The sequence below is a fragment of the Carya illinoinensis genome, chromosome 8 (assembly GCF_018687715.1).
Source record: "Carya illinoinensis cultivar Pawnee chromosome 8, C.illinoinensisPawnee_v1, whole genome shotgun sequence".
Taxonomy (NCBI): domain Eukaryota; kingdom Viridiplantae; phylum Streptophyta; class Magnoliopsida; order Fagales; family Juglandaceae; genus Carya; species Carya illinoinensis.
In genome coordinates, this window is record NC_056759.1 from 3,237,635 (window position 1) to 3,299,502 (window position 61,868).

Sequence of the window (61,868 nt, forward strand, 5' to 3'; positions counted from 1 at the left end):
TGGTTGGTTAAAATCTCTCAAGAGATCCAGTACTGGAGAGAGCCGGAGAGAGCAAATAAACGCCTTTGGACATGATAATCATCTCCCCAAACCTGGTTTTGTTTGTCTCTCAGACCCAAAACCAGGGCCATATTTATCTGCAATTCATAGAAATATGGCAGATTAAAGCATCGGAGAGCACTCAAACCTTCAACAAGAGCAAGAAATTAGGTTTAGTGAAGTTTAAACACAAATCCTATACACAAAAACCCCCCATTTTCTTGGGCAACAGATGTTATATAGCATTGACAAAATCATTATCATCATGATCAACAACAACAGCAAAGCCTTTTATCGGTGTTATATGTTCCTCAAGTACTTAATTAGTAATACAATTCCAAGCGCCTAGCACACAAAGTACAGAAGTACTTCCTCTTGATCTTGAAACAGATGGGAAGAAAACAGAACTTCCACTGCCTCTCAATGTCTATGGCTTGCACTTTACCTCCACAGCAAGGGCATGTCCCAGGAGCTTGCTGCGTTCCCAACTCCCTGTCTTCTTCATCACACACGAACAGAAACCACATTTTCCTAGGCCGCCTTCTCTTCGTTTCAGTACTGTGACTCTCAGCCTTCTTTGGTGCGTTGGCCAGATGGGGGGGCACCTCCTAATTGCTTGCCTTGGATATGAGATATAAGAAGCGAAGTTGGATAGCGAGGTTTGAAAAAATGATGCCTTGTAATGGTGGCAGGGTCTATATATAGAGAGAGGGTACTGTGATTAGTTCGGAATAATTTAATTTTAATCCCGGACAAGTTCTCCAATTTACTTTCTTACCCAGTCAAGTTTCTTTTATGTTAAAAGCGCTCTAAATTACATAGAAAAATGAACCACATCGTAATTTTTTTTTTAATTGTAGAGTACTTTTTTTTCAGGAGAATTGTACGAAATTTATACGATCTATAGATCTGTATCTAATTCTATTATTTTAAGATAAAAGTATCACATTTTATGTAATAAAATAAAATTGAGATCAGAGTTTAATGTATAGGACTTTTGTTCAACGTGGCGAATCCAAACATTTTTTCTAATGTAGCTGTGCTTTTTTTTTGTTTTTTAATCTTTTTTGAGAAGTAAAAAAGGTGTTGCAAACGTGATGGAGTAGGTTTGTTGCCAACAACTGAATAAATAAAGAAAAGAAGCTGAACGACGAAGAGGAATGCATTTACGGCACGTTTAATAGGATATTGACATACAACAGCTGGAACGACCCAAAACTAAAATCCTGTCTATATATTAACGCCTCAGGCAGAAATAAAACATCAAAAGCAAAACTTCGACGGCCACGTCGTCATCTTGGCCCACCGAATGTACATTGTAGCTGCCGCTCTGTCGTTGGCTTTTCCCGCCCTGCTAATGCATGGGGTATCGGGGTGTACTGAGTACTCAGTACAGTTCGGCGTGGCTTTAAATATATTTTAAAACTAAATAAGTATATATCGATTTTTAAATTTGAAGGAATGACGCCGCACTAATTATATTTTTAAATCGGTAGTTTTAATTTTATTTCAGTTCGATTTGGATTGGTATTTCTAGTATAATATATAATAAGAGTTTTACGAATTATAATCACTTTTGAATATTTTTTATATATTATATTGATATAATTAACTAAATTAATTATTTTATATTAAAAAAAAATGATACAATCAATCATATTAATAGAATATATAAATAATATATAAAAATAACTGAATATAAAATTTTTTATATAATAATATTATAATTATATCATAAACTATAAAAAAATATTATAATTATATCACCCATAGACTACCAACGTAGCATTCCCGGGGATGACATCAGGTCTCAAGGGGTTGAAAGAAGTTTATTACGCAACCGACGGAGCCTTTTGTGGTCGTTATGTCATGTCATAGGCATGCATGCGCTTTCTATTCTCGGTCATACGCCCGCCGCGCGCCGCCTGTGTGTTGCCATCTCTAGAAGAAGAATATTGAAAATCAGCATTTCCGGGGATGGTTCAAAGAATGAAAAATCACCAAACCATGTATGCATATGTCTGCCTGAATGGAAACGACTCTGTCGACTCCGCCATCCCCAGGCCGAAATAATTGACATTATACCAACTTTAATTCTTGGTTTGTATTGGAAAACATTTCATCTCGTCTCATTATTATAATTTTTTAAATTTTTTACATAAAATATAATAAATAATTTAATTTTTTTAAATTTTAAAATAATAACAATAATTTATTTAACTTTTATCTTTCGTATAAAATTATCTCCCAAATCAAGAAGTGACCGTTGCATTAATATTTTTTTAATCCTGTGATGGAAATTAACCCAAATCTTGCCAACAACTAAAATATAAATTATAATAGATAGTTTTGGTTTAGGAGCATAATTACATTACAAGCAAATATTTTTCTTCTAGATTATTTTTTTAAAAATATTTTATATGCAATCACTTTTGTATATTTTTTTTATACATTTCAGTTATGTGATTGGCTGCATATTAAAAAAAATTGATACAGGTAATCATATCAATAAAGTGCACAGAGAATACATAAAAGTAACTGTATATAATATTACTCTTTTTTTTTTAATAAAAAAATGAGTTACATTAATTATATTTTAATGTATCTTGATCTCTATATATCTTTTCTTCGCACTTCAACCATATATATATATATATATATATATTTTAATAACTAGCATACATTAATTAACCACGGTTACACAAATGAAAACTACCTGCATTTGTAATCTTTTTAGTATCTTATAAAAATATAGTTTATGTAGTTTTGTTTCTAGGCAAAATGCTCAACGGAGATATTAATAAGAGCGCTGCTACTCCCACGGAACATTCGGTACCAAATGGGTACTGAACGAGTGTAAATCATTTTTTTTTAATTTTTTTATATATTTTTTAATCATTTTAAATATTTAAAAAAAAAAGAAAATTTATAAAACTAATATAAAATGCTTTCCTAATCATTAAGTAAAAAAATTAATAATAAAAAGATAAAAACCAATTCGGTAAAAAAATTCTGTGGGAATAGTATTTCTCTATTAATAATTCGGACATGTTAATCCATAAACTTACCTTTAATCCAAGTCACTAACTATCATTTGACATGAGTTAATTTGTTTGGCCACGTGTAAAAAAAAAAACAACTCAAATTTTGTTAAAAAATATAACTACATCTTAAAACTTTGAATTTATTTTTTATTTTTTATTTTTTTTAAAAAGTCAAAACTAAAATTTCTTTTATGAAGAAGAACGGAAATTAAGGTTCCTTTTAGAACTTGGACTGAATTATTAATTTAGTTTAATTTAATTTTAAATTAAGGTTAACATCTAAATACTCAATTTTAAACTCATTAAATTTATCTTAACTCGAAAACTCTTTACACGTAAATCTATAATAATTTTAAACTCAACACTTTCTACACGTAGAATCCACAATATTTTTTAACTTTTCATAAATATATTTAAAGTTATTTTAACATTTAAATATATTTAAACTTATTTTAGATAAATCATACAAAACTTTCTTCAACTTCTCACCTCATGATTATTAAAAAAAAGAAAAATATAGTTGCAAGCATAATAGTGCACTAATCTATGCATCAATTTGATATGATTGGTCAAAAAATAAATTTTATTAAAAACAGTGTTAATTTAAATTTTAATTATAAATAAATCAGTGTTAGTACGCAGATTAGTACGCGACTTTACTTGTATATAACAAAACTCTTAACAAAAAACTAAACTTATCTTAACTTAGACGAAGTAGAAAAGAATCCTTCCACGACCAAGCAACTACCAGAATGAGAGGGAGAAGGGGCGCCATCCTGCATGCCGCCAAGAGGATGCAAATTAGAGACTGCCTCGTCTTGTCGAGATTGGCGACCTTGTTGTAAAAAACCATCTTTGCATCTCTGGAATATGGTAATTTGATAAAAATGAAAATTTATATATGGAATTCATTATTATTTTTTATTTAATTTAAAACCATATTGTATAATGTTCTATTGAAAAGGAAAATCATAGACTAAGTTAATGAAGGATCTTTAGAAATCACCGACATACACAAACTAATACACTCTACTTTTAACCTACACGACCCATCAGATTCATAATTGATTAACTTGTGTTTTGCATCCTTATCATTTGACAAGATCATCGCATTCATCACGTATCTTAAACCACGACGTTGTCGGAATCATCAGAACATGATGCATGCATGTTCCTTTCTAATTTCCGATGCTTTTATTCAAGACCGGACGGATCATAACCACGTGTAATTTATTTTGTTTCATGTTTCTAAAGAAGAAAATGGATATGGATTGGGTCGAACGACGGCCGGGGGAGTATGTACTATGTACTATGGATTCTGTAATTGAGAAGTCAACGATGTCAGGTTTCTAGCCAGTTTCAAACGTGGAAAGCATGCTGAAATTAAAAAAAAAAAAAAGAGAAAAAAAAATGCAGCCTTTTGAGTTTTGATCCTTGAGAACATAATTTTGTTGTTGAACCCATAATACCCATTTGTGCCTGATTTCTTTTCCTAACATTTATTAGCTTAATGGAATCAATAGTACTTCATCCAACTTTAATATAAGATCATAATTACCTGTCCATGTTTTTCTGTTAATGGTAGTTTTTGTCGGAATATATTCGAGAAGAAATTAAGGTCCTTTGCGCGGCTGCGCCTCCCTCCTTTTATGAAGAAGAATTCATGTGTATTATCAATTATGTGTTATCTTTTTCTTTAGTAGGTGGCGTACCTAACAATTAATTATGATCCGTCAAAGTCTGTCTTTTTTTCTCAAGTTATCATCATGAATTACTTTTGCTGCCATATTTGATTTGTACTCCACGAGCATATTGGTGTTGTTTGGTTATATAGATAAGATAAGATGAGGTGGTTTAAATAATAATAAATAAAATATTATTATAATATAATTTTTTAATATTAATTTTATATTAAGATTTAAAAAAGTTAGATTGTTTATTATATTTTGTATTGAAATTTAAAAAAATTATAATGATGAGTTGAGATGAAATTTTTAGTTTTGATTAACTAAATAAGGCTGAGGTTATAGGTTATATAAGTGTGATATCATTTAAAAAATAAAAAATAAATATGAGATTTATATAAAAAAATTATTTTTTAATAATAAGTTTTATTTTTTTCAAAACGATTATCTTGTCCTTGTACAATTTTATATAATATTATTTTTATTCTAAAAAATATATATATACAAAACTCTTTTTACAATTCTTTATATAATGAGTTTTGTTATATACAAGCACAGTCGCGTACTAATCTGTGTATTAATACTGATTCATTTATACTTAAAATTTAAATTAATACTGTTTTTAATAAAATCTACTTTTTGACCAATCACATCACATTGATACACAGATTAACGTACAATTGTATTTACAACTATATTTTTCTTTATATAATTACATTTTAAATAAGAGGTAATTTAATAAAATAATTTATACAAAAACGTCACTTTATATATCCTCATTTTAGACTATGATTGAATAAAAAGATTGTGTGTATTTTATTTTTTTATTATACTGTTTATGTGAGTCTATTATATAAATTGATAATTATATAAAATTATATCAATTTATATAATTATTTTTATGTGAATTTTCTTTTATAGAGACAGCCGTACTCAAAAACTCTAGATCTGGGCCAGATGTGCCATTATCAGTAATCAGCCCAGACTTGGCCAAGCCCACATCGCCAGCTCCAACTCCAAACTTACTCCTAATAAAAAATGAGAAATAAGACACAAAAATAGAAAATCATGGTGGTGTTGTACCGTGGGAAGAGAGGGCCCCCATCTACCGCTGTATACAATTATATCTTCTGCTTATATCACATCTAAAAGGTCAAAGTAATCATACATAACAAAAATAAATAAAAAATAAAAATAAATAAAAATATATAATATTTAATAAAAACTACTACATACATAAAGAGATTATAAAAAAAATAAACCTATAAATTAGTTTTATGGAATCTATTAAATTTACTTTATAATAAAAATAACTTTACAATTTGATTTATCATATCAAATCACATTAATTTATATTACTTTTATGTAATTACTTTATATATAATTATATATAATGCTATTTTTTTTCTTGGTTATAGACACCCATATATTTATGAAATTTGATTGGAGTCAAAAGTGACCAATTAGAGGATAAACAATGAAGGGAAATAACGTTTCTTAGAAGCCTTTTGTGGGGAATGAGTAACTTCCACCTCTTCCCTATGCAATATATTTCCCTTTGATTTGCCTTAGCATGCCAATATCTTCCTAAACATAAGTTTTCTTCTTCTTCCATTTTTTTTAAAGCATACATAGAACCTAATTGCTGATAATTTGATGACTTAAAATATGATTGGATGCCATGATAGTAAGTTGATCATAAGGAAATTACATAGAAATTGAGTATTTAGACTCTTTATGTAGGGAGATATTCATATACTAGTTATGAAAGTGATGTCTTATCTTAATCATCATCTTATGTATTATCTATCATTATCATTATCATAGATCGATTGTTATCAACAATCAGCCGATCGAGTAATGAATTGAAGAAATTCATATGCCTGACTCATCTTATAAAATCGGTTCAAAGAGAAATATTTGCTCAAATCTTATAAATATGTCCAAAATTTTATCCAAAGACAATGTAAATTTTCTTCCTCAACTTGAATGCTAAAGTTGTCATGTTTTAGACCCAAGCGGTCATGTTGTCTACCAATTTTAGAAAAAGCATCTTATTTTTGTTTCTAAGGTTTGAAATCCTTGAATATAGAAAGTTTAATTTGGATTCAAATGATGGCATGCATGGCACTAGAAAAGAAAGAGGAAAAAAACACACGATCCTATTAGGAAAATGAGCAGTAATATTAAGGAATAAGGATACTCTGGCCATTTTCCATTTTCACATAGTAAAAAAGAAAAAACCCACCCCAAATTTAATTAATTAGTAAGAAACTTGGATTGTCTTAGGTAGACGTGAACCTAAGAAGCCATCTTCCAAAATCCCCTCCCCTTTGCCATCCAAACACAGCCTAACGCCCATACCATTCTTCCCGCCAAATTTGACCGTTTGTAAGCTCGTTTGGAAAATGTCTTTCAGCCATTTCTCAAACAAACTGTTGGGAAAAGAAGCAGAGCCGACTAACACCTCCTCTAACACCCTCTCTTCTACGCTGAAACTTTCCACGTTTTGCTTCCCACAAACCTCCTCGAACGACCCTTTGATCTTGGATAAGAAAAGTTCAATCATCTCTCTATCCCTAGCGGGGCTTCGGTCGAAAACAAAACGGTTCTCGATCAACTTAAGAAATCCAAGCGGCTTGCTTCGGGGATCGGTTAGGGATTCGCGAGTTAAATCGCTCGAAACGGGGCTATGCTCCCCTTGTTTGTCCTCGCTTTCATCGTTCTCCTCAGCTCTTATGTTCAGATCAAGCGTATTGAAGCTCGATTGCCTGAATTGCCTCGATATGTTGCCTGTCTCCCCTGCCACCAAAGATCCATCTTCCCTTTCCTTCTTTCCAAAGTTTGACAGGTCCCATTCGGCCTTGCGCTTTCTATCTACATTAGGTGTCGCCAAAATAGGTTTTCTTTCATTAATTTCCAGGTTCAGCTTGATAACAAATTCTTGGTTTTTCCTATCTTCGTAGCTCGTGGAACCACCATTAGTCAGGATGAATATTGTCTGGCCCACACTTACCTCCCTTCTGCTTGATTCTCCGAATTTTCCAGTTTCATACCTATCAGCTAGGAATCTCATGAACTGGGTATCAGCTAGATCAACATTTTCCACAAAGACGACAAGCTTTCCGTGGTTTTTCAAAGTTTTCGCAAGGACTTCAGTACCTGGGTTCAGTTCGTTATCTCTTTTTGTCATGTTCATGTGGAGAAGCAAATCAGCAGACCCGAAAATGAATTCTGCAATTGCTCGTGCCAACCTTCTTTTTCCTATGGAGTCATCCCCTTGAACCAGGAACCACGTCTCCTGCTTTGCCAGCTTGGAGTCAATCAAGGCCTCTGCTATCGAAGGAATGGTTTCGGATTGCCATGGCACAACCTCCTGTAGCAGCTTACACGTGTCAGCTCGTTGCATTGTTCGTTCACTTTTCTGCTCCACCAATTTTGTGGAATCAGAGAACAGAGAATTGCCTAGAGCGAGGGTAATCTTCAATTCCTTCCCATCGTTGTCTTTAAGAGAGTGCAAGCTCGGTTCCGCTGATTGCTGTTTCTCGGTACCGCCATTGAAATTGAATTCAATGGTACTGCAAGACTGTTGTCGTCTGAATCGAGGCACGTGATTGGTGCTGTTGGCGGACTTCAAAGTTGAATTAGCAAAGGAAATCGAATTCGAGTCGGGGAAGAGGCTGTTCTGACTTGGCCACCAGGGGTAGGATGAAGTATAGGAGCAGCTCTTCCCTATTACGCTTTGATTCTGCCTGACCTGGTGCTGACCGCTCTGGCACATTCTGTTCCACTTTCTCTTCAACTTCACCAATTCATCCTGTGCATGTAATCGTACAGATTAGTATAAATTTCCCAATCGTAAGAGATGCCCAAATGTAAATCTCGTGCATAAAATTGAATATTCCAAGCAGATGAGACCAGACATCCATGAAACTGCCCTCAAACTAGCTAGTTTCAGTTTATCTGATCGAAACCCAACACGGATGGAAGGCCAGACTGAACTTTTGTTACCTTTTGGCAGGCTTCAGCTCCACGAGGTTGCAGCCAAGGAGGCAAGAGCTTTTGCTGGCTAGATTTGAACAAGTTGGCTTCTTTTTCGTAATTGGATTCACATTCTGCACAGCATGCGAGCCTATCTAGTTCCTCCTTGCAACTAAATGGCTTTAATTCCAGCAACTGATCATACGGGTTCTGGGACAATGTCATCTTTGAATCAAGCACACTGCAACCATACATGAAAAATTTTAAGTCAGTAAACACACTAAACTTAATCAAAATATATATATATATATATATATAACGTAGTTAAAATTACTGAACATACTGAAGTAATACTAAATGACATAATTTTGGAGAAAATATAACATATTTTACAATCTAATTTCGAGTTAAGTTCTCATGGTTTCAGCTTCAGGAATAATGTTCAAATTGATTCATCATTCAAGTATTCAAGAAGAATATATAAAAGGGTACCACCAGTGTGACACAAGAAAAGGAACCTGTACGTGTGTTCCCCCCCACCCCAGCCCCATCTAAAAGGTTGCTCTCGATCGACCAATCCCGTAATTAAGAACTCAACATATAATTGTAACATCTATAGTAGCTCGAGTCCCTTTCAATGTTTCATGTTTAAAGTGTGCATTTTGCCACGATATAAATCCTAATAACTCAATAATGTTGATATATATTGTTAATATATGTGTGTGTGTGTATATATATTGTAACTAATTTGTTCGTTCCTAATCCTGGCATATACACTTGTGAAAGCGATAACCAATAATTAAAAATTGGTGAAGACAAATTAATCAGAGGAACTGATCATTACAAACCTTAATGTTAAATAATATATATTATATATAGATGTATATTAATAATTTTTTTAGCGTGATATTAAATGATTGACAAATAAAAAAATAATAATGAATAAACTTTTAATAAAAAAAAGGCATGATTAAAGAGTTATGAATACTATTTATTTTTCTTAAATAGAAAAGCCCTCAGAACAAAAGATTCAAAAAAAAAAAAAAAACCTACCTTAGAGACCCCTTTTTTTGGTTTAATGTTTTTAATAGCTTAATCGGGATTCTGTTGAAATCCCGTGGCTACATGCTGACAAAACAAAGAAAACAGAACAGTAGTTCATGTCTGTCTCGCCAAGTGCCAACCATACTTTTTCTCTGTGGTTCTGGCTAAAGGCTAACACTGACTGAACCCGACCAAAACTACTCAAAACACAAAGCTTCAAGAAGGGATCATCAATGGAGGATTGTGTGTATATACTGTTAATGGATAAAGGCATTAAGATTCAATACAAAGCAAGATATATATAACCTGTAACCGTGGAGACTTAAACCAAGTCCACCTGATGGAACATTAACGGCTTGGAGAGCCCATTGTATCTCAAGAGGGGGTTTCCGTATTTGGCACCTCATGTATGTTTGGTAACTCGCAGTTGCCAATAGCCATACCTTTGTTTGTGAGCTACCATTGTCAGAGACTAACCTCCCTATTTCGGCAACGAGATGATCAACTGGGTTATAACCTGACATTTCTCCACCAGAGAATCCTCCTTCTCTTTCATTAAAACTTGTCTCAACTGTCCATTTCAGGTCACCCGTGTAAACAATCGCTCCGCCTCCTCCTGATGCAAGAGAAATCAGCTTCCTTTTCAGTTCTGAAAGGTTCATCTCCACATCTTCCTTCTTCATGAATCTTAGTGTAACTGGTGCAAACTGAAATTTGATGACATGGGTTGATTTCAGCTCTCCAGGAACCTCCCCTCTTTCAAGCCTTGACATTAACTCCGCCACTAGGCCTTCAGTTATAGGCGCTGAATCACCAACTATCACAGTGTTCTTTCTCTTATTCTTCCCCAGAAGGACCTCAAAGACCAACTTGATATCTTGTTTGGAAGAGGCTGAACCTGTGATGGGGTTGGTTGGAACTTTCTTTTGAGGGGAGAAGAGACCTGGGTTTTGTTCGGAAGAGCAATTCAAGAAATGGGTTTGCCAGAAAGCGCTAGGGTTGATGATATCTCTCTGGTTTTCAGTTCGAGAAGGTGAACAAGGTGAAGAAAAAACCCCACCAGAACCATTGTAACACTGAAACACAGAAGTGGCTGACGAGTCCTCTATGTTGTTTTTGACAGCAGTGCTAGAGAACCCAGCCTCTCTCATAACCCTGCTGACGCTAGGGTCATCTAAGATGGACAAAATAAGGTGTTCTAACTCAACCTTTATGGCTAAAAGTGGTTGTTGTTGCTGTTGTTCAATGCAACCCCTTCGTTGGTGTGCCTGTGCTCTTTTGAGTGCGGCAATGAGAGCATTGGATAGAGAGGGCTGGCCATGTAGCAGAGGACCAGGCGTGGTTGGCAGTCTATTCAGAGCCACGTTGAAGCAGAGCTCAAGAGCTCTGCACTGGAGAGGATGTGATGTATGGCGTGGCTGAGATTTGAGACAAGCCCGTCTTAATAGACTGGCCCTTGAACTCAGCAAAGTGGCAGCCACATGGAGAGGAGTGACCTGCGCATGGCCCCTCCTCCTTGCCAAGCTGAGAGAGTGCTTCAAGACTGAAGCAGCCTCTGTTGTGAGGGTCTGCGGCGTTGCACAAGCTCCTGAGCGCATCACTTGACCAAAACCAACCCCCCCAACCACCCCCTTGTTGAGAGCTCTTTCTGTTCTAAGGACTAGACTTCTTGTTCTTCCTTCTTTTCTGATCTTTTTTCCTCCCTCAACACCACCCCTTCCCAGCTCACTCTAACCCGAAACACTTTTCAAAAATAAAGAGCAAGGTTTCCTTCCTCTCTTGTGCTTAATCACCAAGGATTCAAGACTAGCTTGAATGATATCACACTACCTTAAAGACCAGGAAATGGATAGTCAGGTTTTTGAAAGAAGCGCCTCGAGAGTTTTAGGAGCTTAACCCGGCTTGAGAAAAACCAGACTGGAACAAACTACCTACTTTATACATCTCATTGTTGATTTTATTTATTTATTTAAATTTGCTTATTTTTCTCTTTTCGTTTATACACTTAAATCTATCAAACTTACAAATCTTCAAATAATCCCACTCATGCATATACAGGAGGGGAGGTGGCCGATCCTCAAATACTTGGTACGTACTTGTAAATTTTATGGTACTACTCGTGATCTCTAGCTATCTTGTTATAAATGAGACTAATGTTATTCTATTGAAAAGTACTTTAATGTTTCATTTGGTTTTTTGCTTGATGACAATTAAGATCTATAAAGGTAATTACTTTAAATAATCATTTCCATTTTTTTGGGACTTGCAAAAACCAGTATAATATAGTAGAACTTCGACGATGGCATGATGCAACTATCAGATAAATTTTTCACCATGATGATGAAAAACTGAAAAAAGAAGGTTTTGATCTATTCCTACACGACTTCTAATTTTAAGTCTTCAAGATGACCAAAACCGATATTTATTTTTATGCAAATGGATTTACATGGAAGATGTCGGCCACCAATGGGAACCTGAATTCAAAATATTTTCATTCAGCCGCAGAGCGCGTCCCTCCTTTTCCACATCAAACTTTGAATAGATTACAGACAAGGCCAGCAGAATTTCAAATAAAGTACTAATTAAATGGAAAAGGTAGAAATAAGCTGCCAGAGTGATAGTATATATGATGAGAGAAAAAATGTTTATTTTCTTCTAACAATTTCCTTCTTTATATATATATGTTTATCATTTGTTTTATAATATATATAATATTTATATATTCATGTACAATATTATTGGCTAGTTGTCAAGGGATTAAAAAAAAAAAAAAAAGCCTCTCTCTTCACGTCAATCCTCGTAGGGAGACAGAATTTTATTCGCAAAGTACCAAAAAGCAACCCTCTGTCTGCTATGCTGCATAGCATTATTGGCTCTCTCTCTCTCTCTCTCTCTCTCTCTCTGTATATATATATATATTATACAGAGATGTGGAAACTGCAATATTGACCTAGCTAGCTTTCCTCTTATAATCCCATCTCATTTCCATGCAATTAAACCACCTACTTCATTATAACTTATCTTTTGTTACTAATAAAGGAATTAAATTAAGATCAAGAAACGATATTCTAGCTAGCTATGAAGTTCTAATGGACAAGGATTGAGTTCTCATAACTGTTCGTTCCTGTAAGATTTCAAGTGTATCATGGTTTATCATTTTTGTAGAACAGGAAATATGGTCGATCTACGTACGTACCTGTTGAGCCAACTGGTAAGGGTATCATGAGCAAGCTGTAACTCTTTTTTACTCCTTACAACTGGAGTACTTTAACCTGCATGCACTCCCAATATATACTGTTCATGAGTACTTTAATTGCCTAATTTATTTTGTGTTTTCTTCTTGCCGTTTATACCTTCTCAGAATCTCAGCCCCAATATCATGTTATATAGGACAAATTCTGCCTGTAAAACAGTACGTACGTACGGGTTAATCCCCGTGTGATAAAGAATATTCTCTATGGCAAATTTCGTGATAATTTTAGAGATAATGCAGTTCATTGGGCGCGTGGATCTCATTAACTAGACTTGATAGATTTTATTAATTGCCATCAAGCTAGCTAGACAAAAACTCATCATCAAGATCGATCGACTCTGATAAATTAATTAATATATTCCATTGATCTATAGTGCTAAAGCATTAATTATCCAAAATCAAGCTAGCTTAAGTTCATAATGTTAAAAAGCAAATTATTTAATAATTACACTTATGTTTTAAGACTCTCATGATCGTGTAAAGAAGAAGCTTCTACTGTGATAGATATTAAATTACTAAATATTTCAAAAATTTAAGATCATGATCAAGAGATGGACTTAAGCTACAATAATGAGCTAGCTAGCAGCTTAATTATAATAATTGCTAATTGCATGCATGCATGCCATTGATATCTCGCCATAAAAACAAAAGAATATAGTTAATTGAGCTCATGATTGTCATGCTAGCTATCGTCCAAGTTCGTAATTAACACCGTAAAGATGTTGATTATTATCTAGTCAGTATGCATGCTAGTTTATTTAATGAATATTTTCATTTAGTATTTATCTCCTGATTGGAAACCTTTAAAGTCGATTGCATGGTTACTCATCATGTCATGTGATGAAAAGGATAAAAAAGCAAAAACAGTACCACTGTACGTAACATGATCATACTCCTGCGATCATCATGAGGTGAATGGTGGAAGTTTTGTTTGTTTGATCTCTCTGATCGCCCCTTATTTTATACGAGTGGATCACTTCCTGATTAAGCTTAGGTCGACGACATGTTTTTTTCAAACGTGCCCAAATCATTGGAACATTATCAATTTCAAAAGTTTAAAAAGCGAGCAAGAGAATAGGGTTTCTCTACTTAGAAGTAAAGTATATATGATCCCAGCTTTATGAATTAATCTCTGCATGATCAGATCGTACTGCAGATTCATTAATGTGAAGAATGAATGCGTCATGCATCTCTCCGCCGAGTGAATGATTTAGTTTACATTTTGCCTAACAAATTTTCAACAAAGTGGGAAAGTGAAAAATCACAAGCTATATTATATATATATATATATATATACATATACATACGGGACATAATCACATGGGTACCCACAAAGAAAAAGGCTGACTAGCTAGAGAAGTGCATGATGATGGTTTTTAAACGTACGTTGATAGTAATTATAATTTTGTTTACCACGAAATAATATGTACGTACGCGTTTTGGAAGTACACGAACTTGGTATTCGTGCATGAGTATTTTTTGGGTAATCTAACTGAGAAATTTTTCCTAATCACCAGAGAGGTGCATGAGTGACGTATATGACATATGGTTTACAGAGTAGGTATATAATGAAATGATCTAGAAGGCTAGCTTGATGTAAGCAAGAATCACGTTTTCAAAGATCATCCCGTAGAGAATGAAATGCATGATTATCAAAAGTTGAAGCTGATCTTACCTTTTGGGAGGGTGGGAATGCGAGGAAAAGAAAAATTAACAAAGGTTGCATGGGTCCTACTTTGACAAGGAGTCAAGGACAGTGGCAGCTGGGGTCCCAGGCCATGAGTTGCGAAATTCCATCTAAAATCCCTCGATCGAAAGCAGAAAAATACACATGAGTCACACCCGACTCAAAAAAAGTGGGATCAGGAACAAACAGAATTTTGTTTTGGGGAGGTGAAAAGAAAGCATAGCGTGCAACTTTAAACAATAAATGTCCCGAGACACGCATCCTTTCATATGATATTCTTTTCCCAAATCCAATTGCCCAATAATCCTTTTTAACCTAATTTCCTTCTTTTTCTTCTGCACCTTAATTGGTAATATGCTCGGTTTCTTCACCAGGGTTTCCCCTGCGCGTGCAGTGCACTTAGTCGAAAACATGGGATATCTAGCTAACTAGTTTTCTTCTGTATAAGCAATGCAATATTCAGACTAGTTTGTTCCAAAATGAAGTGCTCATTATATATAGGTAGCAGTATTTTTTAAGTACAACATCGATGATCCATAAGATTAAATTGCATAATTGCTTGTGGGGTTGTGCAATTGTGGGGTTGTGCAATATTTATTGTAACGCCTTTTCCCTTGTCTAAATGATTGGATTACACTTCTTTATTGTGATGTGGGGCGTTGCAATAATCAGGCTGGCATGCATGCATGCAAAAGAATCAGACTTCATCCAAATTGCTTAATTGCCTTCCATGCCTGCAGCAAATTTTACTTTGAATCATTTCCTCATCCAAGCCTAGAAATAAGTAAATCGATGCATAAACAAGCAAAACTATAGTAAAAGAATAAGAGGGAATATTTAACAGTTTCGTGTTTCCATGGCATCCATGCATGCTAAACCCTCGATGCTAGTCCGGAGTTTGGAGGTAATTGGACGTACGTACGGTTAAGTAAGTATTTATCTTCTACAACTCTCAAACATACAAAAACAAAAATCATTAATACCGAAATACTAATGGAATTAACAAAGAATTAAGCATATTGCATGTGTAAATCCAACTCTCACTATCTGCCATCATTTTGACTATCTAGCCTTGAACTTAATTATTTTTGGCGGACAGTACTCAATTCTGGGTTTCCAATTCATGTAGTTCCTTTTCTTGAATATATATATATATATAAATATTTATCTAGTCCAGTCAAAATCCTAATTAATGCACTCTTGGAATATATGCAGTAACGGTGGTAGACAGATCAAATGACAGTGTAAAGGTGGTAAAGGAAAAAGAGGGTGGAGGGGAGCTTTTGTTACTGAAATAAGAGTGTCATTAAAGTGGTCACCGCAAAGCAAAAGAAAGTGAAAGAAACAGGAAAAAGCAAAAGGTGCGAAAGTATATATGTTCTTCTTTCGCTCTTTCCTATTACATGCAAAATGGTGACAACCTAACCCATCATTACTGCCACTGTCTTTGTTCTCTAATCCCCATGAGCATGAAATATCTCTTTCCCAACTTTATAAGAACCACCATCTTGAAAAAGGATATATAGAAAACGCTCTTCTCAGTAAAAAGGAAAAAAAGGTTCCAAAGAAACCAAGAATTATGTAGAATTAAGATCAGCTCCTTGGAGGATGAACATCTTTTATTTATACCTATATATACACACACACACACTCACACACATATATTACAATAATTGAATACCTATCTAGGGCTAGCTATCCCTCTAGCTTATTTCAATTAATAAGTGTTTTTTTTACTTAATTAGGAGACCTTAATTAAGTTAAATTTTCACTTTTAAAAAGTTAAAAGTTGTCATTAACGTATACAAGTACTGATCACACGAAGTTCCTTAATAAACCAGAGACTAGCTAGCCGTTATCAATGATTTGTACGGAGGGGAAAAAAGTTCACCGCGATAAAATGTAATTAGGATGGTTCCATCTTTAATAAGGCCGTTTAGATTCAAAATACAGCTCTCTATCCATTTCATCTCATCTCATCTCATCATAATATATTTTTTTAAATTTTTATATAAAATATAATAAACAATTTAAAATTTTTAAATTTCAATTTGATTAACCTTTTTAAATTTTAAAAAAATGATAATATTAAAAAATAAAATTCGAATAATATTTTATTTAACTTTTATCTAAAATTATCTCATCTCATCTCAACATCCAAATAACCTCTTAATGAGTATAGGTTATAGTGTCTTATTGATTACGTAATGTCTTCTAAAACAACAATATATATTTATATAAGTGACCCTACATTGTACCCTATAAGTAATTAATATGACATTGGGATGCATCCTATATATATAGACTATACCACATAGCATGTATTGCCCTCTCTTTACTTTTAATAGGGGGAGATACATTTTGCACTCCAAATTACAATTTTTTTTTTTTTTTTCAATTTGCATCCCAAACTGAATGTTTTGATAAATATTATTTGTGTTGGATTATATTGGAGCTTGGTTGTTTTGAGCTAGGAAGATGTCAAGCCAAGAGTTTTCTCAACTCTAGCTCAACTGCATGACGCTTAAGCGAAACTCAGACGAAGAGTTTACTCGAGGTGCACTCGACAATTAACTCAAGTAAAGTTCAGACAGATTGTTCACTTGTGGTGTGCGCGACAATAGACTCAAGCGAAACTCAACCCTAAAGTTCACTTGAGTGTTGCTTGATTAGCCGCTTGAGCCAATGTTGGATAGGTTGTTCACTCGAGGAATGCTTGAGCGCATAACCCTGTTTTGCTGCTGTAAGGTTTCTAATAGAGTGCACTGTATATGTGTTATGTTATTTGTTTAAGATGTATCAAATTGAGAGAACAAGGATAGTTTAATGGTACTGTAGAGCACTCTTGAGAGAGAAAAAAACTCTAGAGATAGAGAGAGTTGAGATTTATGTAAGAAAAGTGAAACTTTTGTAACTCATCGTATGTGATTGTAATCTCTTGCAGTTCTGTGGAAGTAAGCATGTTTCCAAACCACATTAAATTCTATGTGTCATTTATATATGCTTATACCTATATTTTTGCTTTTATTTCAATGTATGTTTCGTTATCTTTATGTGTGGGTGTGTGGCATTTTTTCACAACAATTTGTACACTTGATCATGATCTGATCTTAAATGTTGATGAACAATATGGCATATTTATGATACAAATTTTGAAGATTAGACATGATAAAGATTTGAATCGAGAAGAAAATGATGGTAGATTGAGTTATAAATTAGAGCACTAGTAGTGGGCTCAATAAAGTTTAGTCAAAATTTAACTAAAAAATTCACTTTTATAAATTTAGCTAGTCATTTTTCAACAATATCAAATAACAAACTCAACAAATCTATCACTATTTTATTAAAATATTGATTTTTAAATTTTTATTTATTTTAATTCTAATTCTAATTGAATATTTATGAATTATTAAAAAATTACACATTAATTTTTTAACGTTCATATTATTCAAAATAATAAAATTTTCTAACGATATTTTTTTTACAATGATCATATTTTTTCAACTAATAGATTTTCAATAGTCATGTTTTTCCAAGTATAGTATAGATTCAAATTAAAGTAAAAAGTTAGCCAAATAATTAACCATGTTTAATAAATAGAAGCTAGGAAATGCGGGAAATAAGAATCAAAAAGCAAGAAGGAAAGAGAAATTTTTATGTTAAAATAATATTTGGGTAGCAACTGGGGCTCAATAAATTTCACTACTAAAATTGATGAAAGTTAAAATTATTACAACTTTATTAAAACTATTACAACTCTTTTTTATGCTTCCTAATTAAATATTAACTAAATTTTAACTTTGTTAATCTTATCTTAATGACTGTTTTTTAGGTGGGGTACAGAGCAATGAAAATATAGTTATAGTTTAATGTACTTTATCCTTTTTTTTTATATCAATTATTGTCCTTCTGATCATGATGTCTGCTTTATTCCTTTTCAGTCAATCGTTTCTTCCTGTTGTATTCTGATCACGACGGAAAAAGAAGCATTTTATTTATAAAACAAAAATGGTCATGATCATGTTAATTTGTCTATGTCCGGATATGCAGCGAGCTGATAATTGATGGACAAAAGCTCACACTGAGCTTAGTATTATTGATGGCCACAGAAGCTAGGCTTTGCCCTCTATAATAACTGATCTGGGTTTTTGACAGAGAGAAGCAGCATAGCATTTGAGAAACAAACAAAGGCTAATACTAGCTATGTTTAAACCAACAAACAAAGGCTATTATCAGCTATATATATATGTTAAAAGTCGAAACAAACAAATTAAACTGACTGCTGCTGTGTATTGTGTTGGGTTCAAAATAGACCCTTCAAACCGTAAGAGTGATTGGTTTCGTGAATAGTGTATGTGTGTGTATAGACTCTTGGACAATATCTTTGAGTGCTGGTTTTAGAATAGACTTCTGCACAAGATTCATTCTGCTGATCACCTGATGCGCTGCTTGAGAAACCGCGATCGAAATTGTCGCAGCTGTCCCTGTGGCTGTCTTGGTGTTGCATGCAATTAATCAGACGGTAGTACTTTTGTCTCGCATGCATTACCCAGTCAAAAGATTAAGAACCATAGTATGAAACTTCTAACCAATTAGGGATTACATGAATGGAAGTGTAAGTTGATGCTTTCGTTGTTTCTGCACCACCTTGGATATGGTTTCGAAAATGCATTCAGTATATCTGTCCAAAAATAAAGAGACGACATGATTTCGCACGTGATATGCCAGTTGTTTTTACTCTCCTTAGGCATATCATGCAAACTTTCTTTCTTCTTAATCTAAGAACGTGAAAGGAAAGCATCAGAATAATTACGTAAGATCGAGAAAGAGCAAACCAGAAAAGATTCTATGAATTTTACATCAACGTTATTTCAATCTCGGTTGGGAATGAAAATATATATGCATTTACAACGTAATTTTAATTTTTAATTTTTTGTGACGAAGAATCGGATCTATTATCCTCGTATCCTTTACACGAATAATGAAGTCCCCTGTCCCATTTTAATGTACGTGATTTTATGAGAGAGAAGGATTAACGAGGCGAGACAATAACAGAGGAAAAGATTATTATTCCTTGAGGAGTTTAGAACAGATAGAGGAGAGATCCCTTTGTTGGAGAGCTACCAGTTCTTGCACATTTATGCAATAACTTTGAGGAAAAAGCTTTGGAAGTCACATTATTAATCTAGTGTTAAAAAAGTTGTACCAAGTGTACACAGTACCACTGTTATGGTCAAAAGTTTTCTTCACCTTTTAGCTTTTGCACCTTTTATATGTGTATCCATTTATTCATTCAGTAATGAAACTTGTTTAAAGATGCAATCGCACTTGAATATTTTTCTTGGAAAATGCAATCTCCCTTAATTTTCAGCATGCATCCCCACTGCAGCTGAGAGCCACCATCACTCGATCCCCTGCTTCCTCTATCAACTCTGAAAGATTAATGCTAACTACAAACTTAGGTATATATGCAAGTTTTATGGAAAAAAAAAAGGAGTCCTTTATAAATGACTACGCAAGACTTGAGAATAGAACGGAACGTGGGAAAACGCCAAAGGCCGGGAAGGAACCCAATGCCATGAAATTCCTTTGTGTCTGTCTGATGCAACAATCAAGTCCCTTGGAAGTTTGAATAGCTAGCGCATGCCCTTTCAAGCTGACAGCATACACAAACAAAAACTCAACCATCTCTTTCATTCTCTTTCTTTTTGTGGCTCACCTTTTTAAGCTACATGGATTCTATTTGCCAGTCCAAAACACATAACTTCTGTAAATAGAGATAGCTCTAGATTCCATTTATCCATTCATCATCTTTGAATACATACTAGCAGACACATGATTGAGAATGACTTGAAATATATTTACTTGTATTTTGCATGAGAATTTCAAGAAGTAGAGAAATTATCTCCTTTTTGGTACTCATTGTGGTTTTAAGCTTTTAAGACCCCACTACCACTCCCACAGGCATCATTGCAGCTGAGGTGGTGGGGATATGAGCTGCTTTTAACTTTGTTTATCCTTTTCTGGTAGGGTTGAAGGAATGTCTGTTCGCTTGAGATTGTGAATTCCACTTTTTTTCTTATCCTTTTGTTCCTCCACTGTCTTGGATTTGACTCCCTTTTGTATGTTAAATGAAAGAACATCCAATCACAACCTTTGTTTGTTAACAAATGCTTGCAAGTTCCCATGGAATGTCACTTCATTCCAAACAAACGTAGATCTGGCTGATACTTTTACATGTGCTACCATTGGCCACAAAAATATATTTTTTTTCAATAATTAATTGAAATCGTGTTGATTTGAGAGAAGAAACGAGGATGAATGCAATGCAAAATTTATGCAATATAGATATTCAACAAAAAATGGAACAAAAACCCATCCAACAACTGCACACCATACGTATAAAGAAAGCAGGGAACGGGCTTTTCAACACCATCAAAAGCAGAGTTATGTTCTCTCCAAGTTGTCCACTCAAGTCAAGGCAGAGAGAAGCGTCCTTCCTAATGAAATTCCTTTTAGGCTAACTAAACATCTCTTGCCAACTAAAGTACAGATCTACTCTCTTTAACTTCGTTGAAACCCAGGCCAAACAACTCACTGACTTACGATCATCAGCAAATATTACAAAATTCTAAAGAAAACAGGACAATAATCATTTTCATTTCACTTGAAATTGAATACATTTAGTAGAAAATATTTGCAAAGAAGATCCATTGGCCACCGTGACCCAATTAGTTTGGGTGGTTTAGCATTCTTGAATCAGTTCCAGAAACCAAGTTTTCAACTACAATCAGAAATATTGGATTAAAATTAGTGCCTATAGCTTATATATGTGATAGAAACAAACTGATTAGTCTAGGAAGACAGGGTAAGGGCTTGTTGATCCAACAAAGGACAGGAATCAGCATTCACACTTTTAGCACAGTTAGATTGAAGGATTTTCTTCTTAAATTATCCAAGTTGTATTGTATTGTGGGAAATTCTTTATCAAGAGCCGGTGCAGCCCCGAGATTAGGCCAAGATGCAGTGCCAATAAAAAATGTAAATCGTATTCTGACTAGCCCTCTTTCGTACCAAGGAACCAATATCTAAATTTATGTTGTCCATCCAAGCTATAACTCACTTCATGACATGTATTGTCATCTCTTTTGAGGTGAAACCAAGAGATAAAAGATACTCTAGTATTTCTGCGGGGTCCTAAGCTCTGCATCATATTGTCCCTATCACCATTCACCAGTAAACCAGAACAAAATCGGGTAGAATGATTAAATGCAATCTTATCTCAGTTATATACACATAGACGATATCATCCCATTATCAAAAACTCGGTTACACATTAAAGCCTTTCTATCCCTGCAGAACTGTTTTTAATTGTTCCCATCCTCTGTAGTATTTTGCTGTAATGAGATTAGCTGGATCTTCAGACCTCAGACTTGGCATCCAGGAATTTTCCAAAAACAATGCACACAGCTGTTTCTCAACAAAAATAAATAAAAATCTCAAGATAGCCGGAATAGCATCATTATAATCAGTGACAGAATAATTCGTACGGTAGATGAAAGGCATAAGTTCCTCCCGATATAATATAGACTCTTGCTCATGGTTTCCTAAAACTGCTGTATTTGATACTTCCTACTAAGTGACAAGAGTACGTGGTGTATCACATCCACGTTGTTTGAAAATACGAAGTTTTTACTCTTTATAACTATTCTAAAAAAATTTCAATTATATTATTTACTAATCTTTTGGAATATATCCGACGGGATATTCCTCCCGAAAATACACTTTCACTTCATGACAAGGTCCGATATGGTACAGTTTTAAAGCAAGCATCGATGGACTACAAAGGGTTTAGTAGAATTGCCACCCTACTATTCAGTGGACAACAAAGGGTTTGGGCCTTGGGCACTTTTGGACAAAAATTCATAGAATCCACTGACCATTGCAGACCGAATATTGGCCCGCAACAATATTCTTTTAAGCTAAACAGTCCAAAGCAATGCAAACAAAGAACAATCTCGCAAATCTATATATTAATCCCCAACGAATCAAAGGTGTATAAAAATAAAAAAAAAAAAAAAGGGTAAATCAGACCGGACAAATTTATATATATATATTTTAATTTTTTATATGGTATATAATGTTTATATATAATATATAATTATATATAAAATAGTTTTGTATTATATGATAAATTACTAATTAATATAATATTAAATTTTAAAATCTTATATCACTATAATTTATTATATTAATGTTATAATAATATTATATTATTATATATTATAAATATTATAATATATTACTATTATATATTATATTATTACTACAGTCTATAATATAATTATAATATATATTATAATATTATATTGTTTATTATATACAAAATATCTTCATACCGATTTAATTTAAATTTTTATTTAAAATCGAAAAAAATCGAATTGATTTAATATTATATTAATTAATAATTTATCGTGTAAAACATTTAAAAAGATCATTGTCATTTGTCACAAAAACGTACAAAACAAATCCCAAAAATGAAGCCTCAAAATCTTTCTCTGACGTTGACGTTGACCAATCCGGTATTGCGGTTGAGATAATTTGCAACGAACCCAAGGTGATTAACCTCAGGCTCCACAAATATAATTTAATTGATATTTTATTATTCTAATCCTAGCAAATCTCTCGATCGGGTTAGTGCACCATGTCATGATTACCCCCATTTTAAGGAGTATGATATTTTGCTTAAATTATTGAAGTTCTAGTCGGTGATTTAAATCCAGTTAATTAATTATTGTTTATAGATCAGTAGGTCAAACGTCACACAATATTTGTATATATATATATATCGAGAAATGATCCTTATCTCACCAAAAAATAAAAATACAACAAAAAGTTAGTACATATAAATAAGTAGTATCTGAATAATGATATACAGTAGCTTTTGATGAGTTATTCAGTTTGGAGGGTTCTTTGCTCTAGCTTTTTTTTTTTTTTTTGGAAAACCTTTGCTCTAGCTTAAGCTGAAAAAGTCAAGCTACACTTCATTGTCAATATATATTTATATATATTTTTTTGAGTGATATTAGATACAATATTAGAATATATATATATATATATATATGTAAGTTTGCGCACTTACTTAAAAAAAAGGGTTCGTCATTAAAAAAAAGATTTTTTTTTTTAACATGTAGAGCTAAGATTTATTTACTTTTTATAAAAATAAGTGTGGATTTTTTGATTTTTTTAAAAAGAGAACGATACTTTAATTTTATTGATAGCCTTCATTTATGACAGAGGAATATCGTGATTATAACCAAATATCTGAGAGTTACATATAATTATAAGATAAAAAAAAAACAGTATTAATAAAAGGCTAAACATTAAACAGAGTCTTGAGATACATATCATAATGACAAAAAAAGAGAAACTATAAAAAAAAACATAACTGTAAAAAATAAAATAAAGAACAACTAAATAAAAGAACAAATTTGTAGAAAATTGCTATCTGTGTTCAATAACGTGTAACCTAGTGTGTGGGGGTTTACACACCTTAATATTGTAAATGTCATTTTTCTCTCTTTTTATCAATAATTAATCACTGCACATAAAGTACCATTTTAGCTCCAAACCTTAGTTATATATCCAATTTTCTAAAGCCATACTTAAGAGCTTAACAAATTAAAGAAAACTTAAAAATCATATAAAAAGTAATATTAGATATGATCACAAAGCTAAATTACAATCAAAATTAATAATCAGTCAAAATTAATAATCGTTGTGAATGTAGCCTAATTAGTTGGTAACCAGAGCAAAGAATGGCATTGACACCAATGGTACTCTCATACATTTCAATTTTATGTTATGCATACAGTATGCAGATACCTGATATGGAATATATACAATACATGTGTCTAGAACAGATACATATACTAGTGAATAGACATGTATATTACGTGTGTCCTTAGCATGTGCAAATACCTACTATGGACACTATGTATGCATGAATATGCATGTATCATCCCTTACTAATAGTATCATTCTCTATTTCCGTTATCTTTCTCACATTCTGAAAATACATGATTTTATTTTTATATATAGTTCATGGTTAAGGGCTTTAGTTTTATTATTTTTATCTTACTTTATTTTATAGTTTGGTTGTTTTTGTAAACTAAGGTGACTGTTTGGCCTCTCAAATTTTTTACCTCAAATTCAAAATTCTCATCTTATTATTATAATTTTCTCAAATTTTCATATAAAATATAATAAATAATTCAATTTTTTTTAATTTTTTTAAATCTCAAAATAATAATAATATTTTAATATTTTATCTTAAAATTCAAAATTCTTATACCCCTGTCAAACCATACTTGATTCTACGGTTTTACTGTATAGCAAGCAAGTACATCAATAAAATTGAGATCTCTCGATAGTCCTCAGCTTAAAAGAAAAAACATCGGCCGTATCAAACGCCCTCTTTCCTCTGGACCTCATGTGTGCCACTGTGCTCCGGCCTTCCCTATGATCTTTAGAATCCTTTTCACCGTGTTGCCGTCGCTTGAGGGAGAGAGATGATGTAATCATGTAGGCCGGCATGCACGTGAAGCACGAGGAGGGTTTGCCAAATATTGATCGATTTTTGCCAAGTGGCTTTTCACTTCCAAAGTGATAAATGCACGTACGTGGTTTTCTTATCCCCAGTCAACTCGGAGGAACGCGTTTTCGCACTGCCATAGTACGGGCCTGCCAACCCGCCCCGCATTCTTATCTACCTGCCCCGCGTTTTCGCACTGCCATGATACATGCAAGTGCTTGGGCTTGGGCTTGGCCGGTGAAGTACGTATACCACGTACTTACGGTTCTACATGCTTACTCGTTGTCACCCATTATCAATGCATGCATGTGGGTCAAACCGAAACCTAGCTAGACACATGGCCGCCAGACCACCAGTACATGGATTGCTAGTAGCTACGTACGAGGATAATCCTTAGAGTACTGGCAACGGTCTCGTTAAAGGCTGCCTCTTGAAAGTTTAAATGGTTCCTTTCACTTAAAAAAATGATAAACTTTCTACTAATTAACAACTTGTATACAATTACGTAATAAAATATTATTATTTTAAATTTTATTTTGAATTTTACTTCTGATTTGATGTATTAAATATAATAAAAAATATTATTATATTTAAAATTATTTATAAATTGTAAACGAATTGTTAGCCTACCACTATCATTTCACTTAAAATTAGTAAATTACTGCATTAAATTTTGTAACCGATTTTGAGTTATTGGTAGTACTTCCCTGTCACCTCACCTATCTAATACTAATTAAGTTCATTTCAATTTTTTATTATTATTATTTTTTAAGTATTTTTTTAATATTTTTAATCATTAAAAAAATATATAAATTTATTAATAGTCACTTCTTTAATCATTAAGTAAAATAAAAAAATAAAAAAAAATCAAATATAAAAAAAGTAGTAAATGAATAGTAATAAGATAGTAACCCTGTCATTATTCTTTTGAGTTATAATATATAAAAAGTCTTTCTCTATATTTAAAGACTAATTATTTATTGTTATTTCTATTATTTTATTACAAAATCACTTCTTCCAAATGGTTTGTCTCTTTTCGTCCATGAATTTGTTCCCTTTCTCCCAGATTCCATTTCTCTTCCTCTCTCTTTCTTCCCTCCCAACAACCCGTGAATCCGTTTGGCGTTACCTTTCTCACTTTTAATTTTTTTCTCTCCGTTTTTTCTCTTCCCTTTCTATTTCTCTCTTTCCTCTAGAGCCCAACAGTCCCTGATCTCTTCCCTTCTCTACATTTTTATTTAAGTTTCACTAAACCCAACCTCATAAACTTACCATTCCCCATATAAATTGCGCTTGAACTCAAGAAAATCTTCAAGTACCTTCTTTTTGTATTTTCCCGATTTCCACCATCCTTGAGGTTTTCTTTTCCTTTTTGTTAATTGAGTTTGGGCTTGATCAAGAGATCCTAAGTTCTTTCAAATTTGATTGTGATAGTCGATTCTAGGTTTTTCTTTTGTTGGATATGCTGGTGATTAGTGTTTCTTAGTTTTTATTTTTTTCTTCAATTTTTGGGTTTATTTTGGTTTTTAGGTAATGCAACCCTTTTGTTTGGTTGGGTGAAAAAACAAATGAAAGAGAAGAAAAATACAATTTAGTGTTTCTTTGATTTTAGAGTTATACGTTTTGTTTATTGGAATTGGCTTTTGTAGGCCAAATGCTATATTCTTGCATTTTTCTGAGCACCCAAATTGAGAGCTACAATGGGTTGACTTCGTTTGAAATTTGAATATTTGTGTGTTTCGTTTATAGTTTACTGAGTTAATGATGGAAGTGAAAATTTTCTTTCAGCAGAAAGGAAAAAGAAAAGGAAAAGAAAAATGTGGGATCATAATAATTGCAGGCTATGACTACGGTTTCACCCTTTACAAATTTTAAGTTTTTGAGTTCTTTATAGTTTTTGTTGATGGATCAGAGAAAATTAGAAGAGAAATTGAAAACCCAAGTGCGATGCTTAGAGAAAGGAAACCCATCATGAAGATTTTGCAACTTCATTTTGACTGTGAAATTGTCAATGCATCATTATTAGTCAATAGCTAATTGCAAAGGATTAAAAATGGAATATCAATTATGTTATCTTGAATTAGAAGCTTGTTCCCAAATTTTGAAGAACTAAGGATGTGAAGAATTGTTGGTTGAATTATACCTCTACACAATGTTTCAATCAGATCTTATAATTGATTGACTAACCCTTTTCTCTGTATATTGTTTCAATAAGATGGTCTTGAATTTATGCATCTAAAATCATTTCATGATTATCCAAATCCAACCAAACTACACTCTATTGTGGCAGGTTTCTTGTCTTAATAGTCATAAATTATTGAACTGGCACTATTTGTCTTTCTCTTACTTTGTTGTAGATGATTGTTTCTAGTAAAAAAACTTATTAGATTTTTTTAGGACCAACAGCTTATCATAATTAATTTTGAGCATATACACATAAAATACTTGGTTCATAATTTTGAGCATATACGAAGAGAAGACCACACAATAAACGTCCAGCCGATGTGCAACCAAGTGAAGTTACCAACGACGCTGTGTAGGAGAATGTGAAGGTTCTTATTGAGAGGCCTCTGGGCAAAACAGCTAAGAAAGAAAACTTGAAGAAGCGGAAGTCTCGGGATTCACGTGATGCTGAGTTCAACATGGTATTAGTTGGAATAACCGATGATAGACAGTTGTACATGGTAGAAAGGAGAGCATGGATGATGAAAGTAGATTGCAATAGAGGTGCACAACTGGAACTCGAGAAGAAAAAGTTTGAGACGGAAATGATGAGTAGGGATCTTGCTAGCATGAACATCGTGCAGCAAGACTACTTCCTTAATATTCTAAGGAAAATTTATGAGGCCTCTTTGAATAATTCCGAAGGTACATTTAATAAATCCTCATCTACACTTCATGGAGGTGTGTAACTGTTAGTATTGATTTTAGATTTCTAACTTTTGGTGGCCGCTTAGCCACACGTTTAGGATAAACATGTGGCTGGGCAACAACTATGAGATCTGATTTTATATTTGAAATGGATGATATTATTTTGAAATTGTGACTCGATCTTCAACAATAGCATGCTGGAAAGGTTAACTTTTTGTGGGCTGGAAAAGTTAAATTTTATCATCTTATGGGCTGGTTGTAACTTTTTATTAAGTTTGTGGAGTAAGTTATTTGTTAAGTTTGTAAATACTTTTATGGATGGTGGGTTGGATTTAATTTGAGAGATGTTTTGATTTCAAATTTTTGTGGGCTGATTTTAGATTCTTCCAGATTGAGTTCAAATTTTGTGCTAGTTTTGTGTATGACTATACTTATGTGTGATTTTTTCTCATGGATATATTAAGATCTGATTTGTTTAAGTTGGCTATATTAAGTGTTGATTTGGTAAGGACGGTTGTTGCTTTGTTGACCAATGAAGTGTTTTAACTTGATCACTTCTCTTTGATATGCCGCAATGTTACTGCTTTGGGCTGCTTCTAAACCTGTGTAACTTAGTATTAATGGACTGTAGTGATGGTTGGACTTTGGGTTACTTTGGATAGTTTCTAAGAATGGGATGCTTTGGAAATTTTTTTATCTAATTTTGGATCATTGCAGCAAGTAGAGGAGAGGGTTTTTTTTGTTACTTCACATTTCATTATATTAGGACAGAAATATACTGGATATGCTATTGAATGCTATTATATTATATTCTATGGAGAGTTGGTATTGTACTAATTGGTTTTGTAAGTTTGTTTTGTATTATAGATTACTCTTAAGTACTTGATTTTGTAAGCTTCAAAGTTGAGAGACAAAAATTATATTAATTAACATATGATTAGTGTAATTATAAAATATAAAAAATAATATTATTATTAAAAAAATAATATTATATTATTATTTTGACTAATTCAACGTAGAGATATGATTAGAGAGGTTTTGAATTTATGAAAAATATGTATTTTTTATCAGATTTTAAAAATAATTTTAATAAAACCATTATTAATACCATTACAGCTTTCGGGACATCAAATGCGCACCAACCACAACCTCTTCCGTACCTTATATTCAAACCCAAGTTTCCCATGCAGGTTTGCATTAATTTGCTCTCATTTTGTTGAATTAGATCGAGAATCATCCAGTGCCTTGAACCTAGCTGGCGATAAGAAAATTGAATTTTTATAATTAATTTATTACAATTAAAAGATTATTTATAATTAATTTTAACTGAAAATAATTATTTTACTGAAATTAATTGGTCGCAAATAAATCAAAAAGATGATCAGCTAACGAGCGAGCAAAACATCAGAAGTAAATCAACAGTTTTCAGATTTTAGTGTCACATGATGTTAATTCATAGGTTTGCTATGAGATTAATTAATTATAAAGTCGTTTTATTAAAATAAATGTCAAGTAGTACTTATAGACATACTCCAAAATAATTAGTCAATAATATTAACTTTGTATATATATAACTTCGAAAATAATTACAAACCTCATTTTCAACAAATATATATATATATATATCAGTCTGGTTATAAAAAAAAAAAATATATATATATATATATATCAGTCTGAAACTTGATGTTGACTATATATTACACCTAATTAATTTCTCATCATCATTCATTTCTTTCATACATAATGAATTTGAAACTTAACAAAATATCAGATCGGACACAAAAACCATATAAATATGGAGAGATTAATGCATTCGCACATCATGGCCTCGATTGGTACGTACGTAGTTTGGTAAGAATCGTTGTCGTTTAATTCCGGCCAGGGTGTTTCTAGAAATCGACTTCGTTTAATTTGTTCAAGAAATTGGTCAAAAAGAAGCAGATCAACGTATGGCCAGCGTCCGAGATTAAGGCCGTTATCCCGCCGTCATGCATGCATGTTTTTCAAGAACTATGTATATACGGTCTTCGTTTGTGTACGTGTTGTTCACGATTTAAAGTCAAAAAGCAGCAGCAACAATGGATTAACAAATTATTAGTGCACACCAGTACCGTTTAATTAAATTATTGATGAACACTGCTCATCTGATCTACTTTTGAGTACTACATGATATATATGCATTCATGCATGTTTACCATGATATATACGCAACACACGACCACAACGCATGACCCAAAACACGGTTTCTTTAATACTAGTTTAATCTTGGATTAATTATAATTAGGTCGAAACAACCTTGAATGAACGCTCGATCGGTCGTAGTTTGAGCGCCTACGTACTGACTGAAATGCGCCTCAATTACATAAAGAAGGACATAAATGATTGAATATATTCTCATCAACAGTCATGAAATTATATAATTAATAATTTAAAAAATAAAAAATAAAACTTCAATCTGCTGGTTATACCTTCAACAAAAGAAAAATAAATACATTTTATTTAGAGTGATGTTACGTAGTTTTACGATATGCAAATTTCAAATTGTATTAACGTCGTTGAGAAGTTGTTTAGCAATTTTCCTCTAATGCGTGCTAGTTGTGTGATTACATTAATTTAGTCTGACCAAAAATGATAGGGAAAAAGAAGAAGACCCGGAAAGTGTAGGAGTCCCGAGTCTTCCAACCAAAACGTAAAAACCAAGGAATTCAGCAAATTAAAGATGATCACTCCGAGTGTAGGAGTCGGGCGGCGTTTCTCGCCGCGTGGCAATCTCTTGTTTCGTGTGGACGGGTAGACCAAAAGTCGAGCCGCATTTGAAATAGAGAGATGACGGTTGTTGCTGAGTGTATAGATATAATTATTTTGAAAAAACTTAATAAATATAATATTTATATAAAAAAATTATATTTTTAATAATAAATTATATATTTTTTTAAATAATTATATAATACTTGTATACTTCTTATTACTCTTTAAAATATAAAACTAAAAAAAAGAAAATTTACTCATTATTCTTACATCATATGTCATATATAACTTTTTATTATATATATATAATGTATAATTAACTAATAAAAAATTTTAATTAATTTATGATGAATAAAATAAAATAAATATAATATGTAGTATCAAGATAAATAATAAAGCTCGAACTGGCTTGATCTGCACGTTGCTGACTCATCGGTTTAGGACGTCAGCAGATAGCAACTGCTGACATCCTGGAAATGACAACGTTTCCATTGGACGGTTGTATTTTGAAAATGCATTCAATTGGAATTTTGATGCTCATTGCTCCGTTGCTACCTACCTTTACTAGATGAGAATCCATTAAATGCTGTTAATTGAAAATATAATTTGAATAATTTAATTTGTTTATAATTTTTAATTAAGTAATAATTTTACACGATATTAAATTACAGATTTTAAGTTTAAATTATAACTCTATTATTCACTTATTTAATAAATATTTCATATATTGGGTTGAGCCCACTCATTAAGAAATAATTTAACCCATATGTAATATAAGTGTTAAGAATATAATATAAATAAATCTATATATTCTATCTGCTTAACCTTTTAAGATAGCGGTAATTTATATTCTCATAATTATAACGAATTATTCTATTTTTTAAGTATGTGTGAAATATACATCTTCATCATTTTTTATATAAAAAGATTTGATTTGCAAGGGATTTTATTCTTAAACTTTCTTATAAATCTTATCATGTCAAGTCAACAGCAGTAAGGAGGGTGACCGTATATCTTTCTTACCGATTTGTAAATAGAATTTTTTTTTCAACAATAATAGGTAAACGAAGTTTTTACTTTTTAAAAAAATAAGTATAATTGAGTTATTATATTTTTAAAAAATAAAATATTTTTGTAAAGAGTTATTTTTAAGAGTGTTTTAATGATCATGCTATGTTAATATGTTTTGCATGAATGCCTACTTAAGATTTCTAAATCAACGATAGAGTTACTGCGCCACGTGTCCAGTGCCACATACTATTATTAGATTTAGGTTGATGTCATTTCTAACAATCCAAGAAAATACTCAAGCCACAATTAATGGATTTATTATTTATATTTGTTGATTGCAATTAAATTTCCTTAAAATATTTCTAAAACTCAATTCCACCGAATTATGAAGAACTTACATATATATACGTGTGAAACTTGACATTTAATGTGCCTTTATACTATTCATTCTGTTTTATTATGCTTTTTTTTTTATTATTATTTAATTTGGCTTATTTATTCACTATAATCTATTCATTTGCTAGTAAAACACTTCAATTATTTTTTCATGGGATATAAAACAAAATCATACTTTCCTAATTAACCAATAATTAAGAATCTTATATCATGTTTAGAATCCATAAATTTCTCGATTTTGTTTAACTATTAATCCAAACATCTTTATATTAAAAAAATGTTAATTATAAAAACACGAGAACTGTTAGAACTATAAAGAGATCTTACAAAAGTAAACACATAAGCTGATATAATTTTATATAATACGTTAGATATAATTTATAAAAAAAAAATAATTTTACAATCTAACGTACCACATCAAATTTTATGAATTTATTTTTGTAAAATTTTTATAGTTAAATTACTTATTTAAAAACATATATATATTAACTTGGTTTTCATAAAATAAAATAAAATAACTTTCACAAACTCATAAATATTATTCCTAAAACACACTTTCAATTGGTCTCACCGGCCACTTTTCAAACAATTTCAACATTTATAGGAAAAAGAAAACTTTTTAATCTACGGATACTTCCAATGGATCCCAACACTTCAGAAAAATTCAATGAAATCAATTTTTAAGAATTTTTGAAAAAAATCATAAATTTATTACAAATAACAAAAATCCAACGTCCGATCCAAGCACCTCCTAGCGTCCGTGGCAAATATAGACTGGTTAGCCGAAGCCGGGGGGAGAAGAGACTAGAGGGAGAGCCAGTGTGACGCTCCCCTATATCCGTGCAATATTGCAACGCACAACAGAGCGATACCAGCCCTCTAACAATCTAACCTAACAACCAATACCAATTTGATAGGAGCGTAAAAGACACGCGCCAAAATAGAACGTGAATATATATAGCTGCTTCCTTGGTCAATGTACATGTCCTTACATACGCGGCATCATAGACCAGATCTGACATTCTCATCGGACGGCAATGAGGAGGATCTTTCTAGGAAGCACAATCAGCTGCAACACAGAACATTGTCCCTTCCACCATTATATATGATCGTGAAGCATGAGTCATGTAATGATTTTGTATAAGAATAAAATTTATTATTAAAAAAATTATTATTATTTTATATAAATTTAATATTTATTTATTTATTTTAAAATAATTATATATATTTTATTTAAAAATATTTCTCCTCTTAAAATCCCATCTCTACTTTACGGTCGTTCATATTTAAAAGGCCAGCCCCTTGTGAAAATGGAAATTCTCCTCCCGGTCCCCTCCCCCCTCTACTCTTCACAGTTAACACAAAATCTCCGTGACGGATCGTAGTATATTAGTTTCCCAATTTAGCTTTTTGTCTGTTGCCTTGCCCCCACAACGACAAAGAGTATAGATTTAGCCATGGACAACATCGGCGAGGATTACAAACAGTACAAAAATTATTGGGAAACCAGCATGTTCTACCAAAGTGAAGAGTTTGATAGGTGTGTATATATATATATATTTCTCTCACACCGATTCTTCAAATTTTTATGGTTTTCTTTTTTTCTTTATAAAAAAAACTCTGGGGGGCTCATCATGGCAGTTGGGGATTGGACGAGGCGTTTTCTGGGTACTATGATTCGAGCTCGCCGGACGGGGCAGCATCGTCGGCGGCCTCGAAGAACATTGTCTCGGAGAGGAACAGGAGGAAGAAGCTGAATGATAGGCTGTTTGCACTTAGAGCAGTGGTCCCCAACATCAGCAAGGTGTGATGCAGTAATCTGAACTAACCGTACGTTGCTCACCAGGAATATATAATTCAAACAGTAGTTAGTGATGAATCATGATGTTCATCACTTTCGGCCGTTGAATTATATATAGCTAGGCTGGCTTATTTCCTTCATCTTCTTTATTTTAATCTGGGATTCCCTTTTTTTATGTGTTAGTTTGTTCCAAACTTCCAACATCTTTTTGTTTACGTTTAGATGGATAAGGCTTCAATAATCAAAGATGCTATTAAATACATCCAAGAGCTCCAGGAACAAGAAAGAAGAATCCAAGCCGAGATAATGGAACTTGAATCCGTGAAATCGAAGAAAAATCTGGGTTATGACTTCGAGCAAGAGCTACCCATCTTGTTGAGATCAAAGAAAAAGAGAACTGATCAATTTTATGATTCTGGGGTATCAAGAACTTCCCCTATTGAAGTCCTTGAAGTGAGCTTCTATCTCTCTATCTGTCTGTCTGTCTCTTATTCATACACAGATAACGACAAATACGATTTAAATATAATTTTCAACATTGGATTTTCTAATTATATGGTTTTGGTATTGACATTAATAATATAGTTGAAATAATTGATGGCAGCTTAGGGTGACTGACATGGGGGACAAAACTGTGGTGGTGAGTTTAACATGCAGTAAAAGAACAGACACAATGGTGAAACTCTGCGAGGTCTTCGAATCTTTGAAGCTTAAAATCATTACGACCAACATCACCGCTTTTTCTGGGAGGCTTGTGAAAACCGTCTTCGTTGAGGTCAGTCCTCCTCCTTTTCCTTGCCTTTTTTTTTTTTTTTTTGCTTTTTTAACACTGATCTTCTATCAAAATCCCACTTTTCACAATTAATTTCTAAGCACATTAACGTTCACTCCGGGCTGATGATCAGTTGCTAAGAACCATCATACGCGCGCGTGACATGAATATGATCCTATTTATATATGTATGCATGTATGGCTTATAACATGTTAAATGCTGTAAAAGATCAATTAGGATGCAACCAATGGCTAGGGTTGAATTTGGGTTTGATTGTCTTTCGAATTTTTCTTGATAAACTCATGTATGGTCGGTTTGGATATATATACACCTTGGGGATCGACTAATTAATATTATGGTTAAAAATTGAATGAGAGAGGGAGAAAAGGAAGAGAAACAGCTGGAATTGTGGGGGCATCTTGTACGTAGGGATGAATATTGATAGTTCAACTTTAATTAAAGTGGATCGGCAATAATGTGAGTTTGATGGGAATGATGAGTGGTGTAATCCAGAGTCCAGAGTCTTCGAATATAACCAGTAGATGATCATGAGCAAAAGTGAGGAAAGCCTGAGTACCTACCCCATCATCAGATTTCCACTTTGAACATAAATGAATCTTTTGCCTGCCTTCTTAATTTCTTTAACTGCTTTCTTTATTCTTCTTCTTTTTTTTTTTTCCTCAACAAGTTCTAAATTCTAATTAGGGTTTTTGCAAGCTGTATTAAGACGCCGTACCACTCATTGAAAAGATAGATTCTTTTTCCTAATCTTTACAGAGGGCTTTTGACAGCTATGCAGAATCATTACACATTTTTTTCCCCTTTCGAGACAAAGGACATATATAGTTATATATATATATTATATGCTTGGCTTGCTGTAATTTGTGAAAAAGTTAATGAGAGTGGGCATGCAGTCTTAAATTCAAATCTCATGAAAAACAAATTAAGTAAAAAAGAAAAAGGGGATTTTTGTGGCTGTGTGTGTCAATGGTTGTTGTTGTTTGTAATTGGACGACATATTGATTGAATTTGTTCCCTTCTTTGAAAGCAATCGTTACTGCATGATATGTTTGTGATCTTTATTGTGACTACTACTTGCATGAGTAGCTAGCGTACATATATATATATATATATATAGTTTGTCATCTTTATTGTGACTACTGCTTGCATAAGTAGCTAGCGTACATATATATATATATAAATTATATGCTCGATGCTATCATGCACGTCATCATGTACTATAACTTGTCCCGGTACCATCCATGCACCATTCTTTCTTGGACCGGTTCATTTCATATATATTCCATGGTTTTTTTATAGGTTTTTTTAAAAAATATTTACATTCGGTTTTGGATTTTATTAGTTAATTAGTCTTTTTGGTAGTGAGATTTTTTAATAAAACCCTTCGGTTCATATTTAATTTGTCTCATGGCTTAACGGGAGCTTTGCCATATATATAATGATAAATTATATCCGGCCATGCATGCATGCCACATCACATGATCTAATTTAAATTTGATAGGTGACATAAGTTTTCTTTTAAACATGTAAATAGCCACATGATTACTATAGCGTTTATGTAGCTTAAGAGTTATATTACATACAATCACATTTACATATTTTTGTGTGTTTCACTAATGTGATTGGTCAAAATAATTATTTTATATTAAAAAAAGTGACGCAGCCAATCACATTAGTGAAATACTCAATGAATACTTAAAAGTGACTGTACATAAAATTTTTATTATTTTAAAAGAAAGTAATTAGAAAAAAAATTAAAATAATCACCTGATGTCCTCCTTTATAAGTGAGAAATACAGTACTTTCTCTAAGAGGTGGCTTATGCCGGGTCTTGCCACCCTTATAGGGTGGCTTGTGAGCACCAACCCTTAGCCGTAGCTTGGCCGGTCCCCTTGCAAGGCGACCTAATTTATAGTGTGCTCGTTATTGATAATTTTTTCTTCGCATTTCTCAAATGAGGAGTGATAAATTTTTTTTGGGTTCTTTGATAATTATTATTTACATGTGTTTTAAATGACATGGGTATTCTAAAATCTATACTTGTTAAAATGTCACTTGTAAATTTTAGATACCATTTTTGCAATATTCCACTCGATGGTGAATCTGATCAATAATTAAGCAAGCCAGAAACGCACGCTTCCCTTATGACTCATGAGACTTTTCGAAGAGAATGCCAATTTGCCATTTTGCATTATTTAAGGAATGCAATAAATATTATTGGTCGGCATTAATTATATTATGCAAACGTGTATATATATGTGTGTGTGTGTATTAAATTCCCACGCGGTTTGATCTATAGCTTTTGGAATCTATGAGTTATAAAATGATATGAATTCATTGTTTTGTCATTCTCAAAAGGATCGATGTGATAGATGTTTTGCCAATTAATTTCTTTGAATTTTAATTTTTTGTTGAGGTCGTTTAAACTGTTAAGGCTATGTCCAAAATATTTTCAAGTGGGGTCCAATTCAGATAAAATAGTTCTTCTTCGACAATCGACCCTACCAAGAACAAAAAATACTCTTCGACACAAACAAACGATTTAGATGGTCAAATGTTTGAAAAAAGTAGTGTCGGTGCATGCATCATGGGCAATTCATGTTAACAATTTTGGTCAGCAATCAGCATCTAGCTAACTAGTTGCTATCCGATTTATCTTTGAAAGCTCCAATTTACTTAAACAGATATCACAATATATAGATTATTGTTTCTTCATGATCATACAGAAATTTCCAGTATAATTTATCTAAATCTCCATTGATTCAACTGGCTAGCTAGCTTGAGGGTCATGACTAGCGGATCCACAGCTATATATCCACCATTGATTGCAAAATCCAATCTCCAGTACTCCTCTATTTGGTTGAATTGGGAATATTCTTCCGAATAAGCTGAGATTTCTTAAAATTTCTGTCAAAACTCCGATATTCAAAGTAATTATAAAAAGAGGATAGACATGCATAAAATAATAATAATAATAATTTTGTTCTCACTTGTGAATTTGCTCAAACAATATGAAACGTTTTTTACTTCGTATTTCTGTCTTTTTATACTCTAAATCTTAAAACTCAGATTGAAACTCATAAATATTTTTGTTCTATAAAATGAAAGCATCACCAGAAAGAGAATATGAATTGAATGAACTAGGATAAATAAATAAAAAAAAATAAAAAAAGAGGAAGAAAAGAGAGGAGATTGGCATTCTAATACTTTCACTCATTTATATATATATATATATATATTCTCATAATTTGTACATTGCTGAAGGCACATAGATAGATCATTAGGGGAAGTTATTTAGTAATGCTTTTTCTTTACATCATTTAACAGTAGAGAAGGTAGGAGATCTGATTTCAGAAACTCTCGGTTCTGTTTGTTGTGCAGGCAGAGGAAGAGGAGAAAGATCAGTTGAAGATAAAGATAGAAACAGCCATTGCGGCTCTCAATGACCCACAAAGCCCTATGAGCATCTAATCAGAAGTAACATGAGATCATGAGACCCAAGTTCGAGTCAGTCCTCTTTAATAAAGGGTGGGGATGTTTGGTGTCACTATATATGGGTTTTCATGTCTCAATATGAAAGAAGTTCCTAATTTTCACTCTTTTGTTGGGAGGAGAAAGTCGCAGCTAGGTTTTTATTACCCATCATATGTCATAGTCCAGTTCATAGTTGTATGCAGTTACCTGAACAGCCTTCGTCTAATAAAACTTGCGATTCTCTCTCTCTCTCTCTCTCTCTCTCTCTCTCTCTCTCTCTCTCTCTCTCTCTCTCATGTAAGCTGTAAGCTGTTTCACCATTCATTTCATAGCTTCAATCGACTTCTTTAATAATAAAAAAATAAAAGACCTCGACACTGTTATCGGATGAAATCTGATTTCAACTTTCAAGCACAACGAAACTGAAAATGTATTTGTTAATATGATTAGATTACCATTTAGCATAAAAAAGGCTCTTTTCCTTGATCGAGCACCATTAATTTAATTTAAAAAACGATTTATTTCCCTTGATGGGGTTGGAGCAAATCTTTGTTTTTCCATTTCATCCAGGATCTTCTCTGCAACTTCAATGGATCAAGTGTTGTTTGGGATTTAAGCTCTTTCTCTGATTCTCTATAATGGACTCTTTCCTATAGCAAGCTACACGTCTTCAGACGAAGGAGAAAAATATGGTAGACGTGCAAGTTATCGATCGGCTACTGATAAAAAAAAAAACAAAAAACAAAAACAAAAAACCTATTGTGGAGGGTCAATCGCAAGATGCAACGACTTGTGGAGAGAGATTGCGAATACGGTGATTATAGGCAGTATGAGAGTAATTGGGGGTGATGGGTCCGTGCCGGAAATTGTGTAGACGGTTGAATTAAAAAAATTATATAAAAATAATTTTCTAAACATAGGTGCCTTCATATTAAAAAAGTCAACATTATTATAACATTATTATCATTCCAATTCTCATCATGTTCTCATCATTCTATGATATGATATTAAATAATTAGAGACTTATCATCTAATATCACATTATGAGATAATGAGAAAATTGACCATGAATAAATTTTTTTTAAAGCCTAAACACAACTTAAAAAGAAAACAGAAGAAGAAGAAGAAGAAGAAAGAAGAAGAAGAAGCAAAAGCCTAAACACAAGATAGTGACTCCGCTATGAGTTCTCTTTTCGAGGTACTTGAAAGTTGGGAAAGCAAGCGTGACAGAAAGAATTCTCTCACATTATTTGTAGCTACTCTACCTTGTTTTTGTGATAATTTGTTACTTGAGGAGCCATTTCTCTTTCGATACAATGTTTTCCAAGCTCGTTAGTCGTTATGACAAAATTGCTAGCGGGATCCCATACTTTGTTTTTGCCAACTTATGGTTCTAAATCAATTGGATAGGAATGGCGTGGTGCTGTTTGCTGCTGCCACGTGGGCAGGGATACAGGGAGATAAGAATGTTAATACACTGCAGAGTACCGTGGACACAGCGAAGTTTCCCCATTCCGTTCACTTCTTATACCGTATCCAGCAACAAAACTTCAGACAATATACAGACTGCCAGTTCTTTCAGAAACTATACAACGAGCAATAAAAATTTAAATTATAGAACAAAAATGCCAACGCAGCTATCATATTACCAATCTTTGAGCAACTCACCAGCAACATCCCTGTAGCTTACCTTCTTTTTCTTCTTAGGCTCTGCATTGGGATCCAAGGGTTGTGTCTCACCATCAGTAATCGTATCTTTAGTCCTGGCTGCCGTCACTCCGAGACTCGGAATCATGTCCAATAACATGGCTTGAACTGGATCAGTCATAACTTCCAACTTCTCGGGCCTCTCACTGTGTTGACTACTTAGAGTTGTAGTCATTCCCACTTCAGGAACTTTGTCGTACCACTTTTGAGATCCAATATTCTTTTCAACCTCTTGCTCAGCCACCTTGCCCCTAGGTGATGATTCAAATGCTTCTACTATTTCAGTCTCTTGGATTTCTGAGCTTCCATTGCTTGCCATTTCATGAGTTCCTTCCATCATTTTGATCTCTTTCCCGTGTGTCGTTTCATCATGAGATCCAATTTCGTCTGATTCATTAACGGATATTTTAGCAGGCCCCTTTCCAATATGTGCCCGTGTTCTCCGAGCTTGGACCGTAGCTGTTTTGCCTTTTATCCTGCTTGTACCAGCAGGTCTTCCTCTTTTCCTTTTCCCGACCCCCTCGTATGAGGCCAAAATTTTAGGTTTTGCTAAGGGAGCTTCCTCTCTTCCTTGTTTCCTTGCATCAGGAGAAGAGTGCATATTCTGTTTTTCTTCATTATCCGATCTAGAAAGAGCTCCTAAATCCAGGTCATGTTTATCATGTTTGCTGGGAAAGTAGTGACAGATCAAAACAGCTATATCAATTGGAACATCTAGCAAAGAAGAAAAAGAACATAGTAGACAGCATCTGTATTGATCAATAAAAAAGGCTTTACATTACGGCTATAAAATTTTAATAGTTAAATTTGATTATGATGTCTTGTCTCTTAATATTCCAAATACGAATGTTTAGACACTTCCAATCTTCTTCATTAAAAACTCGGTGCTTCCAAATGGAAAGTTAGAACAAATTTATACAGCAGCCAAGATGAAAATCAATGCTGCAATGAACTAGAAAGAAGTTACATGCTGGAGTGTGTTAGGGGCCATAATCTAATTGGAGTCATTGGACCAGTGTATTCAAAGTTAGATTATGCTGCAGGGCAAAACAGACTGTCTAATGTCCAAGGCCAAGGCCGACTACACGAAAAGGATGCTCAAACACTATATTTCTATCACTTACATAATGAAGTCTTACATGCCCCTATAACCTACCTTCCTTGTGATGCAGGATTTTTGCATATAAATTTGTGACTGATTATTTAATTATTTATTTTAACTTTCTAGAAGAACATTGTTGATTAGATCCACAATCTCCACAAGTTATCAATCTTCCAAAGTAAAAAGATAAAATATAGCAAAGTCGGGGGATTCTCCATGCTGACTATTTGGATGAGTCTGACTGCTGAACTGACAACTATTACAACTATGCAACGAGATGCCTTATTCTATAAGCTAAGGACATTGGAACTCACCACTCTACAGTGTTTGAATTGTGCACCCCAATCACCTTCAAGCTATATGTTTCTTCTGGCAATCTTTGGTCCCTCTCCAAGCAGTCTTCCAACCATTGAGATTTCACAACATGCAACACCTTGTTCCATAATAGATGCTTCTCCGACAGAGATAAACTAGCAAAAAAGGGAAAGAAGAAACAAGGATACTCATTTTAAGCTCTTCACATATGGAGACAGCAGTTGTAATGAATAAAAGAAAGCCCTTGGGCCTTGGGTCTTGTGAACAAGGGGTCAGTACGTCTTAGGTCAAATGTTAGTAAGTGGAGGAAAAATAATAGATATGGATAGAAAAGGCAGAACAATGGAAAGGAAAAAAATAAAAATAAAAATTAACAAGCATAGTAATAGTTGTGGTAGTCATGTTACTGCCAGTTAATTTAGAATGTATATTTCACGTTTAAAAAATCCGTGATTCACTTGTCCTTTCTAACTACTCCATTATAACAAAATCCATGTATTAGAATATTGTCAAGCTCAAAGACAAATCAAAAACTTAGGTTATCACAGCCTTATCTTGATAACCAAGCAGTAATGCATTCTTAAATCCACTTCTCTGATAGGAAATCAAAGAATTATCCTGAATAACTAAGTTCTCAGCAAAATGTTGCAAATCAAGCCACATCAGATAATATGGGCACACAATTGCCAATTTCATTTAACTGGTGAAATAGATGAATGCCTCAATATCTTGTCAAGTTTATTTAAGAGCAGCTAATGCCATGCCCTATGATATGATTTAGCGCATGCCGTCATCTGACTATAACAGAAGTGACTACAACCTAAATAAGTAAATATCCTTGATTGATCACAGACACCATAAACATACCCTTTTAATATGGTTCCAAAGTCCACATCAAGACCTGGAACAGAAAAGACTACCAAATGGGTAGCAAGAGCAAGACTGCTGCTGACTTTTCCACCAGCCATGGAAACCTCAAGCTTCAACCTCCTTAATGCAAGTCTCCACAGAACTTCCCAATCTGGATTCCTTCAAACAAAAAGTTCAAAACAATTGAACAACTTTTTGGGTGAACAAACTATCCAGAACACCAAGTACATAAGTTTATTATTTGAGAACTAGAAAAGCATAACATGTATAGTAATTGTCGACAACTCTTACAAGGATGGTATTGACGATTGGAAGTAAACACAGCAGCCATGAAAGAGAGACCATTTCTTCTTTGGACAGTACTTCTTCTTATAGTAGTCGATAGTTTTCATATCCGCAGATCTGTTCACATTACTTAATAGCTGGAAAAAATGAAACTACATAAATCATATCATTTTTTTCAAAATATTGATCCATGTTTCTTCATGAGCACTTGTAAGAATTCCAAAGGCAAAATGGATGAACCAGAATTTCATACCAATGCTTCTTCTCCTCTTTTCCATATTTTTTTTATTGTTTCCATTCATGGTATAGCCATTTCATGCACAAAATAGTACGAACTTAAAAGTATAAAGAAATGTTCAGATATACCTGTTTGATGTCCAGAAGATCAAGATCGTGATAGTATGAGTCAGAAAATTCATCAATTTCTTCTTGTAACTTCTTCTTTGATGATTCAGAAAGGAAAAGGAAATACCTGCAAGAGAAAAGAGTAAAAAAATTGTAGTACTGTAATATGTGGGTATAAGGGCCTCCATAAATAACTTCAGATTAGAAAGCATGACTAACTTTGGCTGTAAACGGAGAAGCTTCTTTTCTGAGCAGCAATCCAATACCCAAGAACAATGAATAATATCACCACGAAGTTTTGCTGCCTGATACTTAATCCCTGCCAGATTATCCTTTTCTTTATGTATTCCAACCAGTAAAAGATTTGCATTTGTAAATGCATATATGTGCGTGCTTGTGTGAGTGGTTTTGGCACACAAGCAATGCTACATACAGTCGTGGAATTACAAACGCCGCGCAATCGCTTTGAAAAAGAGTGGGGTCCACGATTAAAAAGTTAGTTTTTTTTTTTTTTCATGTGGGTCCATATTAATTCATTTTTTTCAAAGCGACTGCATGCCACTTGCATAACCACAACTGCAAATATCATTTCTCTTTGGCGCGCGCACACAGAGAGAGAGAGAGAGAGAGAGAGAGAGAGAGAGAGAGAGAGAGAGAGACCCTTGCTATCAGCTGCAACACAATGAGTAACTGATTTATTCAAATTCATCGAGAAAGTCCCTCCATTCTCAGCAACCATTTTGTGCAGAGAATCAAGAGAGAGGGTTGATGGAACATTAACAAAGTCTAGATGTCAAGGAAGATTAAAACAGCGTCAAAAAGATTAACAACTGGGCAAATGCCAACCACAATGAAAGCAGAACAGTACATTCTAATTGCAGTTAAATTGTCTCCATCATTATCAAGCTAGAAAAAAGAAGACATGCCAACCAGATACGGAACCAGAATTTGCCTAAAAGTATTTACATTTCTTCACCTTCTCTTTTCTCCCTTTTATTGGGCCAAACAAAATGTGTTTCCCAGACACTAGTATTCAAATACAATATGCAGCATGACACAGTCACAACTATATACTTATTTATGAGAGCAGATAATCACATGGCTTGTGCAAGACCAGATTTTGTGAGGGGAGGGTTGATTAAGACAACTTCAGATCCAGCTGAGACTGATTCACTTAGAAGAACTGAGTCTTCCCTATCTTTTGTTTTCTTAGCCTCAAAGCTATATTAATAGTATATTTGCTTACCAATGTGAAGAACAGACACTCCACACTACTGACATGACATGATTTAATTTGTGAGAGAATTTAATTTTAAACTTCTCTTGCAAATAATCTTGCCATGTTAGCCGTGTGGAGGGTATGTCCATGTCAGCTTGCAAGTAGGACTCAAAAGGCAATGTGTTGGAGCAGAGAGAGAGAGATCACCAGGAAGGTCTCAAGGAAACATGTAAAATGAAAAGACTTCTTTGGCCTTCCCCCAATCTTTGAAGGGGTTTATCAAACAAATTCAAAATGCTTCAACTTTTTCTAAACAGTTATGGCATCCATTCCCCTGCCCCCCCCCCCCCCCCCCCCCCCAAAACAAAAAAAAAAGTAACTATACACATTTTTAACACATACAACATAAAATTTAAAAATGTAACAAAAACTGTATTTGTTAGAATATATATTAAATAATAAAATTTAAATATTTCCATAAGCTTAAGATCTTGGGGATATTTAACAGTATTTTATGCCAAAAAAAAAAAACATCAAAGGTCAGATCTTTTGTCAATCCCGTGAGGGACATGAAGTTGGTAAGTCTGAAAAATTCTCAAGAGGATACAAAACATCATATTCGAAAATATTGAGGAGCCCCCTTTAATGTCAGAAACATCAGTCTGAATCAAATGAGAAGGTACAACAGAGACATTCTTTTTCCCTCCCTTAGAGGATTTCAAGCGTTTTGGTTTACTTTCCTGGAGGCCACCATAATTTGTCCCCATTTGTGTAGTACCGTTGCTTGAATGTACGAGTTCTACAAAAGCTGAAGTCAAAGAAATATATTAGGAACTAAAATGATCGCCGAGTGAAATTGAAAACCTAGAGAAGCATTAGAACATGTGTAATCCACCTACATTGCAAATCAAGACATTCGTGCCAAGGCTTGTCATATCTGACTCGGTCAATACGCGGAAATCTCAGGCTATATGGTGCAGCAAATACCTGCAAGAATGAACAGACCAATTATATAGTGACAGGTCATAGATAAGGTATGAGGCAATTAACTTTAGTAACAAACAGCCACCTTCCAAGTACAAAGTTGTAATAATGTTTCCTGTAAACTGAAAGAAATATTTTACAGTTTTAAGGACACACCTCAGACCTTATAGTTCGGATATCACTAGTAATGGAAAGAATTATTGATCTGAAACAAGGAAGAACAAAAGCTCGTAACTAATAAATTGATGGAAGAAAAAAAGAAAAGGAAAGCATCTTTCGTTAGACGTAATATGATAATACTAACTTCTCGGGGCTGTCAATCCACACATCCGGTCTTTCTTTTGAGTTATTCGTTACTTGATAAAAAGTTGGTGGCCCATTCCTTGGGTATTCATATTTCCTGAGAAATCAGAGTAAATAAAACAAAATATGCCCAGCAGATTGCATATCAAAACACCTAAAATCTTCTTTATGCCTATTAGCTTGTTGGCAGGCCAGCCTAGGCAGGCATATCTTGCTACTCCTAATATTTACCATAAACAGCAACCTTGAATGTCAGAATAAACTACCATCTCAATTGCACTTATCTCAGTGATCTAATAATGAAACTAAAGTTGGACCTGATCTGGCTCAAACCACTGAAAATCACTAATGAGGTTAATTTTCGGTCAAAAATCACAAGCTGAGTGATCGGAAGGCAAACAACACAACCAAAGCTGTTTTGGTTACTTTGCCACTAGTTCATGTAGCTTGTGTACATTTTAACCAACAAAGTGGATCAAACACATTTGTCTAACATCATGTTATCCAAGACGTACCTAAAATGAGGCTTCAATTTGGTCACAACAGCATCCAGCTCCTCATCAGAAAGTCCAGTACCCACTCTACAGAAAGAAATAAATCTGCAGAACAAAATCTAATTAGAACCATTCATGAAGTTACTGTACATGAACTTTTTTAAAATATGCGGTAGGAGTTTATTAGAAAAAGGGGAAACCTCATCCACACAGAATGAGTACATGGATCTCTTAAAGAATTACAATTGAAAAGGGTTGGAATCTATCTTTTCCTTTTTTACAAATACCCCGTTAACGTGTTGATGAAGCATCTCTCATGAAGATTACTATTTTCTTTTGAAGAGAAGGGAGCTGTAAAAATAATGATAATGGTAATTCTGCCATAGTAAGATCATATACCATTACCAAGTTGTTGCTTTAGTATGTTACTGGTAAAAGACTAATCAACATTAGGAGTAAAGCTAATTATTAGAAATTATTACCGCCTGGGGTATGTGTTTGGTGCAGGACGCTCTGCAAGGCCTACCAAGAATTGAGCTACCTACACCATTTAGTAAGTCCATAAATAGTTTCTCTCATGAAACCCATATCAGGGCTGGGAAAATATTATAACAGATCAGAAAGGATGGCAAACGGACCTCCCCACCGTGACGTCCAGAGCCATAGTATCCTCCTATCAAAATTGTAGGGAAGAAAAGGTAGCTACAATATTGCTTTGAAGTAAACAAATATGAAAAATAAATAAATAAATAAATAAATTACAGACCTATAATAAGAACATCCAGATCAGAGCCAGCACGAATGTAGTCAGGCTTCAATTTCAACCACTTTCCACTCCGATCACTAGGTTCCCATTTGGAACCAAGGTCCTTTAACACAATCCCTTCATCTCTGAAAATTAAAGCTAATTAATGCTTAGAATCACTCAAAAGTAATAGTATAGTCTACATCATTGTTTCCTTGTTCTATTACTATTCAATGGATGCTCAAACCCATATGAAGGGTGTATGTGACATTTAAGTACAAACCCAAAAGAGGGAACATCAGGTATAATGAAGCTGAATTGGCAAGAGAAGGCATTTTTCATGTTCGTTATTGCAAGTTAATAACACAAAGCATAAGTCCCCTAAGCCCAAGATAGACTATACCATGAAGAAAACCTGATAAAAGAATAAAGCTGACCTATTCTCAATGGTTTCTTTGAAGAACCTCTCAACATCATCCACATTATGAGCAATCAGTGACCAACAAGGTTCCCCTGCACAAGCACAAATAAGACACCACAAATGCATTATCATACAAAATCTGAGAAATTTCAAGATTAGAGATCCAATGGGGCAGGTTATGGGGAAGGATGTTGGTTTTTATGAAAAAATATAAAAATAAGAACCAAAAAAACTTTTAGAAAAGGGATGGATGTTGGGCAAGGTGATGACAAGGATGACTTGAGTAATCTGGGAAAACCTCCTACAAAACCCAATACAAACACATTAAAATATTTTTATCTAAAGAATTTTTCAGTCTAAATACCCAGTTTCACAATTAGAAACAATCATGCTCCTTCATTTTCTTTCCCTTTAGTAAGTTATACAGACACCCACTGAATCTAGAACCCACAACCTCATCTTCCTTCTTTTTCTCACAATTAGAGAAGGAGTACCATTTGAGCTAAAGCTCTCAAAAATTACAACAAACATTATAAATAGTAGCCTAAAACCAACTGAAAATGAGCTCCTAAAATCTGTTCACTTCTTAAAATAGAGATGGGTTTCACCTATAACACAACCCATCGAAACCTAACTTGTACTAGCTAACATTGGATCATATAAATATCATTTACTAAGAACACAAAAACAATAAATCTACCTAATTAGCAAAATATAATTATCAATAATAAATAAATATTCATGTGTGAGAAAGAAAAAAGGTTTCTACTATATTTAGTGTGATCTAATCTCAAGTACCAATTTTTACCAGAAGGGCGGAGAATATTAAGACCAAGTCCAACGTTAGGTACTAAGATTTCCAAACGACCCTTCAGAGGCTTCACAACTTTCTGCAGGAGCTCATGCCGTTCCTTCAAGCTTTGGTGAATTACACTGGTATCCCCGACGTAAAGAATATCAAATGCAACATCTAGCCAATTTCATGTCAAGATACAACAAAGCTAATTTAACTAATGGTAATTTTCATCTCCAAATAAACAAAGCCGCTCATAAAAAGATTTTTTGTTTTTTTCCAACCCTGAGGGGTAGCTCAGTTGGTCAAGGTTTATCTAGCCGTTAACTTCAGGACCTCGTGGGATTAGTCGACATGTGCGCAAGCTGGCCCGAACGCCCACGGATATTTTTTTTGTTTTTTTTTAAAAACGATTTTTTTCCTATGAAGAAAATCATATGAAAGTGCTAAACAAAATGATGCTGGACCTTGAAAGCACAGCACATAAAGGATACAGCACAACTGCATAAATTTTTTTTTTGTTTGGAGGGGGGGGGGGGGGGGGGGGGGGGGGGGGGGGGGGGAAGGAAGAAGAAAGAAAAAGCAAACATCAGCATCCTCATGTAAAGATCCACATAGAAACATAATGTGTGTTAAAAAAAAAAAAAAAAAAAAAAAAAAAGGACCTGTCTATCACTGTCCAGTCCATCCTTTGCAGCCTTGGCTGTAAAAAAAAAAAAGGATAAAATTATTTTCAATGCATATGCTACAAGAAATGAGGAGAAAAATGAAGCTATTGAGTCAAAAGGTCAAAAAACCTATTTCCTGATTTGAACCAAACTCAGCAAAACGATTCAGAGATGTGTCCCAGACCAACATTTCACCATCAAGAATACATCTTAAAACATTACAAGGAGAAAAATTAGCCATTGTAAGAGGTTCAAAATATTCAATTCATCAAATTCTGTATTAAGAGAAGAGAAAGTTCATTCGCTCAACCTTCCCTAAGAACCATAACCTTGATTCCTTTTAGTGGTTTTATCATGTTAATTAAAAGAATAGTAAAGAATATAGATTGACAAATGTAAGGACCTACAGCCATTTTCCATTCAATCATAAAATTAATTGAAAGTTGCAAAACATGCATGTCATGGACAAAGAAGACCACCACCAGAGTTTCTTTTTCTGAATGGAGGGAGGTTGACCGTTTTAAAGTCCATCCATTGAGAAAATTCTCATGAAAGCTGGTCATAGTAAATCATCTTTCAAAAAAAGAATCCCTGTGGCCATGTGGAGTAAGGTATGACTAGACGCAAGACAGAAGTAGGCATGATACGGTTGATACTTAGAATGGCTCTTTCATTTCTCTACAAGGCATTCATTCCCCAGTCAGACAAGTTGAAAGATACAAAGGTGTTCATTCCCAAATCAGACAAGTTTAGAGATACCAGGAAGCTCAGTTCATTATCTCAAGGTGGCTAGCCTCTTATCTAAGAACCAACAATGCCGGTTGGACAGATCGTGCCTCTTCTCCGATGCAATTATAAGAGGGGAAACAACAAATAAGATAACTAGAGCTCACCCAGTGCAGGTTGTATGTAAGACTTTGATCACAAACATGCGAAAATGCAGAAAAATCAGCCAGAAATAACATAAAAGAATTTCAAATAACAACTTGACATGCATGTGTACCTATCGACCAGAATATTTTGTACAATAACATCTGACATCCCATGCACATATTCAGAGTGATCAAGAAAGTTCCTGCCGAATAGAAAAAGAACTTATGGATCATGCAAGACCACGTAAGCAAAGTTTATGAAAATTCAGAAACTTCAAAATTATGAAACCACTTGTATAATAATCACCCAGGCATTACAAAATTTCATATTCAAAAGATTTTTTTTTTTTTTTTTTTTTGGTTGGCCCTGGGTGTCCAAGAACAGTGTCCCAACTAATCCCGGTGGTGCACAGGCCCTCGGAAAGGAGTTTCCTGCAAGTGCACCTTGAGTAATTCAAGAGGAAAAATTCCACAGTCCGATGGCCCCTAGAGATTGTTTGCACTTAGGGGGATTTGAACCTTAGACCTGAGGGGAGCATACCCCCAAGCCGAAGACCTTTAACACTTGAGCCAACCCCTAGGGTTCATATTCAAAAGATTGAAAGCATAAAACTTAGTCAACTAAGAAAAATGGGTGATAAGGAATAAGTGAGGACCAACCTTGAGAAGAAGTGTATCTCAATTCCATTCTTATGAATTTGAATGCGATCACCATCAAATTTGCATTCAGCAACCACTTCCTTCCCATTAAGCTAAATAGAGAGGACAAGGACGTCAAACTATAGTGCGGAGTTAAGACATATAATTGATGAAGAAAACTCTGTGTAATAATGTGCTTTTGTTTGGGGTTGGGAAACAAAATTTCAAATGGACAATATTGACAATGAGCTCAGTAAAATATAATCCAGCCTTTTCAAATGTCAAGGTCCTCAAAATATGTGATCAAGATAGTTAAGTCTTCGCTGACCCAACACCTTTTTCCATGCAGCTGTAGCATCAGCAACTCTCATAGCTAGTTGTGGGCGCACAGCTTTTCCAACTTCAATATCCTGAAAATATACACAAATGTCATAATTATCAGCAACACCATGTAGTAAGCACATAGAAGGCTATCAAAGAAGTCCAACAATAGAGGACAAATTATTAATGGTTCAAACCACCTATGTACAGAGAGCTACAAGCAATACTTCTTGTTATTCACCGACTGCACTGAATCTAAATGCAACTGTTTCTGCCTAAACAAAAAATGTATAATCCAATAACCTTTTTACCAGTTCCAGGTTGTAACTTAAATTCAATCCAACTCCTACTTGAGTTTTGATCTAAGAAATCTTGCTGCAAGTCTCACTTGGCATTTTAACCTAATTTTTCTCAACCCAGAATAATCAAAGAAAGCAGCATTTATTATTCGACCTTTTCCTTTGCAGCGGTTGAGTACAGAAGTAGGTGAAAACGTGGGTTGGGGGAGCAGGGGGGATACTTTAAAATAACAAGCAAATTATTGCCACTGAAAGCCATATCTTGTGTGAAACTTAGGAGCTTAGGAAACACCTTACATAACAGTAGTTCTTTTGAAGGTGATGCAATTTAATTGGCTTTGAACACAATACATAGCATGGCTTTGAGCTTACCATCATATTACAACTGCACATGCCACATATGAGTGTGAGGGCCTATGTGTGATTCTCCCAGTTCTCAGATATTTATTAAAAAAAATAGCAAAATAAATCTGACTCACACAATCAGAGCTCCTGCCAATTTGTCACATACATCCTTCATGCATGTTGTCACCCGGTGTACTTGGGTTGCACCTTTTAGCACTATCTAACAAATTTTTAGTTCTAACAAATTTTTAGTTATCAAAAAAATGTCTGTTGTACTTCCTTAGGAAGAGACATTTATGGTTCTTCATATATACAATAAGAACTTTTTTTTATAAATAAATAAATTATATTGATCAAAGAATGGCAGAGCCAGTTACACAACTTTGATGTCCTAACTAGGTAGGCACATTAACTTTTACCTATCAAAAAAATAAAAAAAAATAAAAAAACTAGGTAGGCACATTAGAGACAAGAAAATCATGAAGGGCCATGCCATTAAAATTCACAGCAATGGCCCAACTACAAAGAGTTCTAAAAAATAAAACTTTTAGCTCCTCTAACGATCTTTCCTGGTCTTCGAATGTCCGCTCATTGTGTTCCTACCACAAGCACCACATAATGCATAAAGGGATCATCTTCCAAATTGCTCTAATTGGTTGCCTGCCGCTTAAGTTTGGCCAACTAGCCAAAGCTACCTCCACCGTCTTCGGCATAACCCATGCAATATCCAGTCGAACAAACACCTCATTCCAAAGAATCCCGATTGTATCACAGTGCAAAAGAAGACGGCCTACCGACTCTCCCCCTCCTTTGCACATGCAATACCACTCTGCAATAATAATCCTTATTTTCCTCAAGTTGTCAATGGTAAGAATCTTCCCCAAGGAAGCAATCCTTACAAAGAAAGAAGCTTTGGGTGGTGCCTTGTGTCTCCAAATATTTTTCCAAGGAAACTAAGTATAGGGCTCTATGGTAAAGGCCTTATAGAAAGAACGAGCAGAAAATGTGCCTTTGCCTGCTAGAGTCCACCACATAACATCCTCATGCCGCCTATTTGGCCTAATGGAATATATGAGGCTATAGAAGTTTGCAAAGCTACTTCTTTCCCAATCTTGTGCCGCCCTACTAAAAATAATGTTCCAGTGAATATGTCCCCCCGATATCTCCATAACTTCTACCACTAAAACATCCTTTGCACTTGCTAACTGGAAAAGAGAAGGGTATAAATCTTGTAAAGCCCTATTGTCACACCAAACATCTCTCCAAAATTTTATCCTAGACCCTACACACAACTGTAGCTTAACATAACGATAAAACATCCCCCACCCTCTTATTATGTGTTTCCACAACCAGACACCATAAGCCCCCCTTACTTCGCTGGTACACCAATCCCCCCATAGACCACCGTATTTCTTCTCAATCACCATTTTCCATAAAGAGTCTAGTTCCCCGGCAAATCTCCACAGCCATTTTCCTAATAATGCTCGATTGAACACCCTAAGGTTTCTAACCCCCAAACCTCCACCCGAGATAGCACGACAATAAGAACTTACAACCTACATAAGCAAGAAGCTTAACAAAGTTTATCAACTAGAGAACTCCTTATACTAGCTTTTCTACATGCACTTTTTAAGTCAAACCCTAAATACTAGCTTCATTTGATAACTTGTTACATTTCAACGATGTGGTACAAATTCATGTCCCAAATAACAAACCCCAAAAAGCACTTGCAAAAATAAACAAGATTAAGGTTTCTATAAAATAACATGCGAAAAAGAGATTAAAGGGCATTGAAATGCAATGGACCTGGCGTTTATGCCTTTGTCCTCGACTCCTTAGCCTTTCACAAACCAATTTTAGGTCACATGTCACATTAAACAAGTCTTCAGCATCAGGATGGAACTCATGAAAAATGCTCTTTTCACTAACCCCCAGCTTCAAATCTGTTCTAAAAAAAGATAGATAACCAATGTAGCTTAAGCCTACGGAGATGAAGAAGATAATTCCACAAACTATAGATGTCAACAAAAAACACCTTTAAGAATAATCATGATAATCCACTTCATTTCCTGAGCATTTGTCTTGTTTATCAGAGTAGAAAGAACCGATGTCTTCTCAGCCCTGTTGCCATGTTTGTGCAAATAAAAAACCAAAATGAAAACAGAAAGATCAATATCACATAATGAGACAAAGAATAGACAATGATCAAGAAGGAACTGAGTCAAGTAATATATATCACATAATGGCACAAAGAATACACGATGATCAAGCAGGAACTGAGCCAAAAAATCTACTACAACAGATTTGCCATTAAATGAGAATGAAGAAGAATAAATGAAAGGTAGAGATCTCTGAACAAAATGTTGGCTAAATAAACATAGATAAAACAGAGTAACCAACTATAGATCCAATAAATGATGTAGACGTGAGGATGAAAAAAGAAAGATAGAGGTGTAAAGAAATAACATTTATGATCAAGGTGGACACTTAACGACAAACTTAATCAAGGTAAATTTTTCTTCTCTCTACTTTTGACAAACATTTTTAGATCAAAGTAAATGCATTGTAGACCTAACATGTGTAGGCGTGGGTGGCCCGCCTGGTCGGCTCAGGCAAACCCACCCACCCCAAAGCTTGCCCCCTCCACACCCCGGGCTGGGACAAATGTCAAAACGGCGTCGCTTTTTTTTTTTGGGGGGGGGTGGGTGGGTGGGGTGGGCGGGGTAAGTTGACCCTAATCCCCCCCTGGGCAGTTTCATCTCTCTCTCTCTCTGGGCCACTACCCTCTTTCCCTCTCGCAGTCACCGCGGCGGCACGGCCCGCGTCCTCTTCTTCTCATCCACTTCCTCAGCTCCTCCTCTCCTATTCTTCTCATCCACCCTCCTCAGCTCCTCCTCTCCTCTTCTTCTCAATCTCTCAGACCCTCTCTCCCTCCCGCAGTCAATGTGTATTGTGTTTAGGTTTTTGCTAGTTTAGTTTTTTTTTTTTTTTCTTGTTGTTTTCGTCGTTCTGATTCGATGAGTATTGTTGTCGATTTTATTTGTATTTTGTAAATTTGTTCATTGTTGTGTTTTTGTATTTTGTAAGTTTGTTAGTTTGTTCATTGTTTCTGATTTGATGGTATTATTTGTGGTATTTTGTAACTTTGTTCATTTCCATAGTGTGTTTGAATTTTTTTTGTATTTTTTCAGGCTAGGACAGCCCTAGGTGGGTCTGCCCCCGCACCCTGGCACACGGACAGGGGACCTCGCCAAGGGATGCGGTGGCTGATTCCGGGGGCCAAAACTCCCCACCCCCCAGCACATGCGGAGGCGGGGTGAGGTTTACCCTGTCCCGTAGAGTGCAGGTAGCACCTGTAGACATGTGGTCCATTTCCACATAAATATCGAGATTGCACATCTTTTAGGTTTTTTTCCTTTCTATGTTAATAACGAAATTTGTTTAAGGTGATGATATTTTTCTAACTTAAGTTCCAAAAACAATTTTAGGCAATAACGAACGCCGCACCTTATTTTCCTCATGAAGATCCAGGCATGCACATTACACATATCTGAACAATGCACATTTGCCTTGTAAGATCTATAACGTAGAAATGGAAATCAAATAGTGTACCTATTTTCAGAAGAAGCCAAGCGATCAAGCAAATCGTTCACGTCCTGTATTGTTAGTCCACCAGAAGCCATCCCTTGCCTTCGCTGCAATACCTGTTTCCACCAAGAAAAGTCCAAAGACTTAGTAACAAACGCCACAAAAAATAACAGTATTAATAAATCTAAGAAGGAGGGACCTCAGCCGCGACGAGGGAGAAGTTGCCGGCATTGGAGCCGGAGCGGGCACCGCCTTTGCGCCAATTGAAGAGGCGGAGGGCATCGTGGGAGTCGCGGGACATGCCGAGAGCGTCGATGAGGCAGGTGGCGAGGACGGACTCCTTAAGACCATAGGTGCCGCGCTCTCGGTCGAGGTTCGGAAGGATCAGGCGGATGGGGCAGAAGTAGTTGCCAGGATCGCAGAAGGCGTCGAGGAACTTGCGGAACTTGGAACGCTTCTTGGCGGACGACTTGCTCCGCTGCATCCAAGTGAAGAGACTGCAGAGCACGCTGAACTTGGTGTTGGTCCCTGTCCGGTCCGTCATTCCACCAGAAGGGTCTCTGGAACTGTCCGGCTCGTGAGTGCAGTGCTGTCTGTCTCCTCTGAAGTGAGACTGTGAGAGTCAAATACATAAAAGTGCGACTTTGATGCGATTCAAGCGGAAGGAGAAACCGCCCCACCGTTTTGTGCTTTTTACCCGAAGCTTGCTCGCCAAGGAAGGGGGAGGTTAAATTGGTACTTTTATGTTTAAATTGAGGCTGGATTTGGTTAATCAATTTCTATCTATTCATTTCATCTAATCATTATAATTTTTTTAACTTTTAATATAAAATATAATAAAAAATTTAATTTTTTAAAATAATAATATTAAAAAATAATATTCTAATAATATTTTATTCAATTTTCAACTTTTATATTAATTCAACTTAATTTATCTCAACATCTAAACTCGACATTATCCTCTTTGTTTTTTAATAAGTACCGGAATTTTTAAATATCTTTCAAATGGAATTCAGGTTTTGTTTAGTTATATAAAGATAAACATAAAAATTTTAATTTTTAATATTAATTTTATTTTAAATTTAAAAAAAATTAAATTATTTATTATATTTTATATAAGAGTTTCAAAATTTTATAAGAATTAAATAAATTTAAATAATTTATATAATCAAACGAAGTCACAAGTTATCAGAAGCCGGTCATCTGTTATTTTTTGAATAATATACACATATTTTTTATAATGTTATTTTAAATAGAGAGCGATATGTAAAATTACGACTAATGTCAATTTATTTTAATATTTTGTATAAAATGACCGTCACATTGTAAAATAAATTGTAAAAAATATTAATGAATATCAAGAATAATGATTTTTATACGTGCGTGCCTCTGCGTGTTTCGGGCAGGGGGAAATGCAAAACTCCAATATTAAAAACCATGTATAAAATTAATGACCCGGTATAAAATTAATACTTCCTCATTACATTTACTGTCGCTCTTTACAAGCTTAGCCACCACAGAATCTACTGTATGACATAACCAACGCAGCCTGCGTAACGCAGTAACCATTTTCAGTGGCTTTACTGTTGATTCATTTGGAATGAAGCCTTCTCCAAGCGTACATAATTCCAATGAAATCAATCCACATGTAGAAATTAGCCAATAGTCCCGCAACATCCCCCTTCAATGCCTGAAAGTTCCGTAGTCTCCTAAACTTGAAGATTCATACCCTCCGAATGATTGCGAGGAGAACGGAGATGCCGGGAAAGATGTAGCGCCTGAGTAAGGATACCTCAAACCATCATCCATCCCACCGTAGCTTCTTGTAACTGGTTCATTGTCATTGTGAGTATTTATAGCTTCCTGCATAGATAGAAATAGCATAAAGTGTTTGAATTATCATTCCCCTCCATAATCAAATCCATCAATGCTATTGCTATACCACTCTAAAATCAATCATTTCAAATATTGCCCAAAAGAAATCAGAATAATAGTACTCATCAATTTTCATTGCCACCAACATCCCCAAATATAAAGCAACTTCCACAAAGAAATAACGTTCAAGAAGTTCCCACCTGAACCATGTGTTGAGCTGACTGAACCTGTGATGAGGTGCCTTTAATTTCCAAAGTGAATTCATCGGGTCGTCCCCTGCTCTCTTGCACGGTCAAGATTGCTCCACTACTTCGACGAATGAGAGAGATATTAAACCCTTTAAGTCCAAGGATAGCCTCAGCATAAGACAGTGGGATTTGCATCGTTTGTGTAATCTGATTAGATGAAGCAATACACAATTATGGTAACAGAATTAGTAACCACAAGGTATGAAAGAGTGCAGGACCAAATAGGTCTACAAGCCATAAATTAAACAAATACATAAAATGCATAGCCCTAGTATTCATCTTTTATACCCAGCATTCAGATTTCAGAGCAAACAATTTTTTTATATAAGTAAATTGATAAGTGAGCAAACATAAGAAGGCAAGGTGCTATAGTGTCGTAGTCTGGTTGGAATATAAAGAAAATGATTTATGTAATTGCAGATGGCTTGGCACAAGTTCATTTGGTATGAACTTTACACTTTTTCAAGTAACAGTAAATTTTGTTCCCACATCAATGCATATGTCTTTCAGGCTTATGACCCAGTCTTGAGGCTTGAGAATGAAGGTGCAAAGTCCATGAATCAATGTTTACTGGTGTCAACAAAAGATAGAGTTAGGGACTGGCCAAAACAATTATGAAACCCCCACCCAGTTGGCCTACTGTGGCCTAAAGCACACACCAGAGCAGTTGTTTGGACACAAAGGAGCTGGCTTATTGCAGAAAACTTAGACTCAAATAATATCAAGAATAATCAGCATATCGACCTGTGTAATAATAGGAGCACCAGCACGAGCAAATCCTGAAGAACGTACTCCAGAAAATCTAGGATCTTGTCCGTAGAGTGACCTTCCCGAGGGTGGGAGTTGAGACTCCAAGAGAGGTTCACGGTCATAGAATACAGAATCCCTCTTTGTAGAGACAGAGAGAGGATAATCAGTGGTAATTGCAGTTTGAAAAGCAGCGTGAAGTGATGACTTGTCAGACCAGACATCTACTACATGATCTTGTGAGATAGGCGCAGCGTACTGAAAACAAATATTGCAATATAATTACCGCACCAAACTGCAAAAAACCATATATCACTATAGGAAACAAGCTTACATTCTTTTCAAAAAGAGGAAGAACACTGTGATCAACCACAAACTTCCTCAGGTGACCCACTACCACTTCTAGAGCTTTGAGAACCTTAAAAGTTTCTCCCTGCAATTCCACAATCCTCTCATCTGCAGCAACATAGAGCAGCCCCTCATCTGCCAGCAAACAAATTAGCATAACGTGCCTTGTTTAGAGATGAAAGAATAATTATTAGCATGAGGAAATTAGAAACCAAAAAAAAAGGCCAGAAACAAATAAACTCTTGGGGGTCCATGGAAGATAACAGAACTCCAAGATTCTTGAAAGGTTAGTAGAGGATAGAAAGATGCTTATAAAAAACAGATAATAGAAAGATGAGGCAACTACAGTTTATGCTTGTTTTCTAGAATTTACACAGACAGACATTTCTTATAGGTCCCTCCATATAATTGTAAAGAAATGGAAATAGTTAGTTATATATAATTGTACAGAAATAGCTAATTCCTTTTGAACTGAAAAAGGCTACTTTGCTCAACTCTGGAGACATCTCTCCACTAACTTTCATTGCAAAACTCCCTTCTTCTAGGTTATGCTGGAGATCCTAAACCACATATAAGCTTATACTCTAAAAGGATTAGTCAAGGTTACAATTAGAGCATCTTTGACATCATTATAAATGCAAGCCTTGTTCACTTTCACAAAACTCTCATCTCATCTCATCTCAATCATTACAATTTTTTTCAAATCCCCATACAAAATAAAATAAATAATTCAATTTTTTCAAATCCCAATACAACTTTTTCAAATCCCAATACAAAAATAGTATATTCTAATAATATTTTATTCAACTTATCTCATTTCTGAAAACAAACGAGGCCGAACATCTCACTCACCAAGCTCGAATTCATCACCCTCCCATATATATGGGGTTTTACAATATCCCCCACTCATAGGTCTAATGTATTAGTCACACCATTCTATTGTATTCTATTGGGGCAAAGCTCAAGACTTGACACAGATCAATCGCAAACTTCTAGCTAAGATAGACTTTAATACCATTTACAACAAATCAAGGAAAGCCCAAGCCATGCTCGAGTTTATATTCCAAAAAGATTGGTCAAGGTTAGTAGGTTACAATTAGAGCTTCCTTAGAATCATTATAAATGAAAAAACGTCTACCTCACCAGTACTGTAGGATCTCGTATAAATGCGGGGTGTTACAATGGGACAGTTCATGTGGAATGGAAAACAAAACATGATAAAGAAGTTAGTTAGCATAAAAATATCACTCCTACAACAAATAACCACTAAATGTGTGTAAGTAATGTCAATGTCATGGAAAATACACGTGGGACATCAAAAGCATACCTCCTGACAATACTCTGATAGAGGCACCAGTATGCTCCTGTATAGATTTGATTAATGAGCCTTGTTTTCCAATTAAATTAAGGGCTTGTGTGGATGCCACTAACATCCGGAATGAGGAAAATGAAACAAAAGCGGCTCCAGATATTTTATCTTGGCCCTCAGATAGTCCAGAGATGCGTTTGAAAACTCGTATCACAGCATCCATTGCAGGGGAAAGAGGTAACTCTGGCTCTTCCTTTCCTGATATCAGAACCTAAGAAAGGTACAGTCGGATATCACCATGAAATATGTGGTTGAAGATACATTAGTGTGCGCGCGCGCGCAGAGAAGACATCAAGAAGACACTATGACATTAAAATCCAATTTTGTTTACGTTGCATAAAAGCTTCCGACTACAAACAAAATTGCTACGAATTTATGGTATAAAACATATTCACACAGAGACTAAAAATAGTCATGGTCAAGCTCGCATTTGAAGAGCACATCTTCAACGAAAAAATTTAATCCTAAAAGGGAGGTTAGAATAAACTGTTTAGTTTACTTTCGCATTCCCTTCTAACATTTTCTCAGCAACAAAACAGAACTCAAATGAAGATATGAGAATCAAATACTGGTTAATTATTAGACCCAAGTACTCATTTTTAAAAAAAAAATAAAAAATCCGACCCAGGCAGAGGAGTTTTCTACAATTTATAGCCACTATTAAACGCCTAAAGTTAATTACTTTGTGCTTTTTATCATGTTTTCTCAGCAAGCTTGCACAGTTTTGAGGAAACCTGAGAGAGAGAGAGAGAGAGAGAGAGAGAGAGAGAGAGAACTCACAACGCGATCGGGAGTTCCGACGGCGCCGTCCAGAACGCGAATGCGGGCACGAGTCTCCTCGCACATCTTCTTGATGAGATCCCCCTTGCGTCCAATGATGCTACCGACCTTGAGAACCGGCACGATGATCCGGAACACACAGTCTCCGGGCCATCCCGACCATCTCTTATCGACTGAAACCGCGGCGGCGGCTGTGGTAGCTACCGGAGCCGGATGGTCGGTTGCGGGAGCTGAATCGGACTCGGGGTTCTGAGTGGGAGGTTCGGACTCTGTTGGACCGGTATCCTGTGTTTCCGTAGTTGTGATGGGAGGGAATTCGGTTCTAGTAGTGGAGGAGATGTCAGTTTCGTACACCGCGGCGTTGAAGTTCTCGTTTTCTTTACTCGTCGTCATGAGCGAGCGAGGGATCAAGATATTGATAAACTGATGGACTTGATTTTTATAGGTTTAGGTTAGAGAGAGAAGGAGAGGAGGTTTTACCGGATAAAATAAACATATAATAAAATAAAATATTAAAATTATGAATTTACATCTTCTTAAATTTGATCCAAAAAAAAACAGAGAGACAAATGGCATAATCTTAAAATTCAATTTGTGATTAAAAAAATGCGAATTATCGAAAAATCTGGAGTTTAACATACCAAATGAATATATTGATCATTTATAGTAAAGCTAGGCAAGTAAAAAAAATTATAGTTGTCTATAAGTGTAAAAAATGCATTTTTCCTCTATAATATATTTTTATTTATAGAGACTGATAATAGAATAGAGCTTTGTGAATTTAAGTTGTGTTGATAAGTGAGATTATTTCATTATTATTTATAAACTATTTATTATTTTTTTTATAATTTATAAATTATCTAAGATTATTTTAACATCTAAATTTAAAATTGAGACAGTCATTTATCGATCAGGAAAGCTCTTCACATTTTGAAAGATGGGTTAATGCATCGTTTCTTTTCAAAAGATAGGTCGTATTTATCTTCTTAAAATAATTGGGCCACTTGTGTGTTGGAATTGTGAATGAATTTTGGTTCAATTTGGCACATAAGAATTTTTATTTTAATATTAAAATTTTCATCTTATTATTATAATTTTTTAAAATTTTTATATAAAATATAAAAATAATTTAACTTTTTTTAAATTTTTTTAAATTTCAAAATAATGAAAATATTAATATTTTATATTAAAATTTAAAATTTTTATTTTAAAATCCTCTGCTACCAAACCCAACTTCAAATTTTCAGTAGTATGGATGTCACAATCTTGATAAATCCAGTCTCCACCGTAACCCTATGTCGGCTGGGCCTTTCCTTTCGTTGAGTAACTAGGCTAAATGGTTGCGAAAGCTTCTTTAATGGCTGTTTACGAAAATAATATTGAAAAGGTTTGAATTAAAATGTTTTATTTAGTTTTAGAAAAAAATTAAAAAAATATATTATAAAGTTAAAATATTGTTATATAAATTTTTTAATATTATTTTTATTTTTAAATTTAAAAAAATTGTGTCTTTTATGTTTTATTTAAAAATTAAAAAAAATTACAATAATTATATGAAAAAATTAAATATTTAAAATTGAAAAATGTATTCTCATCTCAATCGAAATGTCAGACTCCAAACATGGGCTAAATGTATTGTATCCATGTGCTCTTGAAAATTAGATTTTTGTGCTTCAATATCGAGCCAGACGAGGTTGAGACTGGTTGAATCTCTTTGTTTCCCTTTGAATAATTGATGTAACATAACCATTTCACAACCAATTCT

General features: G+C 34.3%; 5 protein-coding genes across 6 annotated transcripts; 1 reads left to right on the top strand and 4 right to left on the bottom strand.

Moving 5' to 3' along the window:
- Positions 1-238: 238 nt before the first annotated feature.
- Positions 239-719, bottom strand: LOC122319047. Its single transcript, XM_043136915.1, has one exon. The coding sequence runs from the start codon at positions 564-566 to the stop codon at positions 363-365; it is 204 nt and encodes a 67-aa protein (XP_042992849.1). The 5' UTR covers positions 567-719; the 3' UTR covers positions 239-362.
- Positions 720-6,906: 6,187 nt separating this feature from the next.
- On the bottom strand, positions 6,907-11,711 carry LOC122319330 (protein SMAX1-LIKE 4-like). The gene is made up of 3 exons (XM_043137356.1): positions 10,100-11,711; positions 8,780-8,990; positions 6,907-8,585 (listed from the first exon to the last, which is right to left on the bottom strand). The coding sequence occupies exons 1-3, from the start codon at positions 11,389-11,391 to the stop codon at positions 7,032-7,034; spliced, it is 3,057 nt and encodes a 1,018-aa protein (XP_042993290.1). The 5' UTR covers positions 11,392-11,711; the 3' UTR covers positions 6,907-7,031.
- Positions 11,712-33,597: 21,886 nt separating this feature from the next.
- LOC122317977 (transcription factor bHLH35-like) lies at positions 33,598-38,668 on the top strand. The gene is made up of 5 exons (XM_043135075.1): positions 33,598-33,893; positions 33,995-34,157; positions 34,377-34,607; positions 34,759-34,929; positions 38,329-38,668. The coding sequence occupies exons 1-5, from the start codon at positions 33,811-33,813 to the stop codon at positions 38,416-38,418; spliced, it is 738 nt and encodes a 245-aa protein (XP_042991009.1). The 5' UTR covers positions 33,598-33,810; the 3' UTR covers positions 38,419-38,668.
- Positions 38,669-39,906: 1,238 nt separating this feature from the next.
- LOC122318476 (DNA ligase 4) lies at positions 39,907-55,413 on the bottom strand. 2 transcript variants are annotated; one of them, XM_043135850.1, is made up of 27 exons: positions 54,936-55,412; positions 54,761-54,852; positions 53,184-53,269; positions 52,955-53,091; positions 50,519-50,593; positions 50,205-50,296; positions 49,676-49,747; positions 48,802-48,881; positions 48,670-48,707; positions 48,499-48,505; positions 48,020-48,181; positions 47,228-47,303; positions 46,812-46,936; positions 46,684-46,718; positions 46,528-46,586; positions 46,067-46,150; positions 45,553-45,648; positions 45,405-45,453; positions 45,164-45,251; positions 44,872-45,072; positions 43,706-43,831; positions 43,265-43,364; positions 43,067-43,172; positions 42,707-42,837; positions 42,413-42,574; positions 41,545-41,700; positions 39,907-40,796 (listed from the first exon to the last, which is right to left on the bottom strand). In XM_043135850.1, the coding sequence occupies exons 1-27, from the start codon at positions 55,278-55,280 to the stop codon at positions 40,067-40,069; spliced, it is 3,510 nt and encodes a 1,169-aa protein (XP_042991784.1). In that variant the 5' UTR covers positions 55,281-55,412; the 3' UTR covers positions 39,907-40,066. The 2 variants fall into 2 exon arrangements, with proteins under 2 accessions (XP_042991784.1, XP_042991785.1); XM_043135851.1 differs by lacking the exon at positions 49,676-49,747 and having other exon boundaries at positions 54,936-55,413.
- A 765-nt stretch (positions 55,414-56,178) lies between these two features.
- Positions 56,179-60,543, bottom strand: LOC122274247 (RNA-binding KH domain-containing protein PEPPER-like). The gene is made up of 6 exons (XM_043083268.1): positions 60,104-60,543; positions 59,282-59,534; positions 57,941-58,089; positions 57,604-57,864; positions 56,812-57,006; positions 56,179-56,599 (listed from the first exon to the last, which is right to left on the bottom strand). Exons 1-6 carry the CDS (start codon positions 60,494-60,496, stop codon positions 56,420-56,422), a joined length of 1,431 nt encoding a protein of 476 aa, XP_042939202.1. The 5' UTR covers positions 60,497-60,543; the 3' UTR covers positions 56,179-56,419.
- Between the last annotated feature and the right edge of the window lie 1,325 nt (positions 60,544-61,868).

What these genes read in the sequence shown, in the direction of transcription:
- LOC122319047 (XM_043136915.1), bottom strand. Translation starts at nt 566, where the DNA reads ATGTGGTTTCTGTTCGTGTGTGATGAAGAAGACAGGGAGTTGGGAACG.
- LOC122317977 (XM_043135075.1), top strand. Translation starts at nt 33,811, where the DNA reads ATGGACAACATCGGCGAGGATTACAAACAGTACAAAAATTATTGGGAA. An exon ending in CAAAGTGAAGAGTTTGATAG is followed by an intron (nt 33,894 to 33,994) that starts GTGTGTATATAT and finishes TCATCATGGCAG; the next exon opens with TTGGGGATTGGACGAGGCGT. An exon ending in TGGTCCCCAACATCAGCAAG is followed by an intron (nt 34,158 to 34,376) that starts GTGTGATGCAGT and finishes GTTTACGTTTAG; the next exon opens with ATGGATAAGGCTTCAATAAT.
- LOC122318476 (XM_043135850.1), bottom strand. Translation starts at nt 55,280, where the DNA reads ATGACGGACCGGACAGGGACCAACACCAAGTTCAGCGTGCTCTGCAGT. An exon ending in GAGATACACTTCTTCTCAAG is followed by an intron (nt 49,748 to 50,204) that starts GTTGGTCCTCAC and finishes TCTATTCGGCAG; the next exon opens with GAACTTTCTTGATCACTCTG. An exon ending in TCTGGATGTTCTTATTATAG is followed by an intron (nt 46,719 to 46,811) that starts GTCTGTAATTTA and finishes CAATTTTGATAG; the next exon opens with GAGGATACTATGGCTCTGGA.
- LOC122319330 (XM_043137356.1), bottom strand. Translation starts at nt 11,391, where the DNA reads ATGCGCTCAGGAGCTTGTGCAACGCCGCAGACCCTCACAACAGAGGCT. An exon ending in TTAAGTCTCCACGGTTACAG is followed by an intron (nt 8,991 to 10,099) that starts GTTATATATATC and finishes GTATGGTTGCAG; the next exon opens with TGTGCTTGATTCAAAGATGA. An exon ending in GAGCTGAAGCCTGCCAAAAG is followed by an intron (nt 8,586 to 8,779) that starts GTAACAAAAGTT and finishes TTACATGCACAG; the next exon opens with GATGAATTGGTGAAGTTGAA.
- LOC122274247 (XM_043083268.1), bottom strand. Translation starts at nt 60,496, where the DNA reads ATGACGACGAGTAAAGAAAACGAGAACTTCAACGCCGCGGTGTACGAA. An exon ending in TCGGAACTCCCGATCGCGTT is followed by an intron (nt 59,535 to 60,103) that starts GTGAGTTCTCTC and finishes TACCTTTCTTAG; the next exon opens with GTTCTGATATCAGGAAAGGA. An exon ending in GTGCTCCTATTATTACACAG is followed by an intron (nt 57,007 to 57,603) that starts GTCGATATGCTG and finishes TCATCTAATCAG; the next exon opens with ATTACACAAACGATGCAAAT.